This window comes from Lucilia sericata, unplaced genomic scaffold (genome assembly GCF_015586225.1).
Source record: "Lucilia sericata isolate MDLA Ls3-8-SP2 unplaced genomic scaffold, ASM1558622v1 Contig000002F_arrow, whole genome shotgun sequence".
In the NCBI taxonomy this organism is placed as follows: domain Eukaryota; kingdom Metazoa; phylum Arthropoda; class Insecta; order Diptera; family Calliphoridae; genus Lucilia; species Lucilia sericata.
The window spans coordinates 2,248,651-2,320,739 of NW_023994043.1; the positions used below are offsets into that span (position 1 = coordinate 2,248,651).

General features: G+C 30.4%; 3 protein-coding genes and 6 non-coding genes across 11 annotated transcripts; 2 read left to right on the forward strand and 7 right to left on the reverse strand.

Annotated features, from left to right (window-relative positions):
* Window positions 1–8,986: 8,986 nt before the first annotated feature.
* On the forward strand, window positions 8,987–18,884 carry LOC119616024 (protein late bloomer). Of its 2 annotated transcripts, none has more exons than XM_037972166.1 (5): window positions 8,987–9,137; window positions 17,893–18,060; window positions 18,126–18,284; window positions 18,431–18,628; window positions 18,696–18,884. In XM_037972166.1, exons 1-5 carry the CDS (start codon window positions 9,078–9,080, stop codon window positions 18,765–18,767), a joined length of 657 nt encoding a protein of 218 aa, XP_037828094.1. In that variant the 5' UTR covers window positions 8,987–9,077; the 3' UTR covers window positions 18,768–18,884. The 2 variants fall into 2 exon arrangements, with proteins under 2 accessions (XP_037828094.1, XP_037828102.1); XM_037972174.1 differs by having other exon boundaries at window positions 9,003–9,562.
* A 2,190-nt stretch (window positions 18,885–21,074) lies between these two features.
* Window positions 21,075–30,519, forward strand: LOC119615992 (tctex1 domain-containing protein 4). 2 transcript variants are annotated; one of them, XM_037972095.1, is made up of 3 exons: window positions 21,075–21,286; window positions 29,917–30,243; window positions 30,308–30,515. In XM_037972095.1, the coding sequence occupies exons 1-3, from the start codon at window positions 21,270–21,272 to the stop codon at window positions 30,471–30,473; spliced, it is 510 nt and encodes a 169-aa protein (XP_037828023.1). In that variant the 5' UTR covers window positions 21,075–21,269; the 3' UTR covers window positions 30,474–30,515. The 2 variants fall into 2 exon arrangements, with proteins under 2 accessions (XP_037828023.1, XP_037828031.1); XM_037972103.1 differs by lacking the exon at window positions 21,075–21,286 and adding an exon at window positions 21,652–21,786 and having other exon boundaries at window positions 30,308–30,519.
* A 3,949-nt stretch (window positions 30,520–34,468) lies between these two features.
* Trnat-agu lies at window positions 34,469–34,542 on the reverse strand. Its single transcript has one exon. It is a non-coding gene; the product is annotated as a tRNA-Thr (tRNA).
* Window positions 34,543–34,988: 446 nt separating this feature from the next.
* On the reverse strand, window positions 34,989–35,062 carry Trnat-agu. The gene has a single exon. It is a non-coding gene; the product is annotated as a tRNA-Thr (tRNA).
* A 492-nt stretch (window positions 35,063–35,554) lies between these two features.
* Trnat-agu lies at window positions 35,555–35,628 on the reverse strand. Its single transcript has one exon. It is a non-coding gene; the product is annotated as a tRNA-Thr (tRNA).
* Window positions 35,629–35,855: 227 nt separating this feature from the next.
* Window positions 35,856–35,929, reverse strand: Trnat-agu. The gene has a single exon. It is a non-coding gene; the product is annotated as a tRNA-Thr (tRNA).
* A 1,961-nt stretch (window positions 35,930–37,890) lies between these two features.
* On the reverse strand, window positions 37,891–37,964 carry Trnat-agu. The gene has a single exon. It is a non-coding gene; the product is annotated as a tRNA-Thr (tRNA).
* Window positions 37,965–38,591: 627 nt separating this feature from the next.
* Trnat-agu lies at window positions 38,592–38,665 on the reverse strand. Its single transcript has one exon. It is a non-coding gene; the product is annotated as a tRNA-Thr (tRNA).
* A 15,004-nt stretch (window positions 38,666–53,669) lies between these two features.
* On the reverse strand, window positions 53,670–54,611 carry LOC119615895. Its single transcript, XM_037971881.1, is given in 1 exon segment — window positions 53,670–54,611. A coding segment is annotated over 1 exon segment (753 nt). The 5' UTR covers window positions 54,561–54,611; the 3' UTR covers window positions 53,670–53,807.
* Window positions 54,612–72,089: the final 17,478 nt, after the last annotated feature.

A 72,089-nucleotide genomic window follows, 5' to 3' on the forward strand; every position in this document is an offset into this window, starting at 1 on the left:
TATAGTTTTTGTCCACCTCAAAAATAAAAATTTGGAAAATAATTAAAAAAATATATATGTTTTTTTTTTATACCACTATAGTGGGGAAGGTATAATGCGGTTGTGCTAATGTTTACAACGGACAAAAATATTGGTATTATACTAGGGTGATCGACTCGATTTTTCAACCGGTTTTAAAACCGGTTTTTTCTGCTTTACCAGTGTCGGTTTTTTCTTAATGTTGATTTTTCGAATATCGAATAACCCGGTTTTTTCACTTTTTAAAACCGGTTTCGAATACTTTTATTTGCTTTGTATTCAAAGATTATTTAAATGAAATTTTTAAGTAAATAATAATACAGCTAAATTTTAAAATTGTTTGAGTCGAGGAACTAGCGTATATTTTTCTAAAGCTCCTTTGGTTAAACTTTTTTGATTTTCCTAATTAATTAAAAAAATTTATTTGTAAAATTGATAACTGTTTGATAAAATTTTATCAATCTTAAGATTATATTCAATTTACAATAATTAATTTACGGCTGAAATTTTATGGAAGTGTTGTCCTAAACAGGGCTTTTGAAATAAGCTAGGATTACATAGTACCTTATGTTTAACAGAAGTGTCCCACTTTTTTCCTAATTTTTTTATATTAATGAAATAATGTAAATCAGACGACTAGATCTATAGTTATAATCTTTTAAACTGTTAAAAATCATTTCTGGCCATGTTTTATTAATCAAATTTAAACATAAACATTAAGTTTTTCAAATTAAAATATTTTTTTTTTATTTATAATGAAAAACCGGTTAACCGGTTTTTTCTGAATTTGAAAAATATCAACCGGTTTTTTTAAATGTCAACTATTCGAACTATTCGAAAACCGGTTTTTGGAAAATGTCGAATAATCGATCACCCTATATTATACTCACTTTTAGGTATACCATCGGCTTATATGTAATTATTTTCAGAGTTATCATTTCCGTCCATCTGATTGGCTGGCGGCAGATTTACACTAGCCTTGACCTTGACGAATTTTGTAATGATAGGGCCTTAATGACCCTAGATCCAATTACAGACCCCCCCCTCAGAAAATGATTTCAATGTCCACAATTCCCATATAAACACTAATATCGCAATGAAATTAAACAAAAATAAATTTTAAGTAAACATCCCCAGGAAAAACTTACATTGAAAAGTAATGAGTTAAAAAGCTAATAAAACCTCTTTTCACTACTTCTTCATTAGCATGTTAAGTCGTTATTTTAACACGGTGATGTCATTGGAGGCAAGTACTTCTACGCTCGCTTACAAATAGGAAGTTAAAGGAGTACTTGCAATTTATCTTACAACGAAGTTGTTTAGTAAGTTGTTTTTTAGTAATAAAAAGTGCCAGGTAGAATACGAACCAGGGACTTCGGTTTGTTAGTCAAATGTTCTACTTAGCTATTTTATTACCCGTCAAATAATTGTTTTCACATACAAATCTAATTTCGTTTTCTTTTTTGTAAAACACAATTCTTAACACTCAATTAAATAAAATGTGCAAACAAAATGACAAAGCTGAAAATAAAGTACTTCTATATCAGATTATAAGAAAGTCATTACTAGAGTACTTCTAAGTAATGCAGACGGTAAGTAGTAGTCATTGAAAAGTAAGTGCTTATGGAAGTACAACCCATTACCGAGTTTTTGCTGGATCCATCCACAAACTTGTATAAGGATTGGTTTATATTTGCCCCTAGCTCTCATATATGTAAATAGTTTCTTTCAGAAAAAAAACTTTTCGCTTAAATATAACGATACCAATCACATTTTATATTCATAACGGGTGTTGTGATCGGCCACAACCGGCTATACCTTATTACTTGTTTGTTTTCAGAAAGTATTTTCGGATTTTTGTATATTATGTGTGTTAATTACACAGGCCAACGATGAAAAACCTTTTTAAATAATGTTCACTAATTCTAGTATTATTTGGTGTGCTGATTCCGAATATGGAAACAAAAAATTCGTGTCTTCCACCACTTTTAAACATTAAACATTTTTAGTCCTTTTGAGTCCCAAATATAAAATTCTGTCATTTTTCAGGTGTTGCAAATAGTGTCTGTCTCTTTCCTCAGAATTATACTTAAAGTTATAAAAATGGATTCTGGAAAAATTTCGGGCGATAGGACTACGTTAACTAATGGCCACGCCTCTGATGTGGAAAGTGGAAATTTTACTACTTAATTTATATTTTTGCATTTTAACAGAAAATAATTGAAATATATATTCAATTATAGTTCCAATAAGATATAAAACACAAAAATCGATTAAAAATTGTAAAAGTTATTACAAATTCCTCCGATCCTTTAGTGTCACAAAACACTTAACTGAGAAATGTTAAAAAGAAATTAACAAATTTTGGTTAATATTTTAATAAAACATGTCATGGCATTAAATATATTTGAATTAACTTAATTGTGAGCTTTTAATCTTATTAAATAGCGTAAACCATACTTGGGGTATAGTCAGACGGCAGTTTCAAAACTCCAGTTTCAAACTTTTACCAATTGTGTTAAGCTAATTTTAAAATTTAGATATCTCTCATATATTAGCAGTACCTGCGATTTGAATTTTGAGGATTTCGGAGAAAACTATTTTTTGTTCAAATTTTTGGTAAACGGGTTTTATCCTTTACTGTTATCCATTTTATATACAACTTTTTCAAATAATACAATTAGATAATATGACACATACATGTATGTATGTATATCTGAAGTTTTAGTAAAATCGAATAATGTTAACCCACAAACTGTGAAGGTCAAACTCAAGCAATGCAATATTGAAAAATTCTCTTGAAACCATATTATTTTGTTCGAGTCGTATATACTCATCATGAGAACCTTGTCATTTATCGATATTTATCAGTACATCAGGGTGATTTACGTGTAAATTATGGGCCCAACTCTTCACATTTCGTGATCGTGAAAACATTTTAATAATAAATCATTTATGTTGAAATTCTTTATGAAATTTGGTAGAAAAATTTTGGTTTTTAAAAAACTTGATTATGTCAAAATGTTTCTCATCCACTTGAATTTTTAAACCAGTTATGAAAGTTAACTTAAACTAGATTATATGGAGGCTGGGATCAAATATGAACCGATTTTGCTAATTCAAACTACATAAATAAATATCTCAGAAAAATTTCAGTCTTCTAACACATTCCATAGTTTTTTTCCATATTGATTTTCTATAGATTATTTTATAAGCTCATCTTAAAATAAAATTTTCTTTCACTGTATCCAGATGCACAATTTTCTTTATCATTGATGTTAATTGTATCAATAAACATAATTAACAATAGTTTGCTTCTCTAATTATTTAGTATAATTTACAAATTCCTCCGATCCTTTAGTGTCATAAAACACTTAACTGAGAAATATTAAAAAGAAATTAACAAATTTTGGTTAATATTTCAATAAAACATGTCATGGCATTAAATATATTTGAATTAACTTAATTGTGAGCTTTTAATCTTATTAAATAGCGTAAACCATACTTGGGGTATAGTCAGACGGCAGTTTCAAAACTCCAGTTTCAAACTTTTACCAATTGTGTTAAGCTAATTTTAAAATTTAGATATCTCTCATATATTAGCAGTACCTGCGATTTGAATTTTGAGGATTTCGGAGAAAACTATTTTTTGTTCAAATTTTTGGTAAACGGGTTTTATCCTTTACTGTTATCCATTTTATATACAACTTTTTCAAATAATACAATTAGATAATATGACACATACATGTATGTATGTATATCTGAAGTTTTAGTAAAATCGAATAATGTTAACCCACAAACTGTGAAGGTCAAACTCAAGCAATGCAATATTGGAAAATACTCTTGAAACCATATTATTTTGTTCGAATCGTATATACTCATCATGAGAACCTTGTCATTTATCGATATTTATCAGTACATCAGGGTGATTTACGTGTAAATTATGGGCCCAACTCTTCACATTTCGTGATCGTGAAAACATTTTAATAATAAATCATTTATGTTGAAATTCTTTATGAAATTTGGTAGAAAAATTTTGGTTTTTAAAAAACTTGATTATGTCAAAATGTATTTCATCCACTTGAATTTTTAAGCCAGTTATGAAAGTTAACTTAAACTAGATTATATGGAGGCTAGGATCAAATATGAACCGATTTTGCTAATTCTTAATACCGAACTACATAAATAAATATCTCAGAAAAATTTCAGTCTTCTAACACATTCCATAGTTTTTTTCCATATTGATTTTCTATTGATTATTTTATAAGCTCATCTTAAAATAAAATTTTCTTTCACTGTATCCAGATGCACAATTTTCTTTATCATTGATGTGAATTGTATCAATAAACATAATTAACAATAGTTTGCTTCTCTAATTATTTAGTATAATTTACAACTTCAACAAAAGCAAGAAATATGTATGTTTATTTATGTGGTAAGTATATGTACATAACTTTAAGTACAAATTTTTCAAAGTTGTACCTAGACACTTTAATTTTGAGATGAGAAAAACAGAATTTGGTGCAAATTGTTATACTCACATAAATACATATCTATCTACTTATAAAAACTCCGCTGATTAACGTTAGATAGACTCATTGAAATAAGTTTTAGATCAACAAGTACCTATTATGGTCATTTAATAATCTAAATTAACATATAATTATTTCCAAAGTGTAGTCATCAATAAAAAATTATTTTATTTATTTATTATTAAACTGTTAATAGATATGTTGAAATTCTCATCTGACATGGCATTAACTATCATTATTTATCATATCAAAGGCTCTAAGAACTAGATCATTCTGTTTGCAAAAAAAAAAAACAAAAAACATTTATCGCACACAAAAATAAATTTGTTTTGGCAATTGTATAAAATACAGTAAACTTTTATTTTCGGCTTGTGTTAAAGAATATTTAAAATATTTTTCTTGAATTTTAGTTAATAGTACAATTTTATTTACAAATAAAATAACGTTGAAGTGAAATGATAAATACCTACACCTTATAAATTCAAATAAATTTTCACATACATATTTACTATTCTGAGATAAAGTTTATTAGTTTATTCATAAGTTTTAAAGAATTAATTCTTTAAAATACTGTTATTAAAATGTTTCAAGTTGAAACTTTCAATTTAAAATGATTTAACAACTGCTAAAGCTGTGTGTTAATTCTGACTTAACAAATGATAATTTTTTAATATAGAAATTTTGTTTATAAAGTATCAGTGAAAACTTTCATTACCATGTAAGGGGTTAAAATGCTTAAATTTACTTACACAATAGCATTTTAAGTCATTATTTTAACACGGTGATGTCATTGGACGCAAGTACTTACCACAAACGATTACAAGTAATTAGTAAAAGTAGTCATTGTAAATCGGATGAAAAAACGTATACAGCTTCTTTATCTTCTTTGGCAAGATGACTAATGAATTAGAAAGAATTTATGTAACACATTATTAGTAAGACATTATTAAACTACTCCTATGTAATCCCGACGATATGTTGTAGTCATTGAAAAGTATGTTGTTAGGTAAGTAATTACAATTGATAGCTATTACCCAGTTTTTACCGGGATGCAAGTAAAGGAGTTTTCGAGCGGGTCTTTAGGTCATATTTTTCTATACATAGGCAAGGAGTAGGACATACCGGGTATACATATGTGATATGTCAGTAGACATTAAGAGGTTAACGTTCACACATGCCTTGACGACCTTATTTCACGGTGCACAGTGGTATAGGAAAAAAAGAGGGAAATAATTCAATAACTTCTAAACGGTTAATCCTATTTTAATGAAATTTGGTATGCACAAAGAGGAGGTGTTGTCGAGTAGGTTTTGAATTTGGACCTTATAGGCCAACCAGGGGCCCGGCGGGGGGTCCTCAAATTAGGACACCTCGGCTATGTTAAATTTTTAAAACGATCCTATTTCTTCATTTGAGTTCCGATTCGTATATAGAATCTCCTCATCGAGCACTATAAAAAATAGCAGTAAATTATCTCTTATAGTTTAGAAGATATTCGCATTTGAAAATTAAAATTTTAAAATTTTTACCGTCCTTACTTTAGTTTTTTTGATAATAGCGGGTCCAAATATTCCCGCTATTATCAAAAAATTACATACAGTTTTGAAAAATAGACAAAATTACCTTTCCATTGATATATAACATGCCTACCTAATGTTTTTTAAGTGACAAATTAATTAGGAAAAACTCAACATCTTTTATATAGATATATAGAATCTCCTCATCGAGCACTATAAAAAATGTCGTCGTAGCAATAAATTATCTCTTATAGTTTAGGAGATATTCGCATTTGAAAATTAAAATTTTAAAATTTTTACCGTCCTTACTTTAGTATGGATGAAAATAATAGTGCTAGGTAAATTTTCTAAAAGATGTTGAGTTTTCCCTAATTAATTTGTCACTTAAAAAACATTAGGTAGGCTTGTTATATATCAATGGAAAGGTAATTTTGTCTATTTTTCAAAACTGTATATAATTTTTGAAAATTAAAAAATTCGCGGAATACTTTTTTAAAAAAAAAATTAAAAAATGTTTTTTATTCAGTTTTTGCGAAGATACAAATTTTTCAAATTGCAATAAAAGTTTTATTTATGAATATTTTTTGATGAAATTTAATAGTTAGGTAGATTTTTTTACTCAAAATCCAAAATTAAATAAAAATTTCGAATTTTCTTATTAGAAATCCCGGAATTCCCAAAAAAGTTTTAAAAATCCCAAAAATGGGATTTTTTGGTTTTTTGCCTATTATATCCATACCAGGGGCGGGGTTATCGAAACCCGTTACAAAATGATTAAGAACATATTGGGTCATATAAAACAGGTCACTATAATTTGATATCGACTATGCGATTTGAGAATTTTTGCTCAAAATTGAATTTTCCATAAAAAATAGGGTTTTTTTGGATGGACCCGGTATCAAAAATTTTTAGGTTTTGTTTCATTTATCGTATTTTATGTAAAGTCAGCTTTCCAAAAAGTATAAATTCTATATACATCTTCTTAGAAACTTTTTAGATAACTTAAAAAGAAAAAGATACTTTTTTCCCAAAAAAATGACAAAAAATCGCCTTTTTTAATTTTTTAAATTAAAATGCCTATAACTTTAGACTCAGTCATGATTTTTACATAATTCTTTCACTGCTTGATATATAAACTTGTTGTTAAGCGAATAAAAAAAAATGGCGAAAATCGGGAATATTTGGACCCGCTATTATCAAAAAAACTAAAGTAAGGACGGTAAAAATTTTAAAATTTTAATTTTCAAATGCGAATATCTCCTAAACTATAAGAGATAATTTACTGCTACGACGACATTTTTTATAGTGCTCGATGAGGAGATTCTATATACGGAACTCAAATGAAGAAATAGGATCGTTTTAAAAATTTAACATAGCCGAGGTGTCCTAATTTGAGGACCCCCCGCCGGGCCCCTGGTTGGCCTATAAGGTCCAAATTCAAAACCTAAACTCGACAACACCTCCTCTTTGTGCATACTAAATTTCATTAAAATCGGATTAACCGTTTAGATGTTACCGAATTATTTCCCTCTTTTTTTTTTTCCTATACCACTGTGCGGTGGTCTTTTTCATCCAATGGGTAGACTTGAGAAGGGTCTACCACGCGCTCCTCAATCCTTCTGTACATTTGTACATGGCTGTGCCGTACAAGCACTTTGCTGAAGCACTCGAACTATCTAATCTCTTGCCATAGCAGACCCGTTGCGAAATGACAGGCAGCCCTCTACTGAGATGACCCTGTTGATTCGGCAACAGCACCTATAAACGTATTTGGTAGTCCGAAATACCCAGCCATGTCGAGATAGCGTGACTAAGGATGAGGGAATATCCGAACTCAATAATTGCACCGACAAGTTGAGTGGTGGGCCCCAACCATAAGTCGCGTAGCATGAAACAAGATGCATCCTGTTGAGATGGCAACAGCACCGAGAACTTCCCAGAAGTAAAAGGTCTACTAAATCAGTACCATCTTACATCGGTTCCATTCTCAGACCATAAAGAACAATCTACGAAATGACAGGCAACTGAAAATTTCCCAACCTATTCTGGCGCCCTACTACGCGAAGTGTAAGAGATACTCAACGGGTTCAGAAATCCAGTATAAGTTGCTTTGTCACATCACCCAGTGACATCTGTTGAGATGGCTACAGCACCGGAGAGTGAATCCAGATATATTTAGGTTTAAACCACAGCCTCTACATGGATTTCAACCAATTGACCAGCCAGGACAAAGTCCTGCTGGTAACTGGCCACTCGTAGTATCAGATTATCTGGTGCTCTTGTTCGACCCCATGTCAAATCATTCCAAGCAAAGGCCGAGAATATATTTGATTATCACCATTTTTTAGTCCCGGCAGACTAGAAGAAGCATCTCTCTTCTCGGGGATATCGCAATAACACCAAGATGGAGATTTCACCAAGGTAACATGCACCCGAGGGAGGTATTTCTGTAGATCGGAATAGCAAAATTAAGCCCGGCTGAAAGTTTTTTGACTCTACCAAAATTCCTTTATCTAAATAGCCTAAACTACAGTTACCGCTAAAATACCGTTAGTGAAATAATGTGAATCAAAATTTCAGATTTACGTTGAACGTTTACAATCGTCAATCAATTAATTCTTTTAAATTTCAGAATCTTGATAAAACCCCCAAAATTAACTGCTCGTTTAAAAGTTAAATCCACTGCCAATTGTTGCATATATTTTTTAACTGTTTGGTTATCATTTAAACGTACAAACACGGAGAACATTAGATTAATTAAAAACGAAGAAAGAAAAATAAAAAACAAAACAATGAATAAAAAGCAAACAAAAACAAATAAAAACAGTAAACAACTGATACAGAAATAGGTATGTACTAGGTACTCACTCATTCAGTCAGACACTTACTCACTCGTTCGCTCAACCACGATCTGAACCACGTACGTTTTGCAACAGAATGATTTAGTAAATAAGTGACTGTAACTAAAGAATCAACGTTTTTTCTCTTTTTTTTTGACAATTTCTTTGAAATGGGATGTGATTTACCAACTGTCAAATATGCGGTCTTCCTATTCAATACAATTAGTGCGGTAGGTTCGAATCTGAAATTGTATTCAAACTAAAGTTTTCCAATTGTTTTCGAGAGTGAGAGAGAGTGTTAATAATAAAGTGTGGAAAGTAACTAATTTCATCTATATGCTTTTTAAACTGAAAATAAAACAATTAGTTGATATTAACAAATATCTTATCAGAATAACAACAAAAACAACTATAAAAATACAAATCAATATTTTAAACATTTTCAAAATAAACAGTTAAAGGAAAAGTTAAAAACTTAGCTATTCAAAACTAACGCGATTAGTGAAGAATTAACATTTATTTGGTTCACAACGAACTCTAATTGTTTTAAACAGAATAAAATATTTAACAAAAATTTAATAATTATAAATTCAAAATGAGTTGTGCAACAGCAACAATTAAATATTTGGTTTATATTTTCAATATATTATGCGCCGTAAGTTTAATAAAGTTATTATTATAATTTCGATATAGAATATAAATAAAACACATTTTGTAAATTGAATCGCATTCTAAATAAAAAAGAGAGTTTGAGAATCTTTGAAATTAAATGTAAATATTTATATATAAACAAGTTATAATACTTTCTGCGGCTATGCCGAATCTAATATACCCTGCATCCAAAACAAGAATTATACAAATCTCATCGTTGAGGGTGTTATGTTGAAACTATTTATAACGATTTCTGTATCAGCTACTGCTGAAGTTTATAGCGAGTTTAGAAATGTTCAAAAGTTTTTCAGTTTTTAAATTTAAAAAAATGGGACTAATTTCTTCATCCAAACAAATAGGAAAAATTTGTGACTTAATTTATATATTCATAAAAGGTATCCTTCTTGATATCGATATTTTAAAGTGATTTATAAGCGAGTAAATGATTTTCTGAAATGAAACTTATGTGGAAGTTATAACAATTTTTATAATTTGGTCCACCCCAGTTTTGGAATTTTAGAATTTTAGCAGTAAAATTTTAATTTTTGAAAAAAATAGTTCAAATCCTCGGGCAACATATTTGAAATATTTTAACAATACCTTTTCGAAAAATATAAATTTGCTATAAAATCTTAAATTATATACAGTGATGGTCAAGGAGGGTTTGTAGAGTCCATCTTCTAAACTTAAACTTGAATGACCATATCAAATTTTATCCCGAGCAGTTTAGTAATGCCAGATTTCTTTCCAAAAAATTCGGTTGTACCCCACTCGGAATAACCAACTTACACCGTCTATAACCAATTTTAATGGTGAAGGCTATAAAAATCAATTTTTAATATTGCTTCAGTTATTCTGAGTCATATTCGATAATAAAACTGAATAATTGGAAAAAGTAAAATATAATATTTAATAGTTAAACTAACAAATCGTAAAAATGGAATTTTCGTTATAATTAACTAAGCTACTATATAGTGACTACTAAAGATTTTAGTTCGAGTGAAAAATTTACAATAAAAGTATATTCATAAACTAACAAAGAAATTATAATAACTTTTCTTTGTGAGTCAACAATATAGAAATACAATTCAGAAATAATTATAATTGAATACTATAATTTTAAGTTAAAGTTAAGTTAAACGTATGGAACAGTGTCTCACATAATTTAACGAATTGTTTTAAAAATTGAAAGGGGGTCTAATCTTGTAACATTATTCCTCATAAATTTTTTTTAAAATTATTTGTAGTTGCATTAGCCATTGAAAAGTAATGAATGAAAAAACCGCTTTTTACTACTAAGTACTTTATTAGCATTTTAACTCATTATTTTAACACGTTTATGACATTGGAGGCAAGTACTTACCACGCTCGCTTACAAATAACTACTTAAATTAGTACTTACAAATCAGATATTAAAAAAAATGTTTTGTTTTAAAAACTAAAAAATTGCTCACAGAGAATACCCGGGCTTCTTGTTCGTTAGTCTATTGTGCGTCCAATAATGGTTTTCACACAGATAAACTATTTTCTTTCTGTACACAGAGGGAAAAAATATACACGCCTGGTACCAAATTGACACCAAATTTTTCAATAACATCCGTTGTCAAGTATGTATATCCATACATACAATACAACCACGCAACGTTGTCAACATTGCAACAATTCGTTGTCGCAATCTAAATTTTATGCACATCCGTTGTCTAAAAGTTAACAAACGTGGTAAGCTCAAAATCCGTTGTCAATAGTGAGCTACCACGTTCGTTAACTTTTTCCCCCCTCTGTGTATATGTAAAAACAGTTGCTAGATCGAGAATCAATAAAATGTGCAAATAAAATGACAAAACTCAAAATATAGTACTTACGTATCTGATTACACCGTACAACAAATTGGGAAAAATTGTTGCACACATGAGCAAGACCATATACGTTGGAAACTACATACTTGATATAGTTAAACTACATTTTTGGTTTTTTATTTTCTGATCGTTTCTTCCTTTAAAAGGACTTTAAAGTTTGAAAGGAAAAGTAAGTATAATTATATATAGCTTAAATTTGGTTTGGTCTAGTAGGTCAATATAGGTATCGATTGAAAGAGAAAAATAACAGTATTTTTACAAATAAAATAGTTTTAAAATGTTAGAATAAAAAAACTAAAAAAATGTCCTTTAAAATTTTAATCCTTTAATATCCTTATTTTCTATAGTCAGTTTTTTTAGAAAAAAAATATATGTTATATTTACAAATATGGAGTTGCAGACTCCCAAATTTCATGTTTTTATCTTTATTAGTTCTTTGTAAAAAAAATTAAAAGTTAAGATGTATTCAAATTAAAAAAAAATTTGTTGAGAATATTTTGTTTAATTTATTATTATCTCAATGTCTGTTAATTTTTTATCCTAACGTTAAATTGACAGTTTTCAGACAAAATATCTATCAATTAAACATAACCGGTGGTTGAGATAACAGGCCTTAAAATATATACAATTTTATTTTCGTATGATTATAACGGTTTAGTGATTAAAACATGCATGTTCCGAATTCTAAAATCCACTTCAGGATAATATGATAAGCGCAATATTATTATAAATATAAATTATAATATAATTAATATAAACATTAATATCACGATGAAAAGCTACATAAAAAACGTTTACATATGTAGACATAAATCTCTCCTCTTAATTTTATAATATACATATTAAAGGCCTGCACAAGACAACAATAATGCGACAATTTGTTAAAAAATTTCGTGTGCTTATGATGGCGCACACGATATTTGTTTAACAAATTGTCGCATTATTGTTGTCTTGTGTAGGCCTTTAATCTCTATTTGACTCTAGCCCAGTTTCAGAAAATTAGTTTTTCTTCAATATGTCGCAATTGAAATAAAATTCAACATAAATATTTTATTTGCTAAAATAAATCACATTTGAAAGAAATTTACAACTGGTGTAGGGTATGATATGCTCGGCCCAGTCCGGCTATACTTTCCTAACTTGTTTAAATATTTATGTATATCGTGGTTTACTAATTGCACATGATATACCTTCGCCCTGTTGTATTTTTTAATGAAAACTATATAATAAACTACTTTGATAACATTATTGGGGGGTCAAAGGTATTTTTTAAAGATATATAGAATTTAGAATAACTATAGAGTTCGTAATAATTGTGTTAAATTAAAAAGAAAAATATACTTTCCCAGAAGGTAGTTTTAACATGAAAGGATAAAAAAATGCAAAATATCCTTATTCGATTTTTATCCTTTCATATTCTTCAAAGTTTTTACTTTTTAACTTTTTATCATAGAGATAAAGAAACTCGGTTCCACAATATCAAATTTCTAATTTTTCTACGTAATATTTTAACAAAAAAAGGACTTTGAAATTTTCAGAGGGGAAAATTTTATTAATTAATTTATTGAGATATTTAAAAAATATTATAAAAATTAAACAAATGGAGCTATGAAGACCAAATTTCAGACTTTTGTACTCCATTCTATGTCTTTATTATGAATATTTTTTGTTGAACAATTTTGTATAAAATTTCAAGGATAATGAAGGATAAACTTTTATAAGGATATTTTTTACATCTTTTTATTCTTAAAAAATAAAACAAAATACGAGATAAAAATACTGCAATTGTCCTCTTTAGTTTGATACCCATATTGTTATAATAGGGTGGCTAAAAATATTTTATAAAAATTTTTGAAAATTGTATGTACCTCAAATTTTAAAGTCCTTTAAAAAGGACAAACGATCAGAAAATGAAAACCTGAGTACGCAGTTATACCATATAAATTATGTGCTTTCGTATGTATATGGTTTGGTTCGTGTGTGAAAAATGGTGTTGGACGGTGTTATATGCAAGTCATTATAAGAGTACTTAAAAGTAATGTAGACGTTAATTAGTAGTCATTGAAAAGTAAGTGGTTACGAAAGTACAAGCCATTACCGGGCATTAAACTGATCTTCTGTAAGAGAGTATTAGAATTTAATAAGAATCCGGATTCTAAACCCTTTGGTGTCTGGTTACCACCAATATTTCGATGTGTTATAAACTAAATAACAAATTTAATATACCGATTTCTTAACGTTTAAATTAAAAAATAGTTTTAAAAGAATTCCTGGAAAAATGAATACTAATCAAATTTGTCACATATATGGAAGAAAATTAAGTAAGATATTTTCAATTTGTTTCACAAATTGAACTGTAATATTTATACCCTATCCTTAAACGCTCATACTAGTTGCATAATGAAGCAATAGTTTTAAAATTTTGCTTAAGTACCCAGAAATTATATTATTAAATATGTTGGATTAAATATGATGAATCACTATCAAATGAAGTCTCATTCAGAAAACCATGTTTTGAAAATACTTAAGCTTTGTTAACTATTCTTAATACTTTTTTGTAAAATCTTAAAATAGATATTTGCTTTTTCGATTCGACTGCAATACTAGAATAAAAAATACCTTAAAAAATAGGAAAAAAATTAAAATTAAAGTTTTGAAAAAGTTCCCAGTTACGTGACTTTTTTCTATTACACAAAATTCAAAAATATATACATTTGTATAAGGGCAATTTCAAGTCAAGTGACCCAACTCAAAAAATTGATTTTGACGAAATTTACACCATGGTTAGTACTCGTGGATAGTAGGTCAGACACACATTTTCAGCTCTATCGGTCAAGAACTGCCAGACTTAGAGGACATTTTGGTCCTATGCAAAAATTGTCCAAAGGAGTTCAGATAGCTATTTCTTCATTGTTTCTAAAAATTTTCTTTTTAATTTTTTTTCAAAATGCTTAAAAGAATTCTTATACAATTTTCTTTATGGGCTTTATAGTGCCATAATGCGATGCGAGTGGGATGTTTATAAAAAAAATTTTACTCAAGAATCAATCTTTTTCAATATTTGGCACTTAATTTTCCCCTATTTCCCAAAATGGACGTTTTTGTTGTCTTTTTTGGCTCATAAGAAAGCTTATACCATTACCCTTAATAGTTTTGTGATTACTTAGTGTATCCGATTTCATCCAAATCGGAAGACATCGATTTTAAATGTTGGGTCACTTGAGACGAAATTCCCCATATGTATGTACATAAAAATCTATATGTAGAGGACAGGCATGGGGGGTAATAATTACACAAATTAATTAATTACAAGGTCAATTACAATTACTTGTAATGTGTAATTGAACAATAACCAATTACTATTACTTGTAATTGAAATTTTTCCAATTACAATTACTGGTAATGTGTAATTGACAAATAACTAATTACAATTATTTGTATTTGTAATTGAAGTTTTGCCTATCACAATTACTTGTATTTATAACTGAAATTTTCAATTATAATTACTTGTAATTGTAATTTAGGTATTACTAATTACAAATGACATGTAATTATAAGGAACAAAATTCACAATTACAAGTAATTGTAATTTCTTAAATTACAATTACAAGTAATTGAAATTGGCAAAACTTCAATAACAATTACGAGTAATTGTAATTGGCAAAACTTCAATTACAAGTAATTGTAATTGGTAATGCTTCAATTACAATTACTTCAAATGTAATTGTAATTGAAAATGTAGTCATTACCCCCCCAGCCTGGTAGAGGAAAACACGATTATTTCTAAACAATTTTTGTAAGATTTTTGTAAGAAATTTCTAATTATATTTCAGAAATTTCCTATTATATATCAAAAATTTCTAATTGTTTTGCAGAAATTTCAGCTATAAAACTTACATTGAAAAGAATGAGTTAAAAAGCTAAAAAATCAAATAAAATGTGCAAATAACTACAAAACTCCAAGTAAAGTACTTACGTAGCTCATTATATGTAAGTCATTATAAGAGTAATTAAAAGTAATACACACGGTATGTAGTAGTCATTATAAAGTAAGTGGTTGTATAAGTACAAGTCAATACCTGGTTTTTACTGCATTTTTAAATGATTCATAAAGTTATTAATGATTTATTATAAAAATTTTGTTTGGAAAAGTGCATAATCTATATACATATATAAAATAGTAGTGTTACTGACTGACTGATTCATCATCGCACAGCCCAAACGGCTGAACCTAGAATCATGAAATTTGTACATTTGCGGGTAAAAGGGGGAAAACGATTAAAGCAAGTTTTCTTAAATATCTTACACAATATTAGTGATACAAGACAAATTTCAAATGCACCTGTATCTGCTTTTAAAATGAGCAGATGGGTGTCTGGTACTTTTTTGAAATTCGTACTTTTAAGGGGTAAAAATTTGTGATTTGGTACCTTTTTTGGCCCTTTATAACTTTTGAACTAATTAACATAATCAAAAGAAAACTTTTTCGGTTTATTGAATTATTCCTATTAAATTATGGATTAACTCTGTAATATTTATTGTAATAAAATTTTTGCTATTTCACTGGGGAAAAAAGTACCAAAAAACGGGAAGTTTAATTTTATTCAAACTCATTGAGCCAATTTTTATAAAATTTGAAAAAGTGGTTTATTTACTCACACAAAATAAGCTGCTGATATATTATTTTGGAATTCGAGTACTAAGTCCTATATAGGACCAAATTCGAGTAAATTGTTTGGTACTTCTTGAAAGCACAATTTTTCTGGAACAAATGAATGCAGATTTGAATCGTTTGAGTTTTATCTGTGATATATAGATTTAAATACGAAACATTTTGTAAACTTAATTCTCGAAAAAGTATATTTCTAAGCGAAAAGGGGAAAAATTGTATTCTTTATTAGTACTTTCCACTTTTGGTACTTTTTCTTTCTTTAAATGATACTCTTTGTATGTTCTTTAATATGAATTCAAAACACATGATTATTAAACATACACGGTCCTCATTGAATAAGATTCTTTAAGAGAGAACTTTTTAGTACTTTTTATCTCATAAATGGTACTTTTTTAATTTTCTAAAATATTCAACCTAGGAACATTAATTTTAACATACATGGTCTTGACTGAATAATATTCTGTAAGTGGGAACTATTTGGTAGTTTTCTATTCTTCAAATGGTACCTTTTAGATTCTTTGTAGTGGTTAACCGGAACACTCGGTCCTTATTAAATGAGAATTTATTGAGAGAGATTTTTGTACTTTTTCGTTTTTCCGATGGTACCTTTTGATATTTTTACAATATTGAACATAGATATTGAAAATAAAATTTAAAATGTAGGGATCTTAGTGAAAGAGAATCTACTAAAAGTTACTTTTGGTACTTTTTCATTCATTAAAATTATATTTTTTGAATTGTATATAATATTGAACACAGAAACATACAATTTTTGATTAAGTGATAATCTATTAGAGGTATTTTATAGTACTTTTTTCAAATAGTACTTTCGAAATTTTCTATAATGTGAAAGCTAAATGAATGAAATTAAATATACAAGCTTCTTACTGAATGCGAATTTAATCACGTGATATTGAACGTATAAATCTGAAACATTAAAAAAAGGTTTAATCAATTTTAATTTTCTATAAAAGTAAAAGAAAATGGTGTATGTATTTAATTTAAGTTAGAGTAGCGAACCACCCAGGGTATGGAAGTAAATCATAAATAACTTTATGAATACAAGAGTAAGATAGCTTAATACAAAGGACAACAAATTTTTATTTCAGAGACCAAAGTATAAATTTCTAAATGTGTGGGTTAAACTAATGTGTCTTAAAAGTCTGAAAAAGTTATTTATATTATTGTTCTTTTTTTGAGTTATTTTAACCTAAAATTTTATAAAGCTGTGTGTGACAAAAATCGATATTTCGCTACATTTTCGCATTATTCCTCACTTCTGAAGAAAACTTGTTTCGTCTCGTAAATCGATTTCAATTTTTTTTAAGGATTCCAGGATCAACTTTCATTCAAAAATATGACCTGAGAAACGACGTGTTGTTAATATTATATTACGTTGGAAAGATAATTATATATGGATTAAAAAAATTTTGACCTAATATGGATTATTAACATTACGATATAGCAGTAATAACATGCACTTTAATTAAATTGCTAATGATAAAGTATTATGATATATTCTAAAATTTCTCAATTGTTTTCATAATGAAAGCGAAAACAAAAACATTTGACGAATTTTATATTTAGAGCAATTTTTCAAAACAAAAGAAATACACACTTTTTTTCGGTGTTTACAATTGCGGCAATAAAATCGATAAGATTCTACGGGAACTTTAAACATGCGTCATAAAGAGTTTGTTTTTGTTTTACTCACATTGCAAAATGCGATATCGATAGATTTTTTTTAATTGTTATTGAAACCCTGAAATTGTATTTACAAATTTTTATTATACATATTTATTTCAGATACTCGGTATTGGCGCCATAGTGGTTAGCGTTAAAGCATTGGATAACTATGACGAAGATGGACGTACGATTTGTATTTTCTTGATAGTATTTGGATCTATTGTTTTCTTAATTTCGTTCCTTGGTTGCTGTGGTGTCGTTCGGGAAAATATTTGTTTAACATGGATGGTAAGTGTGAAATGAGTTTAAGAAGATTGGCGATATTTATGTTATAAATATTGTTTACTTAATAGTATGCTATCTGTTTGTTACTTTTGGTTATTGGAAATGCCATTATATTATTTGGCTTTATTACGCATATTGATGGTGAGACTGAAGCTCGCAAGGAAATAAATAAAGCCTGGGCAAAGCAATTGAATGGCGACGATGCCATGTATAAATATCAGACTAATGTAAGTGGACAAAACGATTACTAAAGTTAACAATGGTTTACAAAAAAAGAAACATTTTTTTCCAATCCATTGATAATTTTAATCGTTGTCACTGCATACAGGAGTCTTTGAGACAGATTGTTATTATTTCTTTTTAAAACTTTCAGTTAAAATGCTGTGGTATAAACAACTCGACCGATTACATTAATGCCAATTTAACAATTCCCAATAGTTGTTTCGTCGGTGGCGATTATGACAAATCAAAAATTGTTTACTCTGAAGGTTGCTTAGCGATTTTGATTGTCCTCTATGAAGCCGCTGAGCACTGGATAACAATTTTCTCCTGGTCTAGTTTCTGTACAGAGGTAAATCTAGCATTAATTTCAATTTGAAATTATTGGCTTTAATTTTGTGCCTTTTATTTCTTTTAAGGTGGTTGCATTTATATCGGCCTGTGTTTTGGCCATAACATTTGGAAATCAACAGCGTAGAGCTCGATATTAGTGTTGTAATTTAGCAATAAGTTTAATTAATAATTTGAGTGTTTTAATATGTTTTTTATAAATACTATTTTTAATACAAGTATTATTCCTTTACAATAAAGATATTGATAACAATATATATTTATGTACAAGTGTAACTCAAGCATTATTTTCTGTACGTCATTCTTATAGAGTGTAGATTCTAAATCTATTTAGTTATGTACCTCCGTCTCTCTGAGCTTTCGTTAACCCGATGCAATATAAGATAATGAAAATTAGACAAAATATTCATTATTATCTCAGGTAGTTTTGTATTGCAATAAAAAAATAAATAAAAAAACTCCTTTCTCCTATAGTTTTTTCAAAATTTACTACAGGTATCTGTTTTTATATCCTTCACCTTCGTCGTTCCATTTGTAATTTCTATAATATTTCGAGTCCTTTCAGATAGCGGAGTCGATTTTGCCATGTCCGTCTGACCATCTATCTGTGTTGAATATTTAAGAGAAGATCGTTAATTATCAAAATCGGTCCATAAATAACGAAGATATAGATGAAAATCTAAGACAACCTGTAAAAATTTCAGAAAAAAATTATAATTTGAGTGTTGAGATGGCAACAGCACCGAGAACTTCCCTGAAGTAAAAGGCCTACTAAATCAGTACTAGTCCCCTGTCGGGTAGAGAAGACATTCCCGATCGTCCACCAACTACATCAGTTCAATTCTCAAACCATAAAGAACGATCTACGAAATGACAGGCAACTACCAAGTGTCAACCTTAGAATTTCCCAACCTATACTGACGCCCTACAACGCGAATAGTAAGAGATACTCAATGGGTTCAGAAATCCAGCATAAGTTGCTCTATCACATCACCCAGTGACATCTATTGAGATGTTAACAGCACCGGAGGGAGAATCCAGACATATATGGCATAGGATATATCAGTCCTTAAAACAACATTCTCTCGCCCCGCATTTGGGTTTAAAACAAAGCCACTACGTGGATCTCGAAGGAACCTCAACAAACTGTCTAGCCTGTAACTCTGGTACCAAGGACTATTTTTTAAGTTTTTTCTTCCTGAACTGACACTTTTGAGTTTTCTATAATATTGAACCTAGAAACATGAAAGTAAGCATGTAGATCTCGGCTTTAATGAGATCCTATAAGAGGGGAAATTTTGTTACTTTTTCGTTTTTCAAAAGATACTTTTTGAAATTTCTATAATATTGGTACGTTCCCAATTGGTACTTTTTGAATCTTTATTTAATATTAAACCTATACATATAAACATAAAATTAAACACTCAGCGTCTTGATTGAATGAAAATCTGTAAAAGGGAACTTTCTGGTACTTTTACTCCCTATTTGTAATTATGTACTTATTTACGAGACTTTTTTGTATTTGCTTCCAATTTCATAGTCCTGTTATAATAAAATACCAATGAGTAAGTAGTGAAAAGTAGTTTTAATAGCTTTTTAACTCATTACTATATAATGGATTGAGCTGCGTTAAGTCCGAATCTGGCCTCAGACAATCTTCATCACATCAGGTTTTCGATACCGTATCCTATTTGAAACGTTATAACGTGTTATTATTTTAACACGGTAATGACATTAGAGTCAATTATTTACGCTCGCGTACAAATAAGGAGTTAAATAAGTACTACTACGATCGCTTGCTAATAGAAAGTTAAGCAAGTGGTTTTGTATAAAAATAGGCGACGAAGATATATCCACTGCGTCCTTTAATAGTTTTCACACAAATATACTATTTTTGTTTGTTTGTAGTAGTCATTGAAAAGTAAATTTCTGGGTAAGTACAAGTCATTACCATGTTTTTGCTGGGTGGTTTTGTGGGATTCGACATTTTTTGAACTTAATTTTAAAATATTTTTTCTAAAAATCACCGATACGGTGTGTCAAATGGTCGCTTATGTTTGATTATATTTTCTCAATGATAAGTGCGGTAAATTTTATACCGATAGGTGGTTTATCTTATAGGCTTTGAGAAATATTGCTGCAATTATCTCTCCCCAAGGGTATCCTTGATGTATGGAAGAGGACTTTATTCAAAATTGACCCTATTTTTTATAAATAACAAAATTTTCATCATCGCGTGGTATTAGTACAAAAAACATTTGTTATATGTAGATATATTACTATAGTTATAATAAAATACACTTGCAAATTGTATATATTTATAGGTGAATAAATAAAAATTTTCCACTTGCAATTCATTATTCATACATGATTTTCAAGTTATTTTTTCTTTTGTTTTGCCAACTAATCAAAAACATATGAACACATTTATTGTTACTAATATTTTCACTTTTCTCTCTACTTTTTGCTGCCAGACGAAAAAAAGGCCACCTAATATAATTTTCCAAAAATTTGACTTCATTTCCGTTTTAACATTTGTCTAAAACATATTTCAAAGTTCATAAATAAAGTTCATACGAAAAGGAAACGAACGAGAAAACCTTGTCTGGAAATTGAACAAATAAAGAAGAGTTTGAATTAAAATGAATCGCATACAGGTGTAAGTTTTTACAGTCATAAATTATAAAAACAATAATAATAAAAGTAAAAATATAATAAATATAAGTAAAATTAATAAAAAAACATTTTGGCGCATTAATATTTCTAATAGAAATGTCAAAATCATATCAATCATGTAAAAAATTTAACAAATTACAGTAGTTCCCTTCACCTTTAACTCAAAGTGTAAGTGCGTGTTTTAGTAATTTTTTTTTTTCGTTAATAAGTTTTTGTGGCCAATAAAAGTTAGTTAGTTAAATTAGACTAAATATACTAAATTAGACGAAAACAACAAAGTATAAATTCACATGTAAAAGCGTTAATTGGAAACATTCTTCAGCAAAACGTGTGTGGTAAAACGTTAATTTGAAATTCCTAAATAAAGAGAAGTGCACAACGTTACAACGTTACATATAAAGTTTTGTGTTTAAAGTTTATTTTTGTTTTGCAAATATTTAACATGAACTAACTTTAATTTTCAAGTACATGCCATTACACATTGTGAGTATGTATGTACATATGTATGTAGTATGTATGTAATAAGTTTTTGTATTAGATTTGTTGGTAGTTTTTCGTTGATTTTATATTTTTGAATTGTGTTAGAATATGAATAGATATTTTACATGTGTGTCAAATGTGCATGTAAATTTTCATGATAAAACTTGAAAACTAATTTTATAAATTGAAATCAATAATAAATTATTATTGAAAAGTTTTTCAATAATAAAAAAATAATAACATAACAATAGAATATATTTATTTTTGTGTGGTTGTAAAAAATAAACATACAGATTGTCAGATATTTTGTAATACAATTATTCATTCATTCATATACGAACATATTTATGTATGTTAGGTTATTTTTGTATGATTCATCTTCGTGAGTAAGATATATGTTTGTCTGTCTGTCCGTATGTTTGTTGAAATCAATTTTCTGAAGGCCCCAGATATCGTCGAAATCCCAACCATAGTTAATTTTTACTGCTTTCGCCAATTATCTTACATATAACCAGAAAATACTTAAACATTAAAATTCGGAAAACCCATTATCTTATATTTTACTATATGTACATTAGAGTGATTCAAGCTTGTATGAAGGAAAAAAAAATTGTCTGACAGGTCGTCCAACCCTCTAGAATTGTTCTATGGGTTGTAAAACTATGTCATACAAAAATGTATGCTGATTGGATAACGTTAACAGGTGCCGCAACGACTCTAAAGTTTTGAAGTGCATTTACAAGGGGAAAATATCGATTTTTTCAGTTTTGACCATTTAGTAATAAATTTTGAACTTTATTGTAAAGGAATCGTAATGTGCACGGAGTAAGCATTTCGGAAAGATATAAAACACAAAGATTGCTTGAAAACTTTAAAAGTTATTGCAAATTACCCAGGCCATTAACGTGTCCCACAGCACAAGAATTCGAAATATGACAAAAAAATTTCCTTTTTTTGGAATATATTCTAACAAAAACATTTTGTTACTTAAAATATATCTATAATTACTCGAATATTAGTTTTTGCCCTTATAAGATAACGCTAACTCGTTCTCAGCTATGGTCAAAAAAGTTTGATTTTTTCAACGGCCGTTTCAAATCTCGTTTTTGAAACTTTGTTAAACAAATTTCAAAATTTTTAAGAGACCTTTATGATCAATAGATAGGGCTATTAAACGGTAAAAATATTAGATCAATATTTCTTACAGTTTAGCTGTACCTGCGATTTGAAATCGGCGGATTTCGGGATAATCGCATTTTTTTAATATTTTAGAGAATACGTATTAATTCTTTACTGTTGCACATTTTACATAAAGTATTATCAGAGTATTATAGTCCAGATAATATAAAATATATATCCGAAGTTTTATTAAAATCGGACATTCTTAACCCATAAACTGTGGAGTTCAAAGGTCAAATTTTGCAATATTTGGGAATTTTTAGTGTACCATATCGAAATAATTTTTATTTGTAGGCCATATTTACCAAAAATGACTGGAATTTATTGTATATAGTCCGATATTTAAAATAGAGTGAAAAAAGGTAGATTAACCCTTTAAGGCACTTGGGAATAATTTAACACCAAAGTTCAAAAATTCGCAACTTCGTTTTTTTGGAGCACTCTAATGTACATATCTGGGACTATAAGTTTTTTATATACATACAAACTTTTCTCTGAAATTTTTTTCGAAATGGATCTCAATGATTCCGTAATTTTGAGCGTAAAATACTTTTAGTGCATTATAAGAAGAATATAAAATTCAATACATATAATCTAAAAAAATTCAGTTTCTGTATAATATAAAACTTTCCAATTTCGATAAAAAGTAAAAATTATATGCCTGTCCAAACGGTTCACAAAATTATCATGGATATTATTTCTATTATTCTCCAAAAAAAAAAAAAAAACGATTCTAGAATAATCGGTTCTAGTGCAACCTGATGTAAAATTTGAAAAATTAGGAACATAATCCAAAATTACTCTAGATACTATTTTTTTTGTAGAAAAAACATTCGATTCTAGTAGAACTGCTTCTAGAGGAACCGGTTCTAGTAGAAACTGCTGCAGAATTGATAAATTGGCAACCTATTCACAATATTATCCATGATATGATATTTTGGCAAAAAAAGGTTCTAGTAGTAATGATTCTAGAGGAACCTGTTATAGAATTGAGGAGAACCATTATTCCTGGGTATTACATTTACATACATATATAACATTTGAGGATTCTTGCACATGTATTATACAAGATGTAATAATTTTTGTATCTAGTTATTATGGAAGTACTATTCCCTATAGCTAGTCCGGTTATTTTTCCCAAAATTGTTCACATGGTTTCTCGTTGGTTTCCCAAACATAAAAATTTTTGTATTTGGGAGGAACCATGCCCCCGTATCCGCCAATTTGTTAGACAAATGTTTACATGGATGTCAAAATTGTTTGTGCAAATTTTGGGTATTCAGCTACAATAGTTTCCCCGATATATGTACGAATTTTTGAATTTAATTTAAATGGGAAGTACCACTACTCCTATCTCTAATCCGCCCATATTTGTCTTAAATATTCATATTGAAATTTTATAAATTTTATAGTTTTCCAGATATACGAATTTTATTATTAAATTCATATGGATTACACTGTAACTGTTATAGTTTCTCCAAATTTATATCATTTGGTTATGGAGAGCAATATTAGGCATGGGATGTGACACACCCAATATTGCTAGTTCGCTAATTTTTTTCCGAATGTTCATATACAGTGGGTGACAAAACAATGGAAACTTTTTCTATATATTCACAAATGGACTCAAAACCCAAAAAATTATTAAAAAAAATATTTTTTGTAGTATTTCTTTTGTATATATCCTTATTTACTTAAATTAATAAAATCTATGAAAATAATTCATTAAATTTTGAAAAAATAAAACAAGATTAAAGTATTTAGTTTTCTGTTACTGACAAAACAATGGAAACTTTGGTATTATCGTAACAAAAACGGTCAGAACTTGTCAGTAACTCATAAAATAGTTGGGTATCCTTTACGTTGTATTGCTGCTTGATAATATTCCCTTATAACAGCATCCTAAAAAGTCGTCCTTCGAATTACACCGGAAGGACGATTTTTGAGTCAATATCTTCGAACTACTGTTTCCCGTAGATTTTCTATGGAGTTGAGATCTGGTGAATAGGCAGGCCAGTTCAATACAGGTATCACTTTCGAGTCTAACCACTTGATTACAACTCAAAAGTTGGCTTTAGGGTCGTTGTCGTTTTGAAATCTCCAGACTAGGGCCCTAGTTTTCACAGCGGAGGAATACTTTATGTTTTTTAAATGGATCTCTATCTTATACCACACATAGTATCTTTTTATAATTGAATTCCATCAATACCTTGCCCTAAAAAACAGTTCTATACAATAATTTTGCCACCGCTGAACTTAACCCTTTAATGCCCACAGTTACATATATGTAACGCAAATTAATTCAAATTCAAATTTGGACTCGAAATGCACAGAAATGGAAAATGCAAAGTTACTTTTTTCTGGTGGATAGGTTAAGTTAACATGTTCTTAACGATTATAAATCGAATTTAAGTAATTTTTGCCTATAGAATTGTATTTTTGGGTTATTTTGTAAAAAGCCTATTTCGTAAACCAGAAAAAAGTCATATTTTTCGAGGAATGAATTCTTAGAATGTTAATAACTTCTATGTAGTTAGTTTTTAAAAAAAGTTTCTGACGTAAACTTATAAAGAAGTAATTAATGTTTATTACCTAATTGTTTACAAACATATACCATATCCTTGCGGAGACTTATAAAGAGGATAATAAAGATGTTACGAATATGTAACAGTGGGCAGTTCTCAGTACTTTTTGTCCCACTTTACATACGATATAAATAATGAACAACTTGCTTACTTTTTCATGAAATCTGCCTCAAAAATATTTTTTTATCAGAGGAATTGGTTTTTAACGTAATAAAAAACAACATATTTTCTTGAAATATTGATATTTGATGACAAGCAATATATTTTTAATGTAAATGTTTCTATTAAATCGTCCTTTCGTGGATATTTTAAATTTTTTAAGAATTTCTGTAAAGGATATGCCATTTGACCGCATTAGAAATTGTTCAAGGCACAGTTGGCGAATCTTAAATATATATTTTTACTAGAAAATCGGAATATAATTGCAATTATCCTTCAAAAATTAAACATCGGTTGAAAATTATTACCATTTTCTTGGGTTATTAGAGAAATTGCAAGGATACTAGTGCCAAGGACCTTTGGTAAATGTATGCAAAATGTGTAACGTTAATCAATATATCTGTTGCTGCAAGAAAATATACACATTTCTTTAAATTCATTAATTGACATTACAGAAATTACAAAATTCCACAAATTAAAATTTTATACTTTTAAAAAATTTTTTATTTTATATGAAAAAATTTTGTATGATACACCAAATTAGCTAATCCAAGCTTAAAACTTAATAATTAACCAGTTTTTTTTACGATTTTTTTGTAAAAATATGTAACTTTTACTTAAAATACTTAAGGGACAAAAATTCGCGGGTAATGCCCACTGTTACGTATACGTAACGTCTTCTAAAATCCAAACAAGGCAAGATAGAAAAATTTTTTTAATTGAAATCGGTTTATATACACAAGTAAACTGTCATATCAAAATTTCACATTTCTACCTTACGTAGATCGCCGTGGGCATTAATGGGTTAATATTCTTCGGGTCCAGTATCTTTCCCCTTTGGTCGCCTTACAAAAGTCCTATAAAATTGAATTTGGACACGTCCAAAAAAAGGACATTATTTCATATTGATTTGACCAGTTTATGTTATCTTTTTCAAAGAGTATACGAGTAGAACGATTCTTTCTATAACTAAGAGATTTTCTCGCAGGGTGACTACAGCCAAGACCAGTCTCATTTTCTATGTGACTAACCATAGGAGTACTAATTTCGAACTTTATAATAATAATTACTCCTGAGGAGTAATTTTTTGGAATAGGGCCGTTTTATGAGGTCTTCAACCCATATGTTGAACTAAAAGTGTTGATTTATTCATTAAATATTTATAGCAGATCAACAAATATTAGGTAAAATATTAAAAGAAGTATTAAAATCGTTAATTATTTCGGCTTTTAAATCTTAACTCTAGCCATTTTAATTGATGATAAAAAAAATTTATTTTGCTAAAAGTTTCCATTGTTTTGTCAACCACTCTATGTATGTGTCAAAGTTTTTATGCAAAATTTGAGGACTCTATCTATACCAGCTTCCGAAATATACGACTTCTAATAGTTATTTAGAAAGTGGGCGTGGCACTTCGTCCAAACAAAAATAGCCTATTTTTTCTTCAAAATTTCAGCCTTCTAGCTAGTGTTTTCAGCAGACGGGCGGGCATGGCTATATCGTCTTACGGGTTTCTAACAAAATCATTATTTGTTACAACCTACACAATAGGGTGTAGGGTATCAAGTAGAAGGATTTGAAAAATTACAATGTTATTACTTGATTAGATATTATCCTCTTTCATGAAACATAAATTGTTAGTAAAATTAAATAACATTTAAAGCTATTATAGTTATTACTTAATAAAATTACTTTTTATTTAAATCTTAACTGAAAGTTACACCTGTAGGTGATGGGGAAACACAAATTTGGGTAATGTGTTAAAATTCTCCCTTTATTTGCATTTATAGTCATAAATTACACACTTTAAAAGCAGGAATATAAATAAATTAAATCTTTAATTTTTTTAAATATTAATACATAATCAAATCAATGACGTTAAAGTGACTCAAAAACGATAACAAATAGATTTTACTCATTTAAATATCTGCTGAATTTATGAATTTTAGAATATTCATTCTTACAAAATAGATCATTTTATGCACGCAAACCAACTAAATATTTCAAAAAGAAAAAAAAAACGGCGTAAAAATTCAACAACAACTGGAAAATATATAAAGTGAGACACATACACACAATGTGGTATGTGCAACTTCGTGTATCTTGTAAAAAAGAAATGTGGCACCTACAATTGTGGGCGGTTAAAGCAACATGAACTGTCAATAAAGAAATTTACAAAGAGTACTAACAATTTTTTCAATAAAAACAACACCAACAAAACCAAAAGAAAAACAAATACAAGAATGGCAATAAAAAATATATAAATTTCATTAAGAACGACTTCATAAAACTTTAAATTATTTTAAATTTAATAAATACTTTAAATGGGCTAATCGGTGCAAATAGTTACTCTATTATACCTACAATCAAAATTATTATGGGTCTGGGGGTTGTGGGTTAGATTCCCACTAGAGACTCTGGTCTGCTACACTACAACTGGCGTATGGTCACCGTCACCCTGTTCGGTGGACAAATAAATAAATAAATAGATTCTTAAACGATCTTGACATGATTAATTTGGGTATAACATGCGTCTATATAAGATTGTTAACGATCTTGAAATATCCGTAAGTCCGCAATATGGTCTAAACATAAGAAGACATCATGCAGAAGACAGATGCTCAAAGATGTGTCTATCTTCGCCATTAACAGCACTTCGCATGCGGCCTTGATTATAATCCTAAATCTAATACTAATAGTATGTTGATTATTCCATATATAACATCCTTCACAAACACTGATTGGAAAATTCTTAGAAACATGAAATTGAGTTTCTGAATATCGGACTAAAATAAAAGGTTTTGATATTACCTACAAACATATCCCAGATAGTGGCCTATATTGTGGTAGCTAGAAACATATTTATTCTCTTGTAAGATCATTGCGGAAAGGCCACACAGCATTGAAACGGAAATTTTGGATCATAGGGACACAGCCTCGGTGTAACACCCCAATAGAGTGGAGTTTTTACTGACGCATACAACCTGGCACAGGTGTCGAAGGTTATATGGTTGATAATGGTATTGAACTTTTATATAGACTTCCGGATGAATGCAGAAAGATCATTGCGATCTTTTGAAAACCACATATTTGATAGAGCCCAAGTCACAGTGACCAAAATTGGATACAAATGAAAACAAACTACTAACTGGTTTGGATGGGAGTAGTTTCTGATGTAAAGATTTAGAGGATAGAACACAGCAAATTATGTCCTAGACTACAGAGTTTTCGATATAAATGACTATGTACTAGATTTCTAGATGATCAAAAGATTGTTGCTATACTTTATCAGAAAAATTGTTTTAGTCCCTTTTCGCGGACCTTTCCTTTCCTTTGGGTTTTCTAAATCTTACTCATGGTCCCAATTTGTCACCGGATGGAAGTGTACCTTATAGTCCCCTTCTAAACAAAAATATTTCCTCTTTTGAGAATTAGTCCATAATTAGCCCATCCATATTCAGTCTCCTGGAATAATGGATTAAAAATAATCCAATGATGATAAATCACATGATCGAAGCGATCTATATCGATCAAATTCTTAATAATAGTCTCAGAACGTATTGAATTTGTAAATATCGGTTTAGCAGAACAATTTAACAAAAATGCACGTCAGTTCGCCGATAAAAAAAAAAATATACTGTACGATAGGACTTAAAGACTGGGTATTGTGCCCTAATTTGTGCAGTTGATCTGAAATTTTTCATATTAAAATTTAACTCGATTCAAAAAAAACTATAGGAATATATAATTTGCCTAAATACGAAAAAATTAAGTAATACGGCAAATTTAAAAAAATCCACATAAAAAGAAAATCTTATTACAAACCTTTGAAATAACTTACGATATCCTCTATTCCATTATAGCTATAAAAAGTGGTTAAAAAGTGGGGTGAAAAAAGTTTAGTTTGTGGAATGCAATAAAAAAATATATACCTACAATAGAGGTAAATGTTTATGGTTTTATTTGAGAAACTATTGACTTATTTGAAATCTTGCAAATGTATGCAAATTCAGTTATTCAGTTAATTCTCAGACAGTAAAACACATAAAATATTAATAAATTTATTCATAAAGAAAATGGCTTCATGGAGTAATATGAAATCTCGGTTGGTTTATAAACAAAAACAAAAGAATGTTGACAATATAATTTTTACCACTTTTAGTTAAATATTTATGAAAATAAATAATTGTTTAATAATTATTTCTTTTAGCATAACTGCTTCCGTGCGCACTACAAGTCGCATGAATGCTTTACTTTCGGAATCGATGTTGGGAAAACGTAAGGCCCTGATAAAATTATCTACAGTGGAGGGGGAAAACGAAGCTGAGGCTGAAAATGAAAAACCCAAAAACGATTGGAGTTTCTTTCGCACTAATTTCAGCATGGAACAGGTTCAGAAACTTATAGAGGCAACCATTGAAGAACGTTTGACCTGGGATCGTTTCAGTCGTTCCTATGATTCGTGGCGTTCTTTGCAATTGGCTGAGAATTTAGCTTCCGATATAAGAGATGGTGTTCGCAGATTTAATCACAAGCGGTAATAGTCTAATAATAACAAAGAATTAAAACAATTATTTACATAATTAAATTTTGTATTACAGTCATCGCATTGTTTGCATTTTATCTGTTATTGAGAAACAAAATCAAGGTATAACGATGCGCATGCGCCATTTGATGGACGAAGAAATGGACAATTTTACAAGTGTTGTTTATGAACGTCCCACGTATTTTATTGTTGTTACTGTTTATTTAGTTTATAAAGATTAGATTATATTAGATATAAAATACGCATATTCTGAAATAAATTCAGTTTTGTTTTGGAACAACTAATAACTTTTGGAAAAACAAAAAAATAATAGGGGTTTCCTTTAAGAATCATACATATTGTTTATTCATTTCAAATGAAAGTACAACCGATGCCATTATTATGGAAATCGTCATATTTCAAATGACTGCTGCAAAACCACTGTCACTGAACTTAATTTTATTAAAAATAAAGGATAGAGAAAGTCCCAAACTAGCTATTTAACTAACCACTTAAGGTTACCCTAGCCACAGACGGCACTACGAGGAAGTCAATCGTTACTTCATAGATTATAAAGAGACAGTCAGAAAGCTAGTCTAAAGGAGTCAATATATGAACCTTTTCGTTTAAGTTTTATTACGTGTCCTCTTTGTAGATTACTTGGGTGCAGTAAAGTGACGACTTGTCTGCTAATGGAAAGAATTGTAATTTTTTGATGCATTAACACTTTGTCGGACTGCTGGGAGACGTTCAAATTGTGAAAGAATTGTGAAGCTAATATCACACCTATTGAAGAGATTTCAGTGGTCTCAACTAACATATGGTCAATTCCCTGAAAAGGTTAACCATGGATATTGTGACACTTTTCAAATATGAATGTATTAGAAAATTAGTTTATATTTGTTGTAATTTGTTATGAGCTAGCTTGACCCCTCGCTCTACAATGTCGTTCACAACTTTCAAGGTGTTTATCATCCTTTGCCCCTCCTGGCAGTTGATGCAGAAATTCAGTGTAATATTAAATCTTTTGAACAGCAGTTAAGTCTCACTTGTAATTTGGGCTGGGAGACATTTTTCTAGTTTGGGTCGCATATTTCTGGAGCATTTCGCATTTTCTTCTTCTTGATTTGTTAAGATTTTTTTTAGCTATTTGGCTCTTTACGGTTCTTTGCACTGTTGGGTCAAACAATTTCAGGGCAAAAAGTTTAGGACTATGATACTACACGTGATTTATCATTTTGTTAATTCCTTTTTCTGATATTTTTTGTCAATGCTTTCGTATTTTAATAGATTTTCAATGAGGTCTAGGTCTTGTTTTGCTGCTAAACAAGCTCTGGGAGCTTGGACGATGAAAGCACAAAGTGCTTCTAGGGCCTATTGTTCTTGGGAAGTCAGCTTAAACTGGTCACGGAAGAGTTGTATTTTCAGACAGTAAATAGGTTTTGCCATTCACCGGGCATGGTGTACAGGACCTGGAGTTCTGAAGCGCACATCTTTTTCGTCAGGATGACCAAGATATCAATGCTAACTGTAACAGCTCTTTGTAGTCGTCTCTTGGCTGGCATTTCATTAGTTTTCTTTGCAGTTCTTCTTTGATATTCTCTACTTCTTCTTTGGGCAGTAGTTCCAAAACATTTTCGTCTACATCGAACTTGGATTTATTAATCGCCGACCATTCTTTTTGAAACCTCTTCAATATGTCCCTATGTGCTTCCAAACTTGCAGTCAAAAACCCTCTCAGCAAGACTTCTAAAACGTGGTGTCGACAAGCTCTCGACCTAAAATCTGCTCCAGGAGATTGCACGCTCCATTGAGTCTCCCAGTATTTGATGTTCTTGTATTGAAGCACATAGCCACGACCGACCGTGTATTTTAAACACCGTCTTCGCTCTATTAAGCCTTTTCTTGATAATTTAATTATTGGTAATCCCTGGATTTTTTTCACTATGCTCATGGAAATTGTGACAATTTTGAAGTGTCACAACGTCCATGGATATTTTGGTGTGTCACAACGTCCATGGACATTTAGCTATTAGATATTATGGTGGCCATTTAATTCTGAAAAATTAATTTTGACATACAATGAATGAAACATAAAAAAATTATGATTCAATAATTCGTATTTTGTATGGACCTATTTTAATAATTTTTAAGCGGCATCTCTTAAATATATAACGAGTACTTTGATTACAAGTACATTAGGGTGGCCCCGTTCGTGTGCAAAAAAATTGTACTGAAGTTCACACGAAAATGAAAGCTCGGTTTAATTTAATATACTATTTCACATTATTCTTGTCCTGGGGTTAGTATTTGGTTAGCTGAGTCTAAGGACAAAAAAGCCCTTTTGATGTTTTTATGCTATTGACCGGTTTCAGTACCAAAAAGGGCAGATTTTTTTGGGACTTCAAACCAGTGTCGCCAGATGTGGGGATTTGTCCCTAAATTGCGGATTTCATGTTTTACTTAGGGGTTTTCGTAAAATTTTGGGATTTTTTATAGGTGTATTTCATCGGATTTGACGTAGTATACATCCTCCTATCAACCTAACCTAACAATAATTTTCATTCTAGTTTTTGTGCATGGGACGTTTTTAAATATTATGAACAGGTTTCAGGCAAACTAGCAAAATTAGATAATTGAATATTCCAAATATTTAATTCTGAAACAGAAACCTGAAGGATGAACCCTTGTAGGGTTATCTTTCAGGTCAGAGAGTTTAAAAACTTCTGCGGCGTAACAGATTTGGCTGTGCACAACACACAAACACGTGTATTTCTTATGGGCAGCTTTTAGCTGCACTACCCTAGGGCTACTTAAACTTCGTGCAGCACATATAAAAAAATAATTTTCTGTGCACACTTCCAACATGTATGTATTTGGAACAATAACTTGGATAACTTAAATTCAGAGGTGATAATGAAAAGTTCACTTTAAGAACTTGTGCAATCAAATTTGAATTCCCATACAAAGATTCTGGCAATTCTAAATGCTATTTTTATTTTTGGTATTGGGCTGGCAACTCTCTTTCCCTTTTGTTAGTATAGACACAAACCAAAATAATTAACAGGGTGCAATAAAATTGATATAGTTTATTAAAATTAAAAATACAGCCTACTTTTAGGATTCAAATACTATACTTGAAAAATTAGGCATAACATAATTTGTGGTGAATTTATTTGTTATTCACCACGATTTATTTAATAACCATAACTTTTTAGTTACCACGATATGTTAAATTTGCGAGATGGCTGGTCACAGAAGCAGTGTGGGCGTAATTCTAACCTTCCCCTCTTTTTCGTTCGTTTATCAACCAACATCCTTTTCGATACGACAGTGCTGCTAATATTTTTCATATTTGTTCAATTCACAATCAAGTTGTATATTGTACCTACTAAAGTGTAGTAACTGTGATTGTGAACAGATCTTTGCAGCAAGTTTATGTTCTCAATGAAAAAAAAACAATCAAAACAAATATACATAACAATGTCAAAAGATAAAAAAAAATCAAAAAATATAAATTAAACCTGCGAAATAAACCAAATTAATTTCTTTGAATTTTCAACTCTTTTATTTTCTTTGTTCCACATTTTAAACTAATAAATAAACTGTTTTTAATACAATTTTAGTTTTTTTGTTTTGGTAAACAGCTGTTTGTTTTTGATTTCAGTGTTACCACTTTATCGTTTTTTTATGCTAAAATCTTTTGAATATTTTGTTTATATGTTGAAAAAAAAAAAACAATTGGCAACACTAAACTCTCTTACAACATTCGAAAAACATATGAAAAATTGTTGTAGGAGTTGTATATAGCTTTTGCATGGAAAATACCAACAACATTGTTATGACTATTGTAGCAGCTGCTGACATACAACGCTACAACATCGATTGTGAATTGAACAATTGTTTATTGATAAAAAAATCATTGTTGTAGATTATGCGAAAACATAATTTTTTATTATAGCAAGAATATATGTACATTCATATGTATGTATGTAGATACATACACATATATACATGAACTGTTTTATTATTAAATATGGATATTTTGCTTTTATGTGTAATATAAATATAAACGGTGGGTGTGATATTGTTTAGATTTTTACTATTTTGTTTATTATAGAATTAATATTTTTATTTATTATAGATTTAATATTTTTATTAATAATAATTATATGCACAATCAATAAATAAATTTACTTGTATGTAAAAAAAAAAATTAAAAAAAGTAATTCACTGTAGGCCCCGGCGAGATTCGAACTCACGATCTCCTGTTTACTAGACAGGCGCTTTAACCAACTAAGCCACGGCGCCAACACGAAATCTCGTGCAAATAAAGTGCTTTTAAATCAAATACACTTAAATAAATATTTTTAACTTAAAGTGATAATTTTTATTTATCACTGAATTTTAATTAATTTAATGGAAATGTAGTTTTTAATTTTACCAACAACATCAAAATATTAATGTTTAAACAAATTAAAAATTGTTTTTATTTTCTAAATTCTTGACATAATTTTATTTTTCTTAATTTTTAATATCATTCAAAATATGGAAGTCTAAAATCAATGTAAAATATGTACTATGTATTTAAATCAGGTTTAATTTTTTAAATCGTAGTAAAGAGCGGTGTTTGGGTTCTTTAATTTATAATTTTTACATTTTATTAGCATATATTTGACTATAGACCCCACTGTGCAAAGTAAACAAGGTTAGTTAAATGACATATTTTTATTTGCAAAAAATCAACCCTTGATCGAAGGCCCCGGCGAGATTCGAACTCACGATCTCCTGTTTACTAGACAGGCGCTTTAACCAACTAAGCCACGGCGCCTTGTTGCTGCCGGCTGTGACACAATTCCACAAAATTTAACCTTTTAATCAAAATTCTGTATTTGTGTATATTTTCGATTCACATTTTCACGGAGTTTTCTTTTTCACGAATGAATTCATTTTTCAGTAAAATGCCAAAAATTTACAAAAATAAAAATGTCTATGCAATAAAATAAAAGTTGAGTTATTATTGAGTGAATTCTTTTATAAAGTCTTTACATTTCTCACATTATGTATTTAAATCACATATCCTTTTTATGCCAAAATGGTGATACCACGAAATTTTGAAATAGTACTTAGTTTTCTATAGAAATAACCATTTACTATAGCTGTGAACTCCAAATTATGCTCTACATCGATAAAATTTAAGAAATAACCTTGGGCCACCGGTATTCCATATACATACATATATATGTACGTGAAAGAGTTAAGTTATATGCTCTTATAGTTAATAAAAAATCAAAATATACACAAAAAAGATGTTACCCACTATAGGCCCCGGCGAGATTCGAACTCACGATCTCCTGTTTACTAGACAGGCGCTTTAACCAACTAAGCCACGGCGCCTCCCTGGAATTTCTGATCTCCATATTTTTTTGCGATTCTTGAGTTTGAAAGAAGCAAAGATAATTTAAAAATCTCATTCTTACTTACTTACTTACCGAATATTTTATAGTATTCAGTTAAAAATCCCGAGTTTTGAGTTATGCCAGTCTTGTAGTTAATGAGCGATATAATTCTAATTATGTAGATATTTTCAGATACTAGCGTTAAAAAATGATGCAACATTGCTAAGGCCCCGGCGAGATTCGAACTCACGATCTCCTGTTTACTAGACAGGCGCTTTAACCAACTAAGCCACGGCGCCCTTTGTAACTCTTTCTAAAATGTCTGAATTATTAGTTTGTCAGAGCAATATATTAAATAAAATTGTCTAGTTGAAGTTCAGTTATCATGTAAATATGAATCAAATATGAATTTTTAATTAAACTTAGAATTACATAAACTTAGAATTACATACATACATACTTATGTATGTATTCCACGACATTCTACTAACAAAATTATACATTTACCTTGAGAGACAGATATCTCCAACAAATTTCTCAGTAAAGATATTGATAAAACACATTTTTATTATACCCTTCACCTTTGGGAGAAGGGTATATATATGTAAGTTTGTCATTCCGTTTGTAATTTCTATAATATAATTTTCCGATCCTATAAAATATATATTTATATTCTGGATCCCTATAGATAGCGGAGTCGATTAAGCCATGACCTTCTGTCTGTCCTTATGTTTGTAAAATCAGTTTTTAGAGGACCCCAGATATCGGCGAGATCTGAATAATTCTGTTAGACATGCTTTCGGGAAGATCGATTTTCTAGAAACATGAAATTAAGTATGTGGAGCCTGGCTTAAGTTAGAACCCATAAAAGGGAACTTTTTGGTACTTTTTCGTTTTTCGAAAGGTACTTTTTGAATTTTCTATAATATTGGACCTAGACACATGAAATTAAGCATGAAGAGGCCGGGTTAAGTAAGAATCTATAAAAGGGGACTTTTTTCGTTTTTCAAAAGGTACTTTTTGGATTTTTAATAATATTGGACCTAGAAACATGAAATTAAGTATGTAGAGCCTATAAAAGGGGTCTTTGGTATTTTTTCGTTCTGCAAAAGGTACTTTTTAAATTTTCTATAATATTTACCCTAGAGACATAAAATTAAATATGTAGGGTCCGGAGTAAATGATAACCTATAAAAGGTAATATTTTAGTACTTTATCGTCCTTCAAAAGGTACTTTTTGAATTATCTATAATAATGAAGCTAGAAACATGAAATTAAGTATGTAGGGACCGGATTAGGTAAGAACCTATAAAAATGGGACTTTTTGGTACTTTTCTTTCTTCAAAAGTTACTTTTTGAATTTCCTATAATATTGACCCTAGAAACATGAAATTAAGTATGTAGGGCCCGGATTAGGTGAGAACCTATGAAAAGGGGACTTTTTGGTACTTTTATTTCTTCAAAAGGTACTTTTTGAATTTCCTATAATATTGACCCTAGCGACATAAAATTAAGTATGCGGGGCCTCGAGTAAGTGATAACCTATTAAGAGGGATATTTTGAAACTTTTTCGTTCTTCAAAAGGTACTTTTTGAATTTTCTATAATATTGAACCTAAAAACATGATATTAAGCATGTAAAGCCTGGATTAGATGAGAACCGATAAAATGGGGACTTTTTGGTACTTATTCGTTCTTCAAAAAGGTACTTTTTTGAATTTTCTATAATATTGAAACATGAAATTAAGTATTTATAGTGGGAACGTGTAAAAAGGGACTATTTGGTACTTTTTAATTAATACAAATCTGGGGGAAACGATTTTTTCAACTTTTTTGTTCTATGAATGGTAGGTACACTTTTTGGTTTTTATGCACATATGCAACAACCTGATTGATCGAAAATCTATAAATAGAACTCTTACTTGTTTTTTTTTTTTTATTTCCCGAGATAATTTATGATCAACACTACACTTTACGAAAGTTTACCCCCAACAGTTTACAAACTTACTAAGGCGTGCTTAACAAAAAGCCCGTTCGTTATTCTGTTCCTCCAGAGCAACTATCATCATATTATTCTTGCATTTTTATTCATTTCGATACTAAATAATGGTCTTTCAGAGAGTAGTTTTAATGTTAATCATTCTTGAATTTCCAAATTTTTGGGGTGGGTTGTCCTTCTACTTAACAAAGGACGACAAAACCGACCACTAACGATTTCATATCAACAAGTGTTTGAAAAATATACAGCACAAACCAACTTAAGGCCCCGGCGAGATTCGAACTCACGATCTCCTGTTTACTAGACAGGCGCTTTAACCAACTAAGCCACGGCGCCGCAACAGCTGGTTTTGTTACTTTTTATGGACATAAATGATCCCCTAAGATACATACATACATATGTATTTATAACTCTCAAAAGTTATTTAACTAAGTATTAACACTGAACAAATATTTTATGAATTAAACGTGACATTAATTCCATCTATCTTTGGAAGACATTTAGTAAAGTTTATTCACAATTTAAAAACTTAATATTACTTTCATATCGCTCATTTACTACAAGACTGGTATAATCCAAAACAAGTAATAGTATTATATTCGGCTATGCCGAATCTTATCCACCATCAAACCATAGCGGTAAAAAGAATGCAATCAGGGTGATACATATTTGGAATAGGACTTAAGTCAATTATGGACAGAACTCTTTTGAATTAGCAAACTATTCATTTACAAAATTTGACGCATTCGTCTTTTTGTGGCCTTCTGGAAATTGTCTAAATCGGCCCAAGACATTGCCCATAACTGCGCAGAAACTTCGTTATATTTTAGCGAAAATAAATTTCAAACATAATACATAAAAAAGTTTTATATTTTTTTACCTGTTACTTTGAAAGTCATGTTAGATTAAATAAAATAATTATATATTTTTGAACAATAAATAAAAAATTTAACCACTGATGGAAGGCCCCGGCGAGATTCGAACTCACGATCTCCTGTTTACTAGACAGGCGCTTTAACCAACTAAGCCACGGCGCCTTAGATGCTTCAGTGTGAAATGATTTTGGCTTTGTGAAAAAGGTTTAAGAATTTTCCTTTATATGGAGCAAATAAAATCAATTAATAATTTTTAATAAATAATAAATTTAAGATATGCAATTACAATTCCAATAACATTGAATTTGTTGCTAGACAAATGTGTGCTAGGTTCGTTGTTGCCTATAGGAGATAATTATAGGGTAATTCCACAGACATTTCGACCACTTCAAATTTTCATCCCTTTCGATTTAGTTATAACTCGAAACATACATTCTACTCTTAATTGCGGTTTCTTTGGCGTATAAATTGGATCCTTAACTCATTCAGTTCATGTTTTATGGGTCTTTAAAGTAGGGCATCTCGGGTATTTTTGTTCAAAATTAGAAATGTTGATGACTGAAAAACTTTGGAACCAGTTATCCGATTTTAACAAATGATGCTTCGTTCGACAGGTCTTCGATTACTCGTTTTTGGCATTTCATTAAAATTACATGAAGTCCTGGCGCAAGGACCATATAGTGGAAAATGTCCTTTATCCTTGAATATCATAAAAAAGGATATTTTGTTTTTCTTAATTTTTTAATGACAAATAGGCAAAATTATTCTTATCGCTGTGTAAAAATTTTATAATGGGATCTCAAGGGGTTTGGAAGTTATAGGAGTTTTTATTTAGCTACATTTACAATTTCCATAGTAAATGAGTGCTTTTTATACATTTTAACACATTTATAGTCTAGTAAATTGAGGTTTTAATGCCGAATAAAGTAAAAATTACCACAGACCATCAAATTAATGTTATAAATATGATGGTGAATAATATATGAAATCATGTCTTATATAATAGAAATATTGGAGGTCATAGGTCAAAATAATTAATTTTTTGAAATATCTCCTTTTTCATACATCCTACGGATTTAGGAGTCATTACAAAATTTGTAGAAAATCAAATTTACGGCATTTTGGTTTCAGACAATTTTCCCTGTTTTGGAGTTATAGTCATTTTTTGTCCATTTATTATATGGTTTTCTAACCTCAATATATTTTGAACTACAAACGTAATTGTGATATTTTTATATACAGCCAATAGTAATAACAACATGTCATTATTTAATTATACTTTTCGCGCCTCTCTGACCCATAGTGCGATCTCTTGTAATGTAAATTTTTAAATTAAATTAGAGGCTATAATAATAAATCGAAATTAATGAAACTTAGTCGATATAATATAACTGATCAAAGCTTTAAACCTACCAAAATTTATTGATATCGGAGCAAGTTTTCATATTGTAAAATACATACGGATTAAACTGCATAATGAAATGCAATATATAATACTGTGAAAAAACTTTCATGTTGTATGTATATATGAACAGATATTTGTTAAAATCGGCGATGCTGATTCTTTAACCAGACGAGTTATGCGTACCAAGTTTAATTTCGATTCATCATTACAGCTTCTAAATGGGTCAGAGAGCAACTCTGGCGCGAGAAGTATAATTAAATAATTATATGTGTTCCTTATTAAAGGCTAAACGAACAATTATCACAATTACGTTTGTAGTTCAAAATATATTGAGGTTAGAAAACCATATCTTAAATGAACAAAAAATGACTATAACTCCAAAACTGCTGATAATAGGGAAAAATTAAATATTGACATGTTGTTATAACTATTGTCTGTACATAAAGTTATCACAATTGCGTTTGTAGTTCAAAATATATTGAGGTTAGAAAACCATTTCTTAAATGGACAAAAAATGACTATAACTCCAAAACTGCTGATAATAGGGAAAAATTGTATAAAACCAAAATGCCGTAAATTTGATTTTCTACAAATTTTGTAATGACTCCTAAATCCGTAGGATGTATGAAAAAGGAGATATTTCAAAAAATTAATTATTTTGACCTATGACCTCCAATATTTCTATTATATAAGACATGATTTCATATATTATTCACCATCATATTTATAACATTAATTTGATGGTCTGTGGTAATTTTTACTTTATTCGGCATTAAAACCACAATTTACTAGACTATAAATGTGTTAAAATGTATAAAAAGCACTCATTTACTATGGAAATTGTAAATATAGCTAAATAAAAACTTCTATAACTTCCAAACCCCTTGAGATCCCATTATAAAATTTTTACACAGCAATAAGAATAATTTTGCCTATTTGTCATTAAAAAATTAAGAAAAACAAAATATCCTTTTTTATGATATTCAAGGATAAAGGACATTTTCCACTATATGGTCCTTGCGCCAGGACTTCATGTAATTTTAATGAAATGCCAAAAACGAGTAATCGAAGACCTGTCGAACGAAGCATCATTTGTTAAAATCGGATAACTGGTTCCAAAGTTTTTCAGTCATCAACATTTCTAATTTTGAACAAAAATACCCGAGATGCCCTACTTTAAAGACCCATAAAACATGAACTGAATGAGTTAAGGATCCAATTTATACGCCATAGAAACCGCATTCAGGAGTAGAATATATGCTCCCCACTTGAAAAAAATCGAAGGAGACAAAAATTTAAAACACCGTTTTTTGGTCGCTTTATTTTGGAATTACCCTATATCTATCAATGATAAAGTAACAAATGTAAACAAACGAAGGGAAAATATTTTTAGTGATTTTGAAAAAAAAAATTTTCATGGGTAACAAAGGATAGATTTGACATTTTCGGATCGATTTGCAGGGGTTTTTTTAATTCATTGTAGATGTCAGTCATTAATGTGGTCTATTCGGAAAGAAATGGCGATCAATTAAGGAGTATATTTGTCTCGACGTTTATCGTAATATTCTCTTCTATACCTACCACCACCTATCTACCTTTATCTGGGATGTTTTTGTTAATAACATCCTGACTTTGAACGATAGTTAATACGTTCTAAATTAATATTATTAAATTTATATAAATTTCGGTGTGTTCATTTTTAAAACGAAGGAATCGGATTCAAATAAGATTTTGCAAGTACCATAGAGATTTTTTTTGCCGAATTTCATTGCTGTGCTTTTTTTATGCCAGCAATAAACGTTAAATATATTTCTGGGGGGAGCAGTTTTATATTGGGTTATTATGGACAAATCCACATACAATTTGGGAAAGAGATTTCTTTTTGGGGGATAGGGGCAATTATGTACCGATACTTTCTGGTTTCTGAAGAAATTTTTCTTTTTCGACGCTGTACTCGTATTTTCAAGCCAGTATTGAGCGTTAAAGTAACCTTTTAAAGGGGGTCTTATGTGTCTATCCTTATACAGCACAGTGGTATAGGAAAAAAAAAGAGGGAAATAATTCGGTAACTTCTAAACGGTTTATCCGATTTTAATGAAATTTGGTATGCACAAAGAGGAGGTGTTGTCGAGTTTAGGTTTTGAATTTGGACCTTATAGGCCAACCAGGGTCCCGACGGGGGGTCCTCAAATTAGGACAACTCGGCTATGTTAAATTTTTAAAACGATCCTATTTCTTCATTTGAGTTCCGATTTAAAAAAAATTTCGTATATAGAATCTCCACATTGAGCACTATAAAAAATGTCGTAGCAGTAAATTATCTCTTATAGTTTAGGAGATATTCGCATTTGAAAATTAAAATTTTAAAATTTTTACCGTTCTTACTTTAGTTTTTTGATAATAGCGGGTCCAAATATTCCCGATTTTCGCCATTTCTTTTTTTATTCGCTTAACAACAAGTTTATATATCAAGCAGTGAAAGAATTATGTAAAAATCATGACTGAGTCCAAAGTTATAGGCATTTTAATTTAAAAAATTAAAAAAAGGCGATTTTTTGCCATTTTTTTGGAAAAAAAGTATCTTTTTCTTTTTAAGTTATCTAAAAAGTTTCTAAGAAGATGTATATAGAATTTATACTTTTTGGAAAGCTGACTTTACATAAAATACGATAAATGAAACAAAACCTAAACATTTTTGATACCGAGGGGACCAGGTCCATCCAAAAAAACCCTATTTTTTATGGAAAATTCAATTTTGAGCAAAAATTCTCAAATCGCATAGTCGATATCAAATTATAGTGACCTGTTTTATATGACCCAATATGTTCTTAATCATTTTGTAACGGGTTTCGATAACCCCGCCTGGTATGGATATAATAGGCAAAAAACCAAAAAATCCCATTTTTGGGATTTTTTAAAACTTTTTTGGGAATTCCGGGATTTCTAATAAGAAAATTCGAAATTTTTATTTAATTTTGGATTTTGAGTAAAAAAATCTACCTAACTGTAAAATTTCATCAAAAAATATTCATAAATAAAATTTTTATTGCAATTTGAAAAATTTGTATCTTCGCAAAAACTGAATAAAAAACATTTTTTAATTTTTTTTAAAAAAAGTATTCCGCGAATTTTTTAATTTTCAAAAATTATATACAGCGAATAAAAAAAATGGCGAAAATCGGGAATATTTGGACCCGCTATTATCAAAAAACTAAAGTAAGGACGGTAAAAATTTTAAAATTTTAATTTTCAAATTCGAATATCTCCTAAACTATAAGAGATAATTTACTGCTACGCCGACATTTTTTATAGTGCTCGATGAGGAGATTCTATATACGAAATTTTATATCGGAACTCAAATGAAGAAATAGGATCGTTTTAAAAATTTAACATAGCCGAGGTGTCCTAATTTGAGGACCTCCGCCGGGCCCCTGGTTGGCCTATAGGGTCCAAATTCAAAACCTAAACTCGACAACACCTCCTCTTTGTGCATACCAAATTTCATTAAAATCGGATTAACCGTTTAGAAGTTACCGAATTATTTCCCTCTTTTTTTTTCCTATACCACTGTGTACAGTTTGTTACAGAAATTTTGGTTTGTAGAAAACATGATTATGTTGAATTTCATAGTTATACTCATATTTTTAAGCCAGTATCGTTAAAGCCATTTTTTGAGGAGGACGTTATATGGACCGATCCTCATAAAATTTGGTAGGCATATTTTGGTTCATATAAAACTATTTTATGCCAATTATGACAGTTTGAATTGAATTTTCAATACTAAAAATTGAAACTCTGTTTGTAAATTAAAATTCAACAACAACAAAAAATTAAATTTCAATAATTAGAAAAAATATTTTTTTCCAGTTTAGGAATATTAAACAAAATTTTAAATGGAAAGTGCGTTTAAACTATTTTAAAAAATTGCAGTTTTTTTATGGATACTACAATTTCGCGTACGGTCCTTCAAAGTGGTCAAAAAAGTAAGGTAAACTTTCGAATGTTTTGAAAACTTAAAATTTCTCACAAGAGATTAGAACTCACACGGTACTCGTATATGTGAGAGAGTAATTTCCCATATGTGAGAGTCGGACTACTTGTTATACATGGCTTAATCCATAGAGTATATAGAGCGGAAACTCTTCTGTCAAGGACCTAAGTCTGTTGTCAAAAACCTAAGTCGATTGAATGTATTAGTAGAAAAACTTATGGTAGTATTAGTATATTCCCCTTATTTGAAATAACCCAACAAACACAAAATCAAACGTTTGAAAAATTTTATTTAATATTAAACATTTACGGTTCTTTAAAAAGAGAAATTGATTTAACGTTTACATTTGATTTAGAGTTTTAAAATTTAAAAATAGTTTGATTTACAACATTTCTCGACTTTACATGAACCCTCTGTGTTTGCTGGGTAACGACATTTCAATTTATTATTCTGACATTTTCAGCACAATAATTTTTAATTTATTTTTAAAATTTTACATATCTTCGGCAAAATAAACAGATTTAGGTGGCCCAAATTCAAGAGAAAACACTCGACATTCTTACGAGTATATGGATGTGGCGAGGTCCATATACCCTTGATTCATTCAGTAACTTATCCCTTTGACACCAACTCTTCCCTATCTTGGTGTTATTGCAATCCGGTTTGCCGGGATTATAAACTGGTGATGCTAAATGTTTTGAACAGGGGCCGAACCAGGCAGCCTTTTAATTTGATACCATGGGGCTGAGTTTCCATCTTTGCCTTGTCCCGCTTATTTGAGTGTTCCATTCGGTATGTACGTGGTGGCTGCATACTCGCGGGAAGAGAATATTGATTAAAAGACTGGGGCACGATAAAGTCTATAATTCGGGATAAGTTCGGTGCTGTAGCTGAGATATTTAATTTTGGATTTTGAGTAAAAAAATCTACCTAACTGTAAAATTTCATCAAAAAATATTCATAAATAAAATTTTTATTGCAATTTGAAAAATTTGTATCTTCGCAAAAACTGAATAAAAAACATTTTTTAATTTTTTTTAAAAAAAGTATTCCGCGAATTTTTTAATTTTCAAAAATTATATACAGCGAATAAAAAAAATGGCGAAAATCGGGAATATTTGGACCCGCTATTATCAAAAAACTAAAGTAAGGACGGTAAAAATTTTAAAATTTTAATTTTCAAATGCGAATATCTCCTAAACTATAAGAGATAATTTACTGCTACGGTGCTGTAGCTGAGATAACAGATACCACGCAGAGCGTTGGAAATGAGTTGGTGTCAAATGTATATCATACGGGATGGATGTAGGGTTATATGGACCATACTCACTCAGATGTTGGTCACAATGAGTGTGTCGGTGTGCAGAGTTGAATGGTGATGTATGTAAAGTATCTTATAAATGTGATACCAATGAATTTGCCTTCCATGTCAGGGTATATTTAGGGTTTACTCTGTCCATACCAGACCACAGTGTATCTACTGATTACGTCTCTAGGTGCTATTGCCGAATCACACATTCGTGGTTGAAAACTGAAGTGATGTTTTTGCATCTCGGTAGTTAAGCAATGGTTAGAGATTAGGTAGCTCGAGTACATGAGCAAAGTTTAAGGAGCACAAAGTGGTGGTGGTGAGTCGTCTAACAAGCTTACCCAGTGGTCGTATAAAGCCAACACGACCGGTGTTCACGTAAAGCATATTCACTTATGTATCTGTTATCTTTTCGGTAACAGCACTGAACTTATCCAGAAATATAGATTTAACCCGTAATTTTGTGTTTAAACCACAGCCATCCCGAAGGGACCACTGCAATAACCGGGACAAGACAAAAAATGGAAATCCAGACGAGTACGGGAACATACATACATAATTTTGATTTTTTTTTATATAAAACTAAAAATATTTCATTTATTTACATTCAAATTGACAAATGACTGTGGGGAAATCTAACAGGTGGTATGTTGAATACACAGTACCCATATGTGTGAACAGCCTACTTTATGTTTTTTAAAAAAAATTTTGACAGGTTTCCTCTCTATGTTTCTCTATGCTCGTAGATGTGAGAGAGTAATTTTCCATATGTGAGAGTCGGACTACTTGTTATACTTTGGCTCGAGCTCTTTAGCAAAGTGCTTGTACATGGACCGGCTCAGCCATGTACAAAGATTGCCACCTGATTTCTTCATAGAAGAATTCAGGGGCGAGTGGTAGACCGTTCTCAGATCGTCTTCGAATTCAATAAGGACCCCGAATATATACAGATTTGTGGGTATGCGACCAATATTTCGATTTATTACAAACAGAATGACAAAAAGAATATACCCACATCTTTTTTTATGATGGGTATAATAAGAGGGTATTAGGGTGAACCTCATTTGGTTTTTAAGTGGAGTTGAAACCGGTTTTTTCATATGGGCATTTCCACCGAAAAGTCCACCGTGGCTCAAAAACTAAAAGTCATCAAAAATAAAATTTCAACTTCTATTATTATAGAAAAAGATTCAAATTTTATTAAATTAAAGACCCCAAAGCTTTTCTTAACCACTATGATGAGAAATCGGAATTAAAAGTTACAATAATATTTCAGGCATATTTTTGCACCTTTAGTAGCATTTGCTTTTAACAGTTTTTATTATTTTAAAGGCTAATATTTAAATGGACTTTTATCGGAATATATTTGTTGGAATAATAGTTATCTTAAAACATACAAATATAAAAAGATAAAGATCCTTAAAAGGCAAATTTTCGTTTTTCTTTCATAGACTTTTAAATGTCACGTTCGTCACATTGAAACTGAAGATTTATCCCGATAACTTTTTAGTTGGCATTCAGAAGTATTCAAAACTTTGAATCTAAATCAAGTTTAGTATATAGAACTCAATTTAAAAGAAAAAAAAATAATTCTATGCGTGGTTATTTTTTTATAGAATTTCAAAGTCTGTCACGTCACGTCACATTACATAAATTTTCTCAAGTGCAACCTTCGAATTGTGAAATATTGTTATTTAAAAAGATTTGATATTTATGCAATTTATTCAATTAGGTGATAGTTATTATTTTTTAGTTGATAAGTGGAAGAAAAAGCACAGAAATTCAACAAATGATATTTTTAAGAAATGTATGGAAAAAAGTGATTTTCGGATATCGGCTTTATATGGGCGTTATGACCGATTATTGTATTATCATCAGAAGGGTCAGTAGTTGTACATTTTAAAGTTTTTTGTGTGTTTGTATTATCAGGATGGCGAAATTTTAGTTATATATCCAAGTTTATGTGTATATCAAATGTGGGCTTTGTATGGAAGCTATGCCTAATCATGGACCAATTTTTAAAAAAATTAGGATGAACGATTTTTGTGTATGTCAAAATTATTTGTGTTGAATTTTATGGTGATATAAGCATTTTTAAAAGTTTTATGTTAATTAATGTTAATTCCTATATTATTCTTATACGGGAGCTATTTTCAACTAAAATGTTATTAAATAGTCGAAATATTTCTCCGATTCCAAAAACTTTCAACAATGTCCGTCCAAAATATATATAGATTTATCTAATAGATATATCTAATATAATTTAATTAATTTTCAATAATATTGCAAATTTCATCATTGGAAATTTTTGTCACATCACGTCATGTCACGTCACGTCACACATAACGGCTTGTACAAAAAAATCTGAAAACAATTTTTTAGTTCTAAAAGCTGAAAAACAATCAATAAATATTCCAAATTACAATAAAAAAGGCTTTAACCAAATAGCCAGGTGAAACTCGCAGATTTTAACATTTTTGTCAAAAAAGAAATAAGCAACATCTATTTCTGTCACATCACGCACTTTAACTACTTATATCTTAGGGCCATTAAGATCTTTCAATTTCTTCTTCCGACCAGTTATAGAGCTATTGAAGCCCTATATAAAAATACAAGAATTTTTAAAAATATATATGTATATATATATTTTTCATCTCTTTAAAACGTACGACCGTCACGTTCGTCACGATGGAAATGCCCATATGTTACCTATTCCAAATTTTTTTTTTTTTTTTTGAAAATGTTGAATAATCGACCACCCTAGTAGGTATTTAAGTATAATTAACAATCAACACAATGTAAATTTAGTCTTATTAACATAAAAATACGTATAAATGTATGTATGTATATTCATACCTAAGCATGTAAATGTGAACAAACAAATACATATCTATGAACATACATTAGTGTTTGTTAACAATTGTTGGTTGTAAATCTTTTAGCCAATTTCATTATCTTGGCTCCTAATCAATTTGCAAATTTAATTTCTATACATACATAAATAGTCTTAGACTCGTCTTAGTCTTAGACATATGTATGTAAATACAAATATAGGCAAGTGTACATAGAAATAGAACTTACACTTAGTAAACTAATAAAACTTTCATGGCATTCATTTGAATTTGAATCTATTTTATTCGATTCGATTGTACACACAAGTGGAAAATGTGATGCCAATTTAAGCATTTAACTCGAAATTTGATCCTTATTTTTCTCTCCTTTTGTTTTCTATTTTATTGCTGTCGCAAATGTTTGGGTGTATTAATGATTTTATGGTTATTTGTGTTTATTTTTATGCCCTGCAGTTCGAGGTGGCTATTAGCTTCCTTTATGCTCTACAAAGAATACATTCATAAGTATGTACTTATGCGACTGGCCCCATTCATTATATCTTAAACAACTTTTGACAATCTAGAAAGCAGTCACGAGACAAGTTCTAAATTTTTAATAGGTAAATAGGATGTACAAGTAAGTAGTTGGGTTACCAATGGCGCAAAAAAGAGCTGAGGGGTTTTATAATATTAAACACCACACTACTGTGAATTACTAAGTGCGTATCTATCTATGTATGTATTGTTAATTCGTCGTAAAGTAGTAAAGCATCCTTATCTTTCGATTAATGCTTTGTTGCTACTAACGTCCTTTGTTTTTCATTTCCGTTTATGGTTCTGTTGTCATTGTCATTGCGACTGTCATTGTAATCATGATCATGAATTCGTAAATAGTTATTTGTTTTTATAACAGTGCGTTTTGTGGTTTTCTGATTGTTTTCTGTAAATATGTGAGTTTGTGTAGGTGTCTTTATGGTTTTTTATTCAAAGACAAATAAGTGTTAATCTGATTTAAAAAAAAAAATGTCGAATAATGCCAACCAACATTTTCCTTTTGCACCTTGTTTGTGTCTGTCTTATTTTATCTTGGTGGGAAAATTGACATTTGCAGCAGGGATTTTCGGTTGCTGTATTAGGATTTAGATAACATTTGTTAGTTATTTCTGTAAAAGATACAAATACACTTATTTATAAGTTCAGTTATACATACACAAGAAATAGTGCATACTTTTAGGCTTATAACATTTTTTTACGATATAGACACAGATTTATTATACACTTTGCCAGAATTGCCAAAACCAATAACTACACCTTATTTATTCCCTCATAATAATAATTTTTAACATCAATAAATGACAACTATTCTTAGACACCTGAATAACAAAGAACACTATACGACAAAAATAAATTCCTGGGAAGAGATACCATTTTTCTGAATATGATTTTAAAATTTTCTAAATCTTTAGTTACGGCCAAAAACCCGATTCTTTATGCTTTCCTGCATTTAAAATTTAAATTAAAAACAAACAAAATTTATATGGACTTTAGGGTCATACACTCCCTCTCACTTAAGTAGGTTCACTGTTTTGTTTACATTCAAATTAATTTTTTTCAAAAAATAATGGACTAATTAGTAATATTAAAATTTTAAATAATAACATGATGTCTTAGGTATCACTAGTGAGACAAAAATGAGCGCAATACCTAATAGCGGATTTTTAATAATTTTTTTCTAACATACTACGTTTTTTAGCTATATATTTTTGGCTCACTTGATTAGGTTCAATCAGAATAAAATCAGTTTACTGCTGGCAGTGAGTAAAATCCATTCATATTCTATTGTCTGTGAATATAGACAATATATTTTTTAACAAATAGGTTGCGGTAAGCCATTAACTAAAGAATAAAATGGCAAAATTCAAGCGTTTTTGGAAGCTGTTCAAAATCACAGGAATTTGCAAAAAAAAAATTGGGCAAATTCAGAATGTTATTCGCAATTTTATAAGAAAACTGTTTGAATATTAGGAAAACATAAATGAAACTGCATATAGAGTCAAAACAAAAGCGGATAGAAGAGATTTCATAAAATTTGCCACCAAGTCAAGTGATTCTGTAGCAAAAATTAGAGAAAAAGTGGGTGTTACAGCAAGCCTAGCTATAGTAAAACGAATTGTAAGAAGGGCCAAGGCTTTAGAAATATTAAAAAATTAATTAAAGCCACTCCAATTGCCACTCGCAAAGAGAAAACCTCTTCAGTTTGCACGTGAACACATGGTTATAAAAAGCTATATCAACATCTTGTTTTTTTTCGGATGAAAAAGATTTTTAATTTAGAAGGTCCAGATCGATATAATCATTATTTTTATGATTTTTGAAAGGAGTCGTTTGCATAGTTGTTGAGGATGTGGGATGTAGTGGGGGCAATTTCGTATTATGAAACATGTGAGCTTAAATTTCTTTCATCTAGTAAGAATTGTAATAATTGTAATGCTATACTGGAAACAGTTTTTTTCACATTTTCGGATATCTTTGAACCATTGCCGTGTATATTTCTAAAATATAATGCCCCGATCCATACCGCCAGGGCTGTAAAAGGGTGGATTCGAAGCCTGAATGTAAAAATTTGGAGTGGCCTCCATAATCTTCTCATCTATTTATTATTGAAAAGGTTTCGGATATTCTTTCTCGTAATGTGTATAGGTCAGGCAGACAGTATGACACAAAAGAAGCCTAAATTGGAGGAACTAAAAAGGCTTGGACCGAAATTTCCTTGCCATTACTTAAGAATCTTTATAACTCTTTATCACCTCAAATTTTCGGAGTTATATCAAGTAATGGCGGATATGTTTCGATCGTCATAAAAGTTGAAGGGAGGATTCATGGTTATCAAAACGTTAATAAGTCAATTATAGATGTTAAATTCAAATGAGGTCAAATGAGGACCGATCATTGCTAAAAACTATATTTGACGTAGTTATGAGCTAAAAAGCCCAAATCGTAAGGTCCGGTTATATGGGGCCTAAGCTCCTTTAGGCCCAAAAACATATATGGATAAATTTCATTAAAATATCTTGAAACTTGCTTTCACTACACAGAAAAAATTATCGGTAGTTTATTTTCAATTAACATGTTTTACTCTTTCTTTAACTTTTATTTAAACAATTTTTTAATTGTCATAATTATCTCATTGTTTTGATCCTAAGTATACAAATTTGATTAAGCTTTTAATTGAATCAATTAATTTTTTAATTGGCTGAAAAAGTTTTTCCAGCCTACTTTTTTATTTTGGTTTTTTGTTTTGGTATTTTATTTAAATAATTTCATTATTTATAACGGAAAATAATTCTCAAATAGTCAATAATATTTTAGGCATAAGAAGTTGAAGTTTCATAAATATTTTAAAATGTATAAATCATTTTATATGTTCAAATGTGACAATAAAGAGATATTTTTGAGAGTGCTTATCGCATTGTTAAAGGTAAAGGAATTCTTTAATGTTGTAAGCATTCAATTAATGCTTTGATTGTTTCAATCATCGACTTTATTGATTTTTAATACATTTTTAACCAAACTGTTCAATTTATTTGATTAATAAACTAATTAAAATGTAAGTTTTATTTTATTAAATATTTAATTTATCCAATTAATGAATTAACTAATTTTAAATTTTGAATTTAATTACTGATGTTAATTGTTTTGATTATTTCTTTAATTGGAAAAAAAATATTTTTTTTACAAATTTCATAATTGATATCATCATTTTGTTGATAGGTGCAAAACTTGCTTGATACAATCAATTTGATAATTAAAACACATTTTCAGTTTTTTCTGTGTAACTTGAGCGCAAGATTTACATCTATAGCCAGACAGACAGATGGACGGACATGGCTTAATCGAATCCGAAACTGATGCTGGTTGATAGGAGGATGTATCTACATCAAATCCGAAGAAATACACCTAGGCCACTATCGGGCCTGTTGTGCGCTTCTTTTCATGGAAAATGTTTGTTGGTAAAAACAAAAACCATATATAGTATTCACTAAATGTATTATCGTCCGATATTCAGAAACTCAGTTTTCTGAACGTAATTCCTAAGAATTTTCCAATCAGTGTTCGTGAGCGATATTATATCCGGAATAATATCACTTCCAAGATATTTGGATCTAATTTTGGTGAAAGCCTGACAATGGCAAAGAAAGTGCTCCAGAGCTTCACTGTCCTCTCTACATGCTCTACATTCGTCTGAATCCGCACGTCCAATTTTGTATAGCTGAGCCCGTAATCAGAATACGGACCATCATACTAACCCCAGTGGAGGCTTCTCGTCCTGCTCTCGTTAGGGTCACCCCATAGGATCTTTGTTGTTCTATCCACGGTTTCATTATTTCAAGAGGTCTTATGGGTTTCTCTCACCCATGATTTTAATTCTGCCCTCGTTGCATCATATGGTTTTGCGTTCGTCAGGTTAACTACCTCGAGATCTCTTCCCTTTAAAGCTATTGCATTCACTCTTTCATTGCCGACTACTTTCGAATGGCCTGGTACCCATATGATGTGAACCTTACCTCTGGGAAAGTATTCGGTTAGCGTTTTTTTACAATCCAATACGGTTTTAGATTTAACTTTATCATCTTCTGATATCGCCCTAATTGCATTCTGGCTGTCGGTAAAAATGTCAAGCCCTGTAGGCGCCATATTTATTCTAATCCAATTTCATCGGTATAGTTTAAGGTTTTTATCTTAGTTGTGCTTTAATAAATTAAATAAACCTCTTGTTCGAAATGTACAAAACATTTACAAATTTAAATCTTTATTATAAATTAGACCTAACATTTAATAAGTTTTAAAGATTTACATTTTATTTCTATATCAAATTTCTTCAAAAGTTAAATAAAAGAAAATTTAAGGATTGACTTAATTAAAGTCTTTACACATCATTCACTAGACATCAAAAATGTAAAATTCTTAACAGTTTAAGTGTGTATATGTATACACAGCTATATACATAAAATCAGTGGTCCCTAAAATCCTAATTATTATTGCACTTCTTAAATGTCCCACAAAAGTCAAATAAACTGTTCAAGCTCTAATAATCTTAATTGAAAGACATTTTCCAATGGTAATTGCCATGGTAAACAAATTTAATAAATACAGGCACACATACATTGAAACATATAGACACAGATTCTAATACACCATCAGACATGAACAAGCAAAAATATAAAAGCATACATTTAGGGGTAGTTGGTGTTAAAAAGTAAAGCATATGCCTATATGCTGGAAAAAACTGAAATGGTTGAAAAAAAGAGGACATAAAACCGCTTATGAAAATGCCTAAAGATATAATGAATAAAATTAAAAATAAAATATTTTTATAGTCAAAGAAAGTTACCACCGAATAACGGCAAATACTCAAAGTGAACCTTATGAGGCTATAATAATAAAATAATAAAAGAAAATATAACAAAACCCTCCTCCTTGAGAAGCTATAAGATTTTATTTGTGACCAAAGCAACCAAAAGCCATGTTCTATACTCCACTGGATAAAGTACTTAAAAGATTTTAATTATTATGGCCTGCAATAAATGTATAAATGAAAAAACAAAAAAAGAAAAAAAAACCTACAAAAAAATACTTAACAAATTTAATTCAAAAGTTAATTAGAACAAAAATAAAATCCAAAAAAAAAAAATTCAATAAATTCGTTTTAAAATAAAAAGTTTCACTTCAATTCATTTTCATAAATCATTGGCCTCTAGAGTATTTGTTTAATCTCCCTTTTGTAAATGGTGCTCTAGACTAGCAAAACGCTCAAATTAATATTGGCAAAGTTCTCTTAACATTTCTTTGATTTCATTAATAGCGTCAATGAACGATTTTTTATCTTGCTGGAAACATGCTTTAGCAACAAAAGATTCCTTAAAAGTGCCATAGCATTTATTTTGCTTCTCCATTTTTTCATTTACATCCCGCCATTCAGCTTTAACATGTTTTAAATACTCAAAACGTTCAAGACATTTTCCAAACTCGTCATCCAATGTATTCTTCCATTCCATCAGAGTTTTAACCAATTCTCTCAATTCTAATATTTCTTTGTTTTTCTCCCAAATATTCAACTGCAAATCTTGTATTTGCTCTTTAGCATTTTTGTAGCATTTGACTAGTTCCTTGATTTGACACTGCAGCATGTGTTGATTCTTTTGCATTGTACAGATTTCCTTATTTTGGGAGCAATTAAGCAATACTTCATAATTAAGACATTCCTCTTCGGGACATTCGTCTGTTGGTAGTTTTAGGCGCAGTTGCATCAATTGAATACGTCGTTTCATGCAATCCAACTCTTCCATTAGCTGTTTTATATCAAGTTTTTCCTCTTCTGATTTTATTACTTCTTCCGCTTCTTCTTCAAAGTCTGTCGTTTCGGATTCAAAAATCTCAATCTCGTCCTCTTTATCACGTATGGGATTACAGCATAGTGTACGTTGAAAAATGTCCACATCTCTTACTTTTTTCTTGCTCATTGTTTAAAACGAAAGAAAATTAAATTATTAATAATAAAAATATGTTTATATAAAATTACTTGTGTAAAAATTGAAATTTAAACGTCTTCAAAAACCGTATCCCTACAAACAATTAAGTAATAAACTCAGAATATACTAATTTCAGACTTGCTCGTTTTGAGGAGATTTCTCGTCTTGTTCTCATTAGGGTCACCCCATAGTATATTTGTGGTTCTACCCACAGTTTCAATATTCCTAGAGGCCTTATGGGATTCTCTCACTCATATTTTTAAATCAGCTTTTGTTGCGTCGAATGGTTTTGCGTTCGTCAGGTTAACTACCTCGAGCCCCTTCCCTTTAAAGCTACTACATTCGCCCTTTCGTTGCCGACTACTCCCGAGTGGCCTGGTACCCATATGATGTAAACCTTACCTCTGGGAGAGTAATCAGTTGAAGCTTTCTTACAATCCAACGTTTCCAGATTTAATTCTCCTGATTAATCTCCTGATATTGTCCAAATTGTCTTCTGGCTGTCGGTAATATATTTAGGGCTGTGGGTGACATATTTATTCTAATCCAATTTACACATTCCGTTATTGCTCGGACTTCTGTCTGGAAGTTTGTGTTATGATTAGTTAAGCGGTGGTATATTTCTGTTTCTGGGTCTTCAATATAGAACCCCAGGCCCACTTTATCCCCCAATTTAGAGCTATCCGTGTAACAACGGATTCCTACTGATATTTGAACTAGTTTTCCGTTTGACCAAGACATTCTATCTGGTATCAGCGTTTCAAAGTTTCCGACATATTCTGTGTCTGTCCGATGATTTTGCATAACCTTACAATGTGTCCAGTATACATTGATGACGTGTCCTATAACCGCTTTTGGCCAGTTCGCCTATAGTAAAGAGACGTTCGGCTGTAAACGCCGCCTCATATCTTAAATATGTTTCAATGGATGAAATATTTAGCAACGTTTCCAGAGCTTTGGTTGAAGTAGTACACATGACAAAAGTTATACCCAAGCAACATGTACGCTAAACTGCCTGTAGTAGTTTGATATTACTTTTTTGTCATCATTTATATTTTATACTTTTTTTATCTTTTACATCAATGGTGAATATATCTCAGAATGACGGACTTATATATCGGGGATTTTTCATCACTATGTCTTCCGATCGGGATGAAATTTGCAGCAAGTCCTATTGGATAGTAATTTATAAACAATTTTCCACAAGAAGAACACCCTGAGTTAAAGTGGGTTAAAGTTTGACATTTTTCCAAACATGTGTTTCTTTTCATCTATGTAACTTATATCCTATTGTTCTTAGCAGATAGTTCCAAATAGTTATATAGCTATAGCTATATATTTCTCCCAAGGAGGTATTTTAGACCAAACAGTCTATCTTCATTCCTTCGAGAATGTATTATTAATATACTTGCATATAAGAATATTGATCCTAACCTCCTATCAGCATCACAAAATGTTTATATGGAGGAGAGATCTAATGAGAACTACGCGAGAACTACGCGAAGCTACGGAGAGGAACATTATTCTAGACTGTGTCACCGCACAAGGAGAAGTATTGTCTAAGCTCCTCCGATGAATCCGCTTCTGGTGGAAAGTACGCAAATGATGTTTCCATATTAGATGTGGACTAGGTATTAATGCGATGAAAAAGAAATTTTAGGAGAAAAAAAATTACAGTGTTCACTCTAACTCTCAAGTTGACTAATAGTTTAAAATATTAGAGAGTTATCTGGTATTCCAAACTATCAAGGATCGAACATTTTTCAATACAAAATTTCTTTAATTTATTGTTAAAAAAAATTTACAAACAAAATAAATGTTTTGTAAAAGTTCTTTTATTATAATTTTTATCAGAGAATTTTTAAAATGTTAAAATGCGTTTAAAATAGTGGAATACTATAAAAATGGAATAAATAGTTAAAGTACTGAAGGTTTGTTTTTTCAACCCAATAAAATATTTGTTATTAACTTTCAAGCATTTCTTCTTTCTAAATATTTCCCTAAATCGAATGCACCCTTAAGAATTCAATTTTACAAGCGTAAAACATTTTTGAACACACATGGTTTACATACGAATACAAATATATTAAAGGATATAATCGTGTAAACAATTTTATATACAAACATACATGTACGTATGTTTGTAGTTCAATACATTTATGTAAGTTCATCGATTGTATTTTGTTTAAAATAATGGAAAACACTGAATGAAAATGTCATAAAATTTCATTAGTTTTAATGGCCACATAAATTTTAAGTAAAAAATTAAAATCTTAAAACGTGACTCAATTATTTTTCTATTTCATCAAGATGTCAATTTTATCGTTTTCCATATGAATATTTTAAATACACTTTTCTTTTGTTGTGGCATCCTGAGGAAAAAAACTGTTATTTATGTAAAAACCAATAAAATTAAATCGTCTTTTCTTTGTTTGAATATGATTATCAAAAATATAAATAAATTTTTTGATAAACGTTCTAAAGATTCCTACATACATACGTATTTGTAAGTGAATTGAAATGATGAAAAAAATATGCAAAATAAAACTAAGGGAGTACAAATAAACTGAAGTTTTTGAAAATTATGTTAAATATAATAAATTTCAAAATTCTATTGCTTGTTGAATTTGGTAAGTTGCTGTAAGAAAAAAGAGTCCTTGTCGAAATCATCGACATTCCCCTTTGTCGTATTATTACAACATTCATACATGATTGTGGAACGACACATGTTTATAAGTTCTTTTAGATTTTATTTCAAAAACAAGTAAGAAAGTATAGTCGGGCGTGGCCGACCATATGATACCCTACACCAGTTATGAATATTAAATGTGATTTATTTTTCATAATAAAGCATTTATCTTCAATATTCCCTTGTTCCGATACATTTAAGCAATTTATGGATGAAAATCTAATTTTCTGAAAGAGGCTTTATATGGGGGCTAGGGGCAAATATGGACCAAGCCCGATAAAATTTTGTGAATATATTTATATTTACATAATATTTTATTGTGCTAAATTTCATCGCGATATTTGTGTTTATAAGTTAATTTGGGACATTCAAGTAATTTTCTGAAGGGGACTTTGTATGGGAGCTAGGGTCAAATGGGGCCCGATCTTTATGAAATTTGGCAGGGTCATCCAGACTTCTATAAAACTTAGTTGTGCCGCATTTTATCGATATATCTGTAAATTTAACAAAATTATGAGCTCAAAGGCCCTTTTCGGGGGGTTCTGTTCTATGGGGGCTAGGTGAAATAATGGACCGATTTCAACCATTTTCAATAGGCTTCGTCCTTGGGTCAAACAAAACGTGCGTGCCAAATTTCATCCAATTATCTTGAAAATTGCGACCTGTACCTTGCGCACAAGGTTTACATGGACAGCCAGCCAGCCAGCCAGCCTGCCAGACGGACGGACGGACGGACGGACGGACGGACGGACATAGCTTAATCGACTCAGAAAACGATTCTAAGCCGATTGGTATACTTTAAGGTGGGTCTAGGACGAATATTTTTGTATGTTACAAACATCAGCACAAATCCAATATACCCTCCCCACTAAAGTGGTGTAGGGTATAAATACAATTCATACAAGTACTTTGCAAATGCACACACACACACTATACATATCTACTTAGACTTATATGTGTATGTATGTATGTATGTATGTATGTATGTTTGTTTCTACATAAGTTTTATTTATATCCTGACGATCTGCCTTTTTGCAGTTAAAATAATAAAGTTTTACCGCCTCATATAAATTGTGAGTGACTATGCCTTATTGGCACGTCAGCAGCCCTGCACAAATGTGGGAAATGAAATAAAAAAAAAAAATAAAAAACAGGAAAGAATAGAGAATAGAATAAAGAGAAGTTCGTATGTTGTAATAGTAAGTACTTTTTCTAGGCAGTACTTCCCAAATTACTTGCAGTACAACTCGAACAATAAAGTTTTCTTGGCGCGAATCGACTCTGCAATCAACAGATTTAACAGATTTAATAATAAATTTCACAAAAAGTTTTATTAAGTGCCATAGTATACGAAGTATAGCTTGGACAATGTCATCTATGCAGTCCTTTGAATATTCAGAGTAGAATAGCCTTGCCTTGCAAAAACATAACTTCCGTTTACAACCACGGATATAGGATGGCCTCTGTTGAGTCGGCAACAGCACCTATAGTCGTAACCGGTAGACCGAAGTACGAATCCATCAAATAAGCCGAGACGTGGTTCTTATTCACAGTGCCACACTGCGGAATTCGGTATGAACAGGGTTTACTCTGAACATACCTGCTAGACGGATTATATACTACCGGCATCAAACTAGGGTAGGACCTTTCGAACCAATGACATTCTCTAACTTCCAGTACTGGAGGTACGTGTTGCCAATATTTTTCTACCATTTCCCGTTAAACTATGTCACAAAAACCCGCTAGATTTGTATTTTCGCAAAAGGAAATTTTGTAATTTACCAAATAAATATAAAATATAGACTAGACTTTAGATTAAACTATAGACTAGACTATAAACTAAACTATAAAGGAGAATAAAGACTAGATACTATAGACTAGTCTCAAGTCAAGTATCTAGACTATATACAATGTTTATTACAAAGAATTTGACTTGGGAAAAAACGCTAGAAATATCCAAACGCTTGTTATAAAAATCTTGAAATTTCCCGCTAAAACGCATTTTTTTCCCGCAATTTCCATTTCACGAAAGTCAGATTGGACGGGAAAAACGACAAATTGGCAACACTGATGTCATTGATACAACACGTTAACCATTAACATCTGTATATAGCCTTGCGTTTCTTAATGCTATCACATCAATCGCAATTCGGGTCTGAATAGGAGAACAACTCTCGGGTCATCACCATCTTGTGTTTGTGATTTGGTTTTTGACGGAGTTGCGTCTCACTGGCGCTTGTGTGATGCGTTACTTTGTGTAACTGTTCAGTTATACATTTTCCATCAGTCTCGTGCTGTCGTTTTACCTCGAAGTGAGGTTATGTTTTGACTGGTGGAGATCACAGAATACTCAAACCTTTAATACCCTGGTGGAGACTATTAACACTTCTAAAATTTACTGGTGGATTACTATCGAAAACCTAAGATATGCTTAGAGTTTGAAGGTTCCTTGCTTTCCATATGAAGATATTGGTCGACTTGGAGGATAAACCAACGCTCTGCTATTTAATTAAAAATCCAAATATTTAATTAATTGCGTTAACTAGAAGACACTCTATCGAATTGATTTGGCTTTCTGGATACGGGGACGTTAGCGAAAATGAAAATGCTAACGAATTAATAAATCGACCTGGCACAAAATTGTTTGGAATAAAGACAAGAATGGAATGCAGAATATTCATCCTTTTATGTGACCGCCTCGTTGTACAGGAGCGTATACTGTGATATATTGGCACTAATCTTTTTCATGATCTGGAATGTCTCAAATATATTGATGTCACTCAAAAATCTCACCGAAGAAGGAAGAAATATAAAAACCTCAAAATTACGGAGAAATAACCAAATAACCACCGAGTGTTCTCCCTAAATCGTGAGCTTCTCACATAGGTTAGGTTGATAGGAGGACCTATATTACATTAACTCCGAAGAAATACACCTAAGACAATATCGGGTCCAATTTGTATAGATGTGCTCGTAATCCTTTGTGTCCACTCAGAATACGTACCAGCATACTAACCTCATACTTCCTCATTTTGAGGAGATTTTCACTATTATTCTCATTAGGGTTACCCCATAGAAACTTTGTGGTTCTACCCATAGTTTCATTACTCCAAGAAGTCTTATGGGATTCTCTCACCCATATTTCGTTCGTTACTACCTTCAGCTTCCTTCCCTTTAAAGCTTATACATTCGCCCTTTCCTGGCGGACTACTCCTGGGTGACCTTGTACCCATATGATGTAAACCTTACCTCTGAGAGTGTAAGCGTGTTACTTTTAGTTTAACTCCTATGGATGAAATATCAATATTGAGGTTTAAACATATTAAGAAACTCTGTATTTCAGTATAGTGAAGTTATTTAAACAAATCCCACACTTACATACATGTATTCTAAGTAGATGTACTTTCATATACTCGAAAATAAGTAAAAACTTTCTTTTTGAAACAATAAAATAAAAATCTCAGTAAGTAACTCATACATACGCCCACATTGATTTCCATTTCAATTGTACAAGTCTTCTACTGCTTCTTCCTCATCTACTTTGTACCCAATAAATGGCACTGATTTCGGGTATTTCTTTTTTCGTCTTCTTTGTATTGTGTTCATCAGCAATAACCGTTTATATTTTTTATTTCCCTTTTCCTCTTTTAGCAGTTACAGTTAACATTTTTTTTACATATTTTATATGGCAAAAATATGAAACTTGTATTAACTGCCATCTATGGTAGTACTTGTCCTGGTACTATCCCTGCATAGTGTTATGTTAGAAGTAAAAGTGTAGCTGTAAAAGCAGTTTTTATCGTTAAGCCTCTGAATGGAGATGGCACAGAATGTGGTACCATATGTGGCTTTTTTATTTATGAAGACTCAGCGGAAGTTGAACATTTCAAATGCAATCATAATAATACTAAAATCATTGCTGCAAACAACTGACGACATTGCCAAAGGATTTATTATAATATTTCAGTCGTTTCTTTTCATTTTAGTTCATTTATTTCATTATGGGTTTCGAGAGAGGGTGTGTGATAAAAGCAAAAATTATATTTGGTACTAAAATGGGTATAAGTATGAGATATAAAAGTATTTTATAAAATTAAAAGAAATTTTGTTACCTGCATATATTTTAAGATTTTATAGTTAATTTTTTGTCGAATGTTTTTATTTGATAAAATCACAACCTTGTTTACATTCTTTATTTACGAACACGATTAAATTAACTTTTTGATTGTTTAAATTTAAATGAAGAAAACCATTTGACTGAGTCATAACTATTTGCATAGAAAATACATTTTATTAAAAATAATATTTATTGTAAAATTTATCTATAGACTTATTTTTTTCTACTCAGGTAAAATGTAATGGGTTCAGGCTAAATTTATATATTAAATAATAGAGCATTCGTTAAAAAACGAATAAATTGATACAATCAAAAACGTTATCATTCGATTATGAATCTTACATACCCAACACACAGTTTCGAAAATGGGAAATATATTTTTAATTTCTAAACCATTTTTTTTTGCCTGATTTAATAAAAATTCACATGACAGAATGGGAAGTCCATTCCAGTACAATGGTAAGAAGACATTTTACAAAACAATATTCATAAACAAGTTAGAGTGCTATATTCGGCTGTGCCGAATCTTAAATACCCTCCACCAGCAAGCTACATTTTATTAAAACCCATTTAACTATCTAATTTTTAGATAACTTAACAAAATTGTTGTTTCCGTAGTGAGGGTACTAACATTTATGCATATGTGGAACTAATTTTGATTAGGTTCATAAAATTTTATATTAAAAGGCCAGTTGTAAACATTTTAATATAATGATTTATCTACACACAAACATACTCATGTCGAATTTTATCTGGATATAATCATTTAATAATGAATTAAGTGGTATTAAGTGATTTTCAGAAGTAAAATTCCGTATAACGATTTATATATACAAAATACACATTTATGTCTAATTTTATCCCGATGACTTTGATTGTCAATATGCGTTTAAGTAACTTTGGGAAATGATCCTTATATGGGAGTTGTGACCAATTATGGACCGATCAAGAAAAAATTTCGTTAATGATTTATATGCAAAAAATAAATTCAAGTCGAATATTACTCCAATAGATTTATTAATTAATAAAATATGTGCGTTTAAGTGATTTTCGGAAGTGGACTTTATATAGGAGCTATGACCAATTACGGGCCTCTCCAGAAAAATTTCGTAGAGTGATTCATATGTATATACACAAAACATATTTGTGACGAATTTTTTCAAGATAGCTTTATTTGACATTGAAATATGTGAGTTTAAATGATTTTCGGAAGAAGTTCTTATATGGGAGCTATGACCAATAATGGATCGATCCGGGGAAAAATTGGTATTATGATTTATATGTACATAAAACATATTCAGGTTGAACTTTATACCGATCGCTTTATTTATCAATGAAACATATGCGTTTAAGTGATTTTAGGAAGTGGACTTTATATGGGAGCTATGACCAAATATGGTCCTATCCGAAAAAAATTTCGTAGAGTGATTCATATATAGACGAAACATATTTGTGTCTATCAAGATACCTTTATTTGACAATGAAATATGTGCGTTTAAGTGATTTTCGGAAGTGGGCCTTATATGGAATGGACCGATCCAAAAAAAAATTGGTAGAATGATTTGTATGTACACAAGACATATTCAGCTTGAATTTTATCACAAAAGCTTTATTTATCAATGAAATATGTCCGTTTATGTGATTTTTGGAGGTGGACCTTATATGGGAGCTATGACCAATTGTGGACCGACCTACAACCTACTACTTTGGTAGTATGATTCTATTCATATTATATTTGTATGTACAAAAGTTTGTGTTGATACCGACATATTTGAGGGAGTTATTAACGGTAAACTAAACTGGCTATGGGAAATATCGGATTGTTATGAGTTTGAACATACTTGATCTCTGGCACAAAAAATAATGGATGACAAAATTCATCGAAATAACTTTGGTAGTTTCTGAGAATACTACTTAAGAATTGGAAAAAAACGTTATTTTTTTGAGGTAGTCCGAAATGTTTACTCATAACTTTTACTCAATACCAAACTGTACCGGATAATAAAGATTGTTTTGGATGAATTTCGTGAATTTCTATTCCTTCGTTTTTACGTGAGCGTGTTTTACACAGACAGACAGACGGATTTTAGGACGGACATAGCTAAATCGACTCAGAATTTCATAAGGATCAAGAATATATATGCTTTGTTGGGTGTCAGATGAATATTTCTTGGTGTTACACACGGAATGACAAAGTTATACATATATACCCTCTATCACCACTGATGGTGGTGGAGGGTATAAAAATGGTGGTACTTTTTGCGATCTTTGAAAGGAATTAAAGTACAATGTTCAGAAACGCAGTTTACTGAACATAGTTCCTTCTAATTTTCAAATCAGTGTATTAGCTGGAATAACATCGCACCTAAGATATTTGGATCTATTTTCGAAGTAAGTCTGGTAATAGTGTAAAATGTATTCCAATCTTTTACTTTATTTATATTGAATTTTTGAGGAAACAGAAATTTAAATAAAATTTGTATTTCCTAAAAATGGGATTTCTATTGGCTATGTTGACCATACCAGGTCGAGGTCTCGGAAACTCTTTTTTGAATAAAACATATTATATCATATGAATTGGGTTGCTATTTATACCCCACACCACTATTGGGGGAGGGTATTATGAGTTTGCGCTGATAATATTGGTCCTACACCTACCTTAAAGTATACTAATCAGCTCAGAATCATTTTTTAAGTCGAACTATGTCCGTCCGTCTGTCTGTCTGTATGTAAGGCTACAGGTCGCAATTTTCAAGATAAGTTGGCACATACTTTCCTTTTGATCCAAACACGAAGCCTATTGAAAATGTTTAAAATCAATCCATAATTTCCCTTAGCCCCCATTAAAACTTACCCCTTACTTTACTTTTATTTGTTTTAATAATCCCGTTAAAAGATCGATACTAAAACGGATATTAGCATTATATCAATTTTATTTCTACTTCAAAAATGTTTTAATATTAATTACATCATCCTCTATTTTGTGTTATAAACTGATAAATGTTTAATGGTAAACTATCTAACTACCTAATCCTTTAATAACGTAATTAATATTAATTCACTTAATTCCCAACCCAATACTTTGATTTTGTACTAATTTACAGAAAACACACTCGTTCAGCTGTGTTTGTTTTTCAATTAAATCCCTTCCACATTTGAACTGTCAAATGCATTTAGTGCAACATGATTTACAAATTTACAACTTTCCTCCACCTCCCATTGCCCCTTGCCAAATAACCAACTGACACTGCCACTAATTAAATAAGACCATCACCATATTTGTTTGGTAATTTAAGATTCCGTTAAAGGAAAGAGCTGTTATATACAGAACATCCGTTTCGCGTTTATTAAATCAATATTAAATCGTCGAGGGCCACACAAACGACAGAGATTTATGACATCGATGTTGATGATGGTGTTGGTTTTGGGCACTGTGGGTGAATGTAAAGGAATGGTCTGACTTTCTTCTCTCTAAACTCATATTAAAGTTCGTTGTGTGTCAGTCAGTGTTTGTAAAAGTGTATATTTTTGAGTAATGGAATTTTAACCCCAATTTATTAATGAGTTTGTTAAAAAGTTGTTAACCCAGTGCCCTTTTTTCCACAATGTTAATAGAAATTTAAAGCTGCAGAGAAGGAGTGAAAAAAAACACGAAAAAGTTCATATTTCAAAAATCATTAAAAAGGGTGTGCTAGCACATCTATGATTACTCCTGCTGTTGTTGTTTGTAGGGAAAAGTATCCTCATAGATGTCTGCTATAGATTATAGATTGTTTGCATGAATATTGAAAATGAGCGTAAGCGTATGATTAATTAATAAATTTAACATTTAATACACGAAATATGTTTTCTTTCTTTTTTTGAGTTATTTATTAAACGAATATTTATACATATTTATAAGTATTATATAATTTGGCGTAAACAATATTTCAGTTGTGTAAAATAATATTTGATTTATATTCCATTAAAAATAAAGTAATATCCAAAATTATTTCTAGGAAAAACCCACACCTATGACGCACTAGATATACTGTTTTGTATTATTAAATTTAACTAGTTTTGTTTATACCAGAGACCAAAGTCCACTTTTCTAAAGGATTGAGCTATGCGGAATCTGGTCTGGGAATCTGAAGGAAGGGCAAACATCGTTAAGTCGAATCAGAAGGTTGTTTTGAATTGATTGGAACACATACATATACCGAAAACCGGCGTCATAAAATAACTCCCCACGAAATAACTCCCCAAAACAAAAATGAAAAAAGTCCTCAAATTTGGGGACTTATTTCATTATAAAATAATTCCACAATTTAAAAATGAAAAAAAGCCCTAACGAAATGAAATAACTTCCTAAATTAAAATGAAATAACACCCCATTTTTGGGGATTTATTTCATATCAAACAAATCTTTAATTTTAAAATGAAATAAGTTCCCATTTAAAAATAACTAATTACGGAATAAGTCGGTTTTAGTGACATTTCTAAAAAAAAGTAGGTCGCTCATAATTTCGAGTGGGGCTTCAAAGTTTAATACATTTCAGTTTAATCGCATAATGAAGATTCCCTTAATAGCCGGCCTATGGCCGGGCGCAAGGACTTTCTACTCTATGGTATGTCCAACAACAGCTTCGCTTAATAAATATTTCTTAAATAGCCGGCCTACGGCCGGACGCAAGGATTTACCACTCTATAATATGACCAACACCGGCTACGCTAAGTAAAGATTTCCTAAATAGCCGGCCTAGGGCCGAACACTTTTGATACAGGGAGAGTGTATTCTTAGCGAAGCCGGTGTCCAATGTACCCCAGAGAATAAAACCCTTGCGCCCGGCGGAAGACCGGCTATCAGACATATATTTTTTATTTCGTGTGACAAAAGTAATATAATGAAATAACTCCCCAAAAATATTTTTAGGGATTTATTTCATTTTTGAATTTTAAGGAATTATTTCATAATGAAATAACTCCCCATTTTAAATGTGAAATAATGCCTCAAAAAACGAATTAAATCTCCAAATTTCGTTGTTTTTGCTTTTGTTTTGGGGAGTTATTTCATGACGCCCGAAAACCATGAGTTTTCAAGATATATTAGAATTTAAATTTAAATTTTAAAGTTGACTGAATGGACTTTCAGGTGGTGTACAACATTTTATAAATAAAGTTGTATTGGCGCCGTTATAACGTCTTAAAAAGGGCTTGGGTACATACATTAGTAAACAATTATTTTATTAAAATTTCTATAACTCGATCGCACTCTTTAGATGTATATCAAGGGCTATTTGAATGTGAATCTTCTAAGAACCACAATTTTTTAAGTAACTTCCTAAACACAATAAAACACAGTATTGCATCTACATTGAATTTCATTTTATTAAAGATATCATTTATTTGGTTATGTAACTATTTTTATAAAAATTTCATGCATACACATGTTTTACATGGAACTGATATGGATAAAATTAAATTCTTGAATATTGTGACATGCACTATTTGTTGCTGTTACACATGTCAATTTATACAATACACACCACTTACACAAACATAATGGAAAAACGGAACAAAAGTTACAAATTTTTGGAAATATTTGAGAATTCCTACACGTCCTGTTTTTAGACCAAAAGGGAAAATAAAGCAAAATTGGTAGACAAAACTTAAACACTGAATATGATCACGTACAAGTTGAGTTCTAGTTGAAATGTTACAGAATTCGACAACTGAATTTAAAGGAAAAAAATAGGGAAAAACATGTTGTTTTGTTAATTTCGTTTGTCGAATCGGAAATGAAGAAAACGACAAATTAAATTGGATTTTAAATGATAGATGATGATAGTTCGATGGATTTTAAATATATTTCTTTTTTTTTTCTGTGAGTAAAAAGTAATAAATCAAAAATTCTTTCATTCAAATTTTTATTCACAGGGGTATAGATATAAGTATGTATGTATGTACGTATCAGAGGAGAATTAGAGCTGGGGAGAGATTTGTTATGGACGTATACCAAGTGATCCTGTACATATCTTTGTGTGTTATCCTTGCATACAACGAGTTACCTTCAGGCATACATACTTCATAATAACTAGCCACTCAGTTAAATCTTGATCCGTCCCTTTATATTCTTGACATTGTTAATTGCAGAATATCTTTGAAGAGTGTGGTTAGCTGTGTCGATTGTTTTCACTTGTCGGTCGCCACTAGGACCGTTATAATGCCTGCAAGATCTGAGTGACATTGTCAGCAGTGGTAACAAGGTGACTGATGACGAACTGCTGTTAGGTGGCAGTTGACCTACCTTTGTTTGATGATTGGGTTGAATCTACCCTTTTTAGTATTTGGGTATTACGACATGTTTCGTTGACATGTTTAAAACCTTGGTAGGTACTCGACTCCCTTTTCGCTAAGGTATGCTAAGGTATGATCTTTGTAATTTCAGCTAAATGTACTAAGTTTGCGAACAACATTTCCTCTTACAACGCGTTGCAACGTTCTGGGTACTCAATGAAAAACTGACGAAACTCCAGAACTGTTGTAAACATAATGGAAGCTTCATCCCTAAAACGGACTGTGGATTACGAATGTATTCGTAATTCTTAAAGTTATCTAACTAAATTATTGCTGTTTCTTAATCGATCTGAGCTCCTGATAAGTTAACAGTTTTGTGGAGCTTCGATTCTGTTTTTTTTAAATCAATGAAAATGCGTTCGGTAAATTTTATTAAGACGTCCTAACCTTATTTTTAAAGGATGACTGTCAGAACTTGTGGGTGTTTAAGTTCCCTAACTCCCTAACTCCAGAGCTCTAATGTCGGAAAGAGAGTATGAACGGCAGGACAAATTGTTGTTGCTGCAAATGTAGCAATTGCTGTTATAGCTGGTTGTCTGCTGTTGGTATCATGATCCCTTTGGGGCATGTTATTTTGATGTACTTCCCCCTATTGCTATTACTACTTCTAGTCTGCCTTCTTCGGCCTTTCCTTGAAATACTTTGGTCGTAACAGAGAACCTATCTTAACTGGTACCAAGACTTTGTCTTGTCCCGATTAGAGGTGCACGTGGTGGCTGTGATTTAAAACCAAAATCGCGGGAATGGAAGGTTGATTAGAAAGCTGACTATATTTCGGAATAAGTGTGGTGCTGTTGATGAAAGGACAACAGATACCCCTCAAAGAAATGACCATGGGATAAAGCGTTGGGAATGGGTTGGTGTCAAGTGAATAAGATATAGAATGGATAAAAGGGTATACAGGCATGGGAAGTTGAGCATGGGTCAGATAATACATAGCTTAAGTACTCGATTAAAGTGCTTGCACATGGACCAGCGGAACCATGTCTGCTTGATCATTGCAATGGTGAGGCGTCTCTAGCTCAGTCTGTGGTTGAAAAAGTACCACCGTGAAATAGGCCATTTGACAGCACCCGACATCTGTAATAGAAGTTCTGTTCCTGTGGTAATACAAATCCAAAAAAAAAAAAATATTTGCACAGCAGCATGAATTAGTGGTCAAACAGGTCCTGACTTATAGTGCATAATCATGCTTCTGGAGTTCTTTTAATTAAGAATGGATCAATGGGTTAAGAAGTATCAATATTGTATGATATTATTTCAAAAACGTAAATTGCATGTTATTACTTTTTGCCAAAAAAAAAAAAATTCAGGTCATAAAATTTAAATTGTTCAAAATATAATTGTATACTTTTTTAAATTGGAAAAATTAAAGATAAATATTTACAGATTTGCTAAAAATAAACTGGAGCTGATTTTCCGTCATGATAGCTATATCTAATTTAAGCTTCAATTTAGAAAAAATGAAGAAAACTAAAACCTTAACAGATTTCAATTCTTATTTATAATTGAAATCATTACAATTCGTTAAATGAAAATACTTATGCCTGCTTGAGATACATACTTCAAGTATAAATTTAGAAAATGTATCTTCAAATGAAAAAAAGTATTTGGTTTAAAATGAAAGATGTCCTAAGAAAGATAAGCAGCTTAAAAAATTACATATTCACCTTGGAGCATGACCCTTAAAATGTTGGAAAAAATACGAAAATCCTCTGCTCTATGATATTTAGCATATGGTGTCTTCAAATAAACAAACAAGAAAATTTCCTTCACACAAGTGAAATGCCTTTGCTATTATTAAGAAAACTACCACCCACCCATATTTATCATTCATAAATCCCTTAGCAGCCCGTCAGCCTGCCAAGCAACTGACTCACTCATACCAACGATAAACGACCCTTAAGCGCACATATTCTTCCTCAACGCATTTAAGATAAATGATCACCTTTTGTACAATTTTCCTACAATTCTCGCAACTGAAAAGAAGAAGTCACAACTTCTTACAATACAGCAAGCTAGAGGAAGAAAGAATTGGTCACGTACACGCTATTTGGCACTAATACGACAATGGAACGGGAGACAGTGCAGTCGACTGAAATTATGGGTGGAAGTTGTTTTTTTCAGGACTGTTGCCGTTGGTAGCACCTCACTTTTTGTTTACCTTCTTATTACGTATCATTTCGTTTCAGACATAAGTAAATTCCATTTCAACATTTTAAGAAGTTTAAAATTCAGGACACACCACGTTGGCTTAAACGTTTTAGAAATCTATTTTTCACAAAAACTTACACCTCATTGTGTGTGAATAAACCAGCAAAAACTCGGTAATGGGTTGTACTTCCATAACCACTTACTTTTCAATGACTACTACTTACCATCTGCATTACTTAGAAGTACTCTAGTAATGACTTTCTTATAATCTGATATAGAAGTACTTTATTTTCGGCTTTGTCATTTTGTTTGCACATTTTATTTAATTGCGTTTTAAGAATTGTGTTTTACAAAAAATAAAACAAAATTAGTTTTGTATGTGAAAACCATTATTTGACGCGCAATAAAATAGCTAAGCAGTGGTGCAGTGTGTAGAACATTTGACTAACAAACCGAAGTCCGTGGTTCGTATTCTAGCTGGCTCTATTTATTATTAAAAAACAAAACAACTTACTAAACAACTGTTTTGTAAGAGAAATTGCAAGTACTTCTTTAACTCCCTATTTGTAAGCGAGCGTAGAAGTACTTGCCTCCAATGACATCACCGTGTTAAAATAATGACTTAAAATGCTAATGAAGAAGTAGTGAAAAGAGGTTTTATTAGCTTTTTAACTCATTACTTTTCAATGTAAGTTTTTCCTGGGAAAGAATGAATGGAAATGGAAAGTGTTATTTTCATCATTATTTTTGTTGCTGTTGTTACTACTGGCAAAGTGGTAGAAGAAGAAGTCATTTTTAATGTTGCCATCACATGTGTGTCTAGAATCTGCAACCAACTTCTTTGGTTAAAAGTACTTTTTTACATCATAATAATCAGGGGAATCAAAAATGTTTACATGCTTTAAAAAATTTTTTCATGTTCATAAAAATGCTGGCAAGAGCGAAATGTTTTCTTAATATTTGCAAATATATCTTAAAATTGTAGACACCGAAGCCCACCAAGAACAATTGTATAAATTTTTACATATGTAAATATATTTTTGGTTGCTCTGATAAAATCACATATTTGTTCCTTTATTTTTGTTGTTATTATTGTTGAGAATAGAGCATATGGTTTCCGAAATTGTAAACTCATGTTAGTCTCGGCATTAGAATGACATTTCAATTGAGTTTTTTTTTTTTTGAACGCATGTGTTCGTTGCAAATTTTTTTTGTCACAGGTGAAGAAACTAAAATATTTTCTTTAATTTATTTTGCAATAAAAATATATTTACTTCTATTAGATTTATTTATGTTTAAGTAATATTTGGAAGAATACATACATACTTTCAATGATCAAGGGGATATGTGAATATTAACCAGAATTCGACTAATTCAAATAGGAATTGTTCTTATATTCACGCAGAGAAAAAACATGGTTCAGCATAGTTAGGACAACTATTCTATGTTTTTTGTAACAATATTTTGTTGTTATAATCAAACAATTGTTATTCTTATTGAATATTATCAATATTTTAGTTACTGTAAACATTTATATATTTATGACAATTATTAATTTGAGAATGATTCTCTGAAAAATAATTATTTTTACAACAAATAAATAATGATAACTATGTAAACATATTATATTATTTAGAACCATTTAAACTTTCAAACAACCATAAAATGGAAGGTTTTTACATGTTTACCCATATAATGTTTAAGATATAAGCTAAATACGTTTACTATTAAATGGTATCGCCATTTTTATATCAATTGTATGGTTTATCTGTATTAGATCGGATTAAATAAAGAGTGGAACAAACGAAGTGTTAAAATAATATATAAAAATATATAATATCTAAAAATATAATAGTAGGCAATATTATAAAATTTAAAAGAAATATAAAATACATAAAATATGGTACATTAAAAAATTAATTATGGTTAATTAAAAAAATTGTAAATTATCTTAATATTGACATGAAAGTGTGGATATATTAGTTTCTGTTTATGGGAATACCTGTGCTTGGAAGTTTTGTGTTTGTTTAAAGGAAAAATAAATAAATAATTATAATTTATGCCGAAAACATGAAATTAACCATATTATGTTTAATATGTAACCATAATATGGTTACTGAAAGCCGTGAAATATTCGGAATATGTATATTTAATCATAATATGATATTTTATTATATTAATAATGATCATAATATGTTTTAAATTTAACCATTATTCTAACCAT

What these genes read in the sequence shown, in the direction of transcription:
- LOC119616024 (XM_037972166.1), top strand. Translation starts at nt 9,078, where the DNA reads ATGGGATGTGATTTACCAACTGTCAAATATGCGGTCTTCCTATTCAAT. An exon ending in ATATTTGTTTAACATGGATG is followed by an intron (nt 18,061 to 18,125) that starts GTAAGTGTGAAA and finishes TTTACTTAATAG; the next exon opens with TATGCTATCTGTTTGTTACT. An exon ending in TGTATAAATATCAGACTAAT is followed by an intron (nt 18,285 to 18,430) that starts GTAAGTGGACAA and finishes TAAAACTTTCAG; the next exon opens with TTAAAATGCTGTGGTATAAA.
- LOC119615992 (XM_037972095.1), top strand. An exon ending in CGCAGATTTAATCACAAGCG is followed by an intron (nt 30,244 to 30,307) that starts GTAATAGTCTAA and finishes TTTGTATTACAG; the next exon opens with TCATCGCATTGTTTGCATTT.